This window comes from Emys orbicularis, chromosome 3 (genome assembly GCF_028017835.1).
Source record: "Emys orbicularis isolate rEmyOrb1 chromosome 3, rEmyOrb1.hap1, whole genome shotgun sequence".
NCBI classification, from domain to species: domain Eukaryota; kingdom Metazoa; phylum Chordata; order Testudines; family Emydidae; genus Emys; species Emys orbicularis.
The window spans coordinates 29,392,532-29,464,620 of NC_088685.1; the positions used below are offsets into that span (position 1 = coordinate 29,392,532).

The 72,089-nt window shown below is 41.9% G+C and overlaps 1 protein-coding gene across 1 annotated transcript; it reads right to left on the reverse strand.

Moving 5' to 3' along the window:
• Positions 1–29,710: 29,710 nt before the first annotated feature.
• On the reverse strand, positions 29,711–32,875 carry LRATD1 (LRAT domain containing 1). The gene is made up of 2 exons (XM_065401130.1): positions 32,709–32,875; positions 29,711–32,011 (listed from the first exon to the last, which is right to left on the reverse strand). The coding sequence occupies exon 2, from the start codon at positions 31,972–31,974 to the stop codon at positions 31,117–31,119; it is 858 nt and encodes a 285-aa protein (XP_065257202.1). The 5' UTR covers positions 31,975–32,011; positions 32,709–32,875; the 3' UTR covers positions 29,711–31,116.
• Between the last annotated feature and the right edge of the window lie 39,214 nt (positions 32,876–72,089).

The window sequence follows — 72,089 nt, forward strand, 5'->3', positions numbered from 1 at the left end:
AGGTCCTCAAGAAGGGTGTAGAAAGGTCTAGTGGGAGGAGAGCTGGTTGGATTCTTTGGAAGAGTGCAAACTTGGACATGGGGGGCTTGGTGCACTGTGATACTGCCTGTGCAGAAGGCAAACACTCTGTCCTATCCTTGCATAATGCAGGGGTCAGTCCTGCCCCCTTTATGAGTGGTTTTGGAATGTTGGAAGCTCCCGGTACTGTATGTGCCAGCCTGGTGTGTGCCTCCATGAGCTCTGCACACACCAGTTCCAGGGCACAAAGTCATTGGGTTTACTGGAGGATTCTGGGATGCAAAGTGTCGGTTCTAGAGGAGCACTACCCCAAGACTAAGGTTGAAGAAACAAGGAGTGGGAGGGTCCTGAATTCAAAAGGAGCCTCATAGAGAGCTCTATTAGGTGCCTGTGGAGTGTGAAGTTCTGAAACAGCCTGATAAAAGGGGGGAAGAACAGCTGATCCCACACAGCAAAGGAATGTGTGATTCCCAAGGAAGTACAAGCGGCTCTTGTGCGTGTCTGTAGGGCAGGCCGGGGTTGGAGCCTAGAGTCCTGAGCAAACTAGGTGCCTGAACTGTGAGGGAACAAGAGGGGAGGGAATTCCCCAATCCCATTTACAATTTATATACAGAATCAAAGTTTGAAGGAATGCTAGAATGCTACAGACTCGTGTTTCCATCCCAGACCACTCGTGGCAGAAAGGAACTGGAGAGGTGGCCCATCTGCTCCATCCCTTATGCCCTGGACTGGGAGCATCAGGAGGCAAAGGGCACAGCTACGGACCAACTGACACTTCCTTTGAAGAGTTTCTGATCTTGGATGCACAGAGCACATGCTCGCCCACAGTAAATACCTATAGGGACCAACACTCAAAGAAGAATGGTTTTTTTCCCCAGCTGAAGATGGCATGTGCCTCCCTTCTTAGACAAAAATAATTCAGACGTCTGTGACAAGCAAATTCAACAATCTGACATCCTCCAAGCAATAATGCCTGAGACAAAGCTCTTGAGAGCTGGGAAGAAGGCCTTCTTGGCTTAGGGCCTCCTCTGGGTAGTGTTGTACTCACAGTTGTGATGTTTGGCCACCAAATATGTCTCTGCTCATCTTTGGAAACAAAAATGGAAGCCAAATTGTTTTCTTTGTAGCTTGTAGTTGTTCTGTCTAATAAATACCTGTTGTTACAGTCTGTGGCTAAATATACTAGGAGACTGTGGAACAACAAACCAGAAAAGAGGAGAATAGGCTCAAGCCTAACTATTTTCAGAGCATAATGCCTCCTAACAACCACAGATACGTAATGACAAAAACAAGTGAGAGAGAAACAATAAGCAAAGCTGCCCAAATTAGGAGAGGTGAAAAGAAAAGTACACTATGGACAACTTCATGTGAACCAGCTCTATTGTATATGGTATATTTAGAAACGGTGGCAGAGAATAATACTTAGTGAGTCAGTTTCCCACTGTTTTTCCTCGGCCCCCAAAGTTCTACTTAGTTTTATTTTGGTCCATTGATTGATCCTGAAGTTGTTATTCCAACACCTCCATTACAAAAGCAGAAGGACGTTTCTGCAACCACAAAGTTTTAATAGGTCTTGCTCTTCCCTCCTGCAGAGGGGGATAGTGGGGAGTCTAATAACAGGGAGTTGCAGACAGACGAAAGGAGCTGATCACCAACTCTGCAACTTGCCACAACAAAGATATGTGTTGATGTAGCTCATCCAGAGTGCACCAATCTTTCTGTGAAGAAACTGACCTACCACAGAGCCAAGATATGCAGCCTTTTGGAGCTTGAGAGGCTTCTAAGGCCAAAGATATACCGTACAGTCCTCCAATCAGTGGAAATGGACAAGAGCATATAAAAGTGCTTGACTGTATTCTGCTCTGATGTTTTCTACTGAAAGGAAGAACAAATGGAATATCTATTTGATTTTAGCAGCTGCAGTTGGATTGCAATGCCATAGAGAACAATTTATCCACTGGTATCTATTATACTGTTCATTTGAACAGGACATCTGTACATGTATTTAGATCAAAAGACATAACATTTTGGGTACCAGGTGGATAAGGTTAGCCAATTCGTTGAGAATTGTATCAACAGGCAGGTAAACAGAGATGGTGGTTGTTGAAAACCATGGGAACAACTGTTCCAGCAGCAATCATGTTCTCTCTTTAGGATGTCTATAAACCCTACCCCTACCATTGGGCTACAAGAATCAACATATCCTACCAAACATGTACCATGAACAGGGTAGTACAGCTCATTGTTTTCCATATCACACAAATGCAAGAGCAAACAGGGACAAGTTTGAAGGCCTGATCAAATAAGTATTAAAAACAAAACAAAAGAAAACAGCTCTAGCTTGTGGCACCATGATTAGAGCAGGTCCCCTAGCTGAGAAAATAAAAAGCTGTGAAACCTCTCTGTCTTCTTTGTGTTCTGATGACATCCTCAGGAGGCACACAGGGGAGTTTCAAAATGAAAGCAAGCTCCAGGCTAATTATTTGATTTTTATAGCACTGAGCCTCAGAAAAGTTTAATCTTTCACCTGAGAGTAGTAGAAAATTCCATCTATTGCCTGTACTTTGGGTCTCTGCTAAAATGCTCTGACCCCCAGGGGCAAGCAGGTAAAGAAAAAGTAATATCCAGTCCCTGCAATTAGAAGAGTGTTTTCTCCCCAGGCTACAAGGATTCCAAATGCTTTTGAATTCCTGCACACCATTCAAAATGTTGTTCTTTCTAAATGATAACAGTTACAATGAAATGAATAGAATAATAGTTAAAATTAATAAACCACTTTTCACTGCCTCATCTTTCCATGGATAGATGCTGTGCATTTTATATTGCAGCGTGGGACTAGGTAAGTGTTTTTGTAAATTAATCATTTTCTCATTACTGGAGTAAAGGTCAGTCCTTAGGGAAAAAAAAAGCCAGTGCCTGTCCTGTTACTGGAAATGATACTTTGGTTTAATTCCCTGCTTCACTGCTAATCTATTATTTTATGCTTCATAAAGAGTTACTTAAGCAGGAACCAAAGACAGGGTTTGGAATTGCACAGGCAGCAATTGGCATTAGATAATTTTCAGTCAAGTGTGAAATTCACCAGGGGAACATTTTAGATTTGTGCAGCTCGCATTTTTTAATCCAGGTCATCTTTATTAATTTGTCTTTCTAGATAGAAAATGTCATTATATGATGGCTTCTGATAGAGTGATGTGTGAAGTTTGATCAGTCAGAGGTTAAACCAACACAGTGCAGTTATAAGAGTGAAGACTACCAAGAACAAAAAGATCTATGAATGCTTCCTGTCAATGTTTGAATAAAACTTGTTGGCTAGGACCTACATGTGAGGTTCAAAAATAAGCGATCCCACCTAAATGTTAGTTGGGGATTCCTAATATACAAATTTACACATGATATCAGAGAAACAATTATGAAACAATGAATGCTTTAATAGCCTTTGTCACACTGTCTGGAGTAGCTAACAGCCATAAGTGGCAACCTCAGGGCAGACTGTCAAAAAGCAGGGCAGAAACTCCAAACTGGATGTATGTTTGTCAGGGTTCCCTCCCCACTCAGAAATCTGGGGTACAGATGTGGGGACCTTCATGAAAGACCCCCTAAGCTTATTTCTACCAGCTTAGGTTAAAAACTCCCCCCAGGCACAAATCCTTTCCTTGTCCTTGAACGGTATTGCTGTCACCACCAAGTGATTTAGACAAAAATTCAGGAAAAGGGTCACTTGGAGTCCCTATTCCCCCAAAATATTCCCCCAAGACCTTTCACCCCCTTTCCTGGGGAGGCTTGAGAATAATATACAAACCAATTGCCTTTAATGTAAGTACAAACCAGACCCTTTATCTTTAGGACACTAAAATCAATCAGGTTCTTAAAAGAAGAACTTTATTATAAAAAAAAAAGTAAAAAAATCACACCTAAAAAATCAGGATGGAAGGTAACTTTACAGAGTAATAAAAAGATTTAAAACACAGAGGCTTCCCCTCTAGGCTCAGCTTCAAAGTTACAAAAACAGGAATAAAACTCCCTTTTAGCATAGGGAAAATTCACAAGCTAAAACAAAAGATAATCTAATGCATTTCGTTGCCTTACTTACAGTTTTTGTAATCTTATATGAAACATTTCATTTAAAATTAAATTAAAATGCTGATCTTAAGCTGCCGACCGGCTCAGCCCGCTGCCAGCCTGGGGTTCCATTCACCTGGGCCGGCAGCGGACTGAGCAGGGTCTGCGGCTGGAACCTCGGCTGGCAAGGGGCCGGCAGCCAGAACCCCAGGCTGGCAGCGGGCTGAGAGGGGCCAGCACCCCAGACCAGCAGCAGGCTGAGCGGCTCAGCCCACTCAGCAGCGGTCTGGGGTTCCGTCCGCTGGTTCCTGCCAGCCAGGGTCCCAGCTGCCGGCCCCGTTCAGCCCACTGCCGGTCTGGGGTCCCAGCTGCCGGCCCCTTGCCAACTGGGGTCCCAGCTGCCAGCCCCGCTCAGCCCGCTGCCAACCTGGTGCTCAGGGTGGGGGGGGGTATGTGGGGGGTGCAAGAGTCAGGGCATGGGGTGTGGGGGGGGCTGGGTATGTGTGGGGAGTGCAGGAGTCAGGGCAGGGGATGTGGGGGGGCTGGGTGTGTGTGGGGAGTGCAGGAGTCAGGGCAGGGGGTGTGGGAAGTGCAGGAGTCAGGGCAGGAGGTGTGGGGGGGCTGGGTATGTATGGAGAGTGCAGGAGTCAGGGCATGGGGTGTGAGGAAGCTGGGTATGTGTGGAGGGTGCAGGAATCAGGGATGGGGTTGTGGGGGGATGCGGGGACTGGGGTGCAAGGGGCTGCAGGGGTCAGGGCAGAGGGCTGGGGGTGGGTGGGCTGGGATCAGGGGGGTGCTCCCAGCCCCGTGCCCCCTGAGCAGCTCATGGCAGGGGGCTGGAGGGATACGCTCCACGCCTACCCTCCTTCCCCTGGCCTCTTCTCCGCCTCCTTACCAGTCCGAGCAGCGAGGGCGCTGGGGCTGCTCTTCCTCCCTCCCTCGCAAGGGCCATCGGCGACAGGGAGATAGAGGAGGCGGGGCTCAATGCAGCATGCTGGGGGAAGAGGCGGGGGAGGGGGAAGCTTGGCTGCCGGCGGAGCCTGCCGTACAGCAGCAGCTGGCAGAACCAAGCTTGCTTCTGCCCCCTGCCCCCGCCAGAGAGAGCGGTAGGCGGAGAAGAGCGGGCTGGGTCGGCCAGGATTTTTAATGGCACGCTGCTGCCTGCCGGGGTCTGGCTCAGCCCGCTGCTGGGGTTCGGGCTCGCGTGCCATAGGTTGCCAACCCCTGCACTAAAGACACAATTCTGTCATGGAGCTCACAGAGTTCATGGATTCTGTGGCTTTCTGGGATCTCTGGGACTTCTTGTGGGGCAGCGCTGGAGCGGCGGTGGCCTGTCCTGGGGCTGCCAGAGTGAAGGTGGCCTTGGGGCTGCTGGAGCGGTCCCTGGAACAACTGTCTGGCAGTCAGCCCCAGGGCCACCAAACAGTTGAGCAAGGGCAAGCCCCAGGGCCTCTGGAACAGTGGTCTCTGGTCTGCCAGGGTTGTCAGCCCCCACTGGGGCTGGAGCAGTAGTGGTCATCCCCTGCTGCAGGAGCAGCTGCAAGCCCCGGCAGCACTCTGTTTGTGTCCGTCGTCCGTCCCCCCCCCCGTCCCCGCCTCCAGGGTATTTTTAGTAAAAGTCATGGACAGGTCACGGGCTTCTGTGAATTTTTGTTTATTGCCCATGACCTGTCCTTGACTTTTACTAAACCTGTGACAGAATCTTAACCTTAACTATAACAGTCTCTCCATGGAATCACAGACAGTCCCCTTGTGCATTCCAGTCTATCTTGTCACCCAGTCAAGCTGGACTACGTGATAGAGGGTCACTTTACACCAAAAAATCACAACAATATTCAGGTTACTAGTCCCAAAGGACCAGTCACTTACCCCAGATCATTTGTACTCAGATCTCAAACCAAAGACAATGCCTGTAGCCAAACCTGTAATAAACTAACTAAAGCTTTATTGACTAAGAAAAGAATTGAGAGTTATGTACTAGGTTAAAACAGGAAACACACACACGAGTTACAGTCTTAGATTTAAAAAGGTAATATAAGGTTCTATAATAAGCAGCTCTCTATGTCCTTTAGGGCTGACCCATACCAAGCAGCATGGGGATCTCTTGCTTGTTTTTAGGAATCTTTGCTCCTCAGAGTCCAGACAGCATAAAGAGACCCCAATTGCTTCTGGTTAGGGATTTTTATCACACCTCCCTAGAGTCCAAGCTGAAGGGACAAGCGCTTCTGCATGTAATGTCTTCATGGGCGTGCGGGGCAATCAACAAAGCCTTTGTTCCACAATGGCCAATTTGGATTCAATAGTCTTTCGTGATGGGCAGAAGAAAACACCTTCTGTAGGAACCCAACATTTTGCATTAGGGAAAGGGTTCCCCCCTCCCCGCTGCTTGATGGGTTACAGACTTTCAAAACAAACATTTTACAGTTATAGAGCAAACACTCAAGTATTATCTTATAGCATGGGGTACAGATATTATAAGCAGGATTAATACATGCAGCATCATACAACCATTCCATAAAGTCTAAACACTAATATCTCTTTTAACGATACTGACCCACAAGTAAGCCAGACTGGTTTCCAGCTACGCATTTGTTAGTGTTAAGTGAGACCCAGGGACTTGGCCTGAGCTGGCATCTGATCTACAAGCACCACAGCCTTCTGCATTTTAGTCAAGTCTCTTTATATTATGTCTGTTCTTCGACTATCCCTCGATGCAAGGATGATGTCTGCCAAGGGGGTTCATTAGTGAGTTTTTAAGTGGCTGAGGAGCCCAATTCTTGCCGTGCAGATTTTCCCAAAGAAGTGACGGGTGTAATCTTGGAGGAGACATAGTTGTTGGCTGAAGTGTTGTGCCCTTTCTTTCCTCCTTTGTCACTTCTCTGTCTCATGTGCACATCTGTTCTCCTCAAAGTGAGCTGTGGCTTGGTGTTTGGTGTGGCACCACTGTGTTCTGTTCCGCATCAAATCCTCCCAGTTTGTTGGGTTGATGCCTCCCTTTTTAAGATGTACTTTCAGTATGTCTTTTAAACACTTCCACTGCCTTCTGCAAGCCCTTCTTCCCTGACTTAACTGAGAGAAGAGTACTTGCTTCAGGAGGCAAGTGTCAGGCATACGTACACAGTGGCCAGCCCAGTGGAGTTGGTATTTCATGACCTGTGCTTCTATACTGCTGATGTTGGCTGAAGAGAGAACACTGATGTTAGTGCATCGGTCTTCCCAGCTGATCAAGAGAATCCTCCTGAGGCAGCGCTGCTGGAACCACTCCAGCCGCTTGAGAAGTCGTCTGTAGGTTATCCAGGTCTCACACCCATAAAGAAGGTGGGGATGACAACTGCCTTGTAAACCAAGATCTTGGTACCTGTTTGTAGATCCCTATCATTGAAGGCTCATTTGAGTAGTCGTCCGAAAGATGTTCTGGAACAGTGGATCCTGTATTCAATTTCTGTGTCGATGCTGGCTGTTTGGGAGAGGTGGCTGCCAAGGTACGGAAAATGGCCCACATTTTCCAGGGGTTCTCCACTGATGGTGATTTGTGGAGTACAAAGAGTAGTTTGTGCAGGTAAGGGCTAGTAGAGTACCTTGGTTTTCCCGATGTTGAGAGAGAGACCCAGGCTGTGATAGGCATCTGCAAAAAGATTTAGGATGCTTTGCACATCTGCCTCTGTGTATGCAAGAATGACACAGTCATCTGTATACTGAGGTCAGTGATACCAATTCTCATGATCTTCGATTTTGTTTGGAGACATCGAAGATTGAGGAGTAGGCCATCCATATTATACTCAATCCTGATTCTGTCAGGAAGGTGGCCGCGAATGAGAATCAGAATCACCGCAAGGTAAATGGAGAAGAGTGTTGGAGCAATGACACGGATCTGCTTGACACCGGTGCGAATGGTTCAGTCTCTGAGCCGTTGCACAAAATGGTGGCAGACATCCTATCGTGGTCTGATGGAAATGAATTTCTATGGACAGCCAAATCTATACAGCACCTTCCATAGGGCATCGCCATTGATAGAGTCAAAGGCCTAGGTTAGGTTGATGAATGCCATGAACAGTTCCTGGTGTTTGTCATAACTATAAAAGGAAGGGTAACAGCTCTCTGTGTACAGTACTAAAATCCCTCCTGGTCAGAGACTCCAAAATCCTTTTACCTGTAAAGGGTTAAGAAGCTCGGGTAACCTGGCTGACACCTGACCCAGAGGACCAATGAGGGGACAAGATACTTTCAAATCTTGGGGGGGGAAAGGCTTTTGTGTGTGTCCTTTGTTTAAGGGGTTGTTCGCTCTTGGGACTGAGAGGGACCAGACATCAATCCAGGTTCTCCCCATCTTTCTAAACAAGTCTCTCTTATTTCAAAATTGTAAGTAAAAGCCAGGCAAGGCGTCTTAGATTTACTTTGTTTTCTCAACTTGTAAATGTACCTTTTACCAGAGTGCTTATCTTGTTTGCTATACTTTGAACCTAAGACAGAGGGGATTCCTCTGAGCTCTTTAAGTTTGATTACCCTGTAAAGTTATTTTCCATACTGATTTTGCAGAGATGATTTTTACCTTTTGCTTTAATTAAAAGCCTTCTTTTTAAGAACCTGATTGATTTCTCCTTGTTTTAAGATCCAAAGGGGGTTTGGATCTGTATTCACCAGGAGTTGGTGAAAGGAAGGAGGGGGGAAGGGTCAATTTCTCCTTGTTTAAGATCCAAGCAGTTTGGATCTGTATTCACCAGGGAATTGGTGAAAGGTTTCTCAAGGCTTCCCAGGGAGGGAATTCTTAAGATGGTGGCAGCGGACCAGAGCTAAGCTGGTAGATAAGCTTAGCAGTTTTCATGCAGGCCCCTACATTTGTACCCTAAAGTTCAAAGTGGGGATACAGCCTTGACAGTGTTGCTCTCTGCACTTTTCCTGAATCTGTCGTGCCAAGAAGATCATGTAGGTTGTGCCTCGGGATGGCCTGAAGCCACCCTGTGATTCAGGGAGGAGTTCCTTGGCAAGGGGAAGGAGGCAGTTTAGTAGGATTTGGGAAAGAATCTTCCCTGCGATGGAGAGGAGAGCAATACCTCTGTAGTTCCTGCACAAGGATTTGTCCCCTTTCTTGAATATTGTAACAATGTTGGCGTTCTTAAAGTCAGGTGGAATTTCTTCACAAGTCCATATTTTGTTGAGGAGTTGGCAAAGTTTGTGCTGGAGCATTGTTCCACCAGCTTTAAAAACCTCAGCTGGGATGTCGTCTGGGCCTGGTGCCTTGTGATTTTTTGTCTGAGTGATATCATGCTGGACTTCCTCAGAAGATGGGGATCAGCAAGGTGTTCCATTGCTGAGTGTTATGGAATAAACTTGATGGTGTCTTCAGAGACCGTGGATTCACGGTTTAGTTGGTTCTCAAAATGCTCCTTCCAGTGTTGTTTAATGGCTGCATTGTCCTTGAGGAAGGTGGAGCCATCCTGAGAACGTAAGGGAGTTGTGCCTTTGGAGCTTGGCCCATATATAGATTTTGTTGCTTGAAAGAAGCTTCTCATGTCATCCTGGTCTACAAAACCCTGGATCTCACAGGCCCTCTCTTGCCACCACTTGTTTTTGATGTCATGTAGCTGCCTTTGGACTTTGGCTTTAAGCAGGTGATAGGCCTCATGCTTTCATTTGTTAGAAGAATCATTTTGCCAGTTACAAAATGGGGGGAGGGATAGCTCAGTGGTTTGAGCATTTGTCTGCTAAACCCAGGGTTGTGAGTTCAATCCTTGAGGGGGCCATTTAGAGAACTGGGGTAAAAATCTGTCTGGGGATTGGTCCTGCTTTGAGCAGGGGGTAGGACTAGATGACCTCCTAAGGTCCCTTCCAACCCTGATATTCTAGGATTTTGAGTCACAGAAAGATCAAGTGACTTGCCTATAAAAAAAAAAAAATTCTTTTGTGTTGAATTAATGCTAGGATTTCCTTGTTGTCTTGGTGCCGATGAGTGGAATATCCTATGGTTTCAGCATGTGCATTGTGAATGGTGTTTTTAAGTTGATCCCAGTGCTCTTGAATGTCAATGATATTCTCAGGCAATTGTCAGGAACCTATCATAGCTCTGGTTATATGGACGTCGGTATAGTCTCAGGTTCTGACTATAACATAGTCAAGTGTTTGGACCGTGGACGTTTCCAGGTAGTCTTAAATTTGTTACTCTGCCTAAAGATGGTATTTGTGATGAGCAGGTCATGCTCCACACATTTGCTGAGGAGGAGAATACCATTGGGGTTTACATTTCCCACCCCTTCTTTGCCTATTGTGCCTCTCCAGAGTTAGTAATCCCGTCCGACTCTGGCATTGAAATCTCCCAGGAGGATGAGTTTGTCTGCCTTAGGTATGGATGTGAGGACTGCATCAAGAGTTCCATAAAACTGCTCCTTATTGTCTTCCTCATCATCGAATGTTGGGGCGTATACACTGATGATCATGGCATATTGGTTATTGCTAAGCTTGAGCCAAAGAGTCATGAGATGCTCGTTGATCCCCATGGGAAGCTCCAAAAGCTGACTGGCGATCTTATTTTTGATGGCAAAGCCAATCCCGTGAATGCATCTCTTTTCAGGTGGCTTTCCTTTCCAGAATAAAGTGTAGCCACCTCCATCCTCTTTTAATTGGCCCTCATTGGCCCAGTGGGTCTCACTAAGAGTTGCAATGTCGATACTGAGTATCTGGCAATTAGGGCAGTTCTTCTTTCTGGGCATTCACTGTGCTGAGAGTCCATAAAGGTGCGGACATTCCAGGTGGAGAAATGCATTGTCTTATAGCTCTTGTTTTGGCTGCGGAGTTGAGTGATCTCACTGGATACGGCCATCCAGTTGGAAGAGTGTGAGAAAGCCTATGTTTGGGGCACCTTTTCTAGCCCCCTCCCCATTTGGGGTGAGCAGAGGGGATCCTAAAAAGGCCTGTTCAGTCACAGCCGCTGCTGCCGAAATGCACTTCTGTCTCAACCAAGCAGAAGACGACCGTCACACACCTGCCATCTGTGTGCAGATCTGTGACTAAAGACTCCCAGAGATCACTGCTCCTGTCTTCCCCGCCACTCGTCCATCGCCACAGGACTTTGTGCGGCTGTGAACCCTTTGGCAGAGGCCTGCACATGAAATCTTTTAACATGGGGAAACCGGTGCACAGGCGGTAACCACACAAAACTTGACAGGACAAAGACCCTGACCCAGTGCCGAGGAGATCCAAGATAACCAGGGGTCGCCCTTCTACTGCAGCCCTCATCTGCCTTCACAGCTGCAGAGTACTAGAAGTTCCTCTCTATGCGCCTGATCCACCGTTGGGGTCTTTTGAAGTTTGGACCGCGTTTAGTCAGGAGCCTCGCCTCAGACCTGCCCACCAAGGGGGACCCTACCAGGAGTATAAAAGCTCTGGATGATATAGCTCCGAGGGTCTTTAGCCCACGCAACCCTCTCCACCACCACAAGGTTGTGGTCCATCAGAGAGGTTATATGTTAATTATAATTATATTATATTATGTACCACAGCAGCTACTGACTGATATAAGTCCATAGGACTTACATTAGGAAATTCAGCCCTGATGAAAAACCCATTGAAGTTGATGAAAGTCTTTTTCCATTGAGTTCAGTGAGCTTTGGCTCAAGGCCTTTGAGTCCTGTCCTGACACCCCCTTCTCCTCTATTCCAAGGATGTTTAGTACTGGCCATTAGACAAATTCAGATGTAAATAAGGTGTAAATTTTTGACAGTGAGGGTAATTAACCATTGGAACAATTTACCAAGGGTTGAGGTGGCTTCTCCATCACTAAACATTTTAAATCAAGACAGGATGTTTTTCTAAAAGATATACTCTAGGAATTATTTCGCGGGAAGTGCTAAGGCCTATGTTATACAGGTGATCAGCCTACATGATCACAGTGGTTGCTTCTGGCCTTGGAATCTGTAACCTGCCTTCATTCAGAACTTTTACAACAAAGTGAGAAAAAGTACTAGACTCTGCATTATAGGGACCAATCCTATATTTGCAAGAGGGGTGCAGACTCCGAGGGGAAATTTCAAAAGCACCTACTGAAATACTGTGGCCAATTCTGGTGTCCACCTTTTAAAAGAATGTTCAAAAATGGAGAGCGTTCAGAAGAGAGCCACAAAAATGATTTGAGGGCTGGACAAAATGTCTTCCAGTGGGAAACTTAGAGAGCTCATTCTGTTTAGCTTATGAAAAAGAAGATTGAAAGGCGATTTGACTACAGTGTACAGAGCCATGTCTACACTACAGACCTATATCAGTGTAACTGTCGTTCAGTGGTGTGAAAAATTCACACCTCTAAGTGATACAGTTATGCCAACCTAGCCACCCATGTAGACAGCACTATGTCAACGGGACAGCTTCTCTTATTGACGTAGCTATCACATCTCAGGGAGGTGGATTAACTGAGCCAATGGGAGAAGCTCTCCCGTTGGTATAGTAGCATCTTCACTAAAGCGCTACAGCGGCCCAGCTGTGCTGCTGTAGTACTGTATGTGAAGACATGCCCTTAGTATCTTCCCAGGGAGAAAATGCAGGATACTAAAGGGCTCTTCAATCTAGAGGAGAAGGGCATAACAAAAAACAATGGCTGGAAGATGAAGACATACAAATTCAAATTTGACACTGGGCACAATTTTTTAACGGTAAAGGAGATTGAATGAATGAATGTGGAACAAACTAACAAGGGAAGTGGTGGATTCTCCATCTGTGAAGGTCTTCACATTAAGACTGTCTGCCTCTCTGGAAGATATGCCTTAGCCAAACACAAGTTATGCGTTAGTCAAAGTTATTGGGCTAAATATGGGGATAAAATGTAATGGCCTGTGCTATACATGAGGATGATCTAATGGCTCTTTTGGCCTTAAATTCTAAGAATCTAAGTGATGTAAGAGCTTAAGGGCCAGATTTTAGAGTTATTTGGCACCTAAAGACACAGATAGGCACCTAAGTGACAAGGCTTTAAAAAAATCTTATCTGATACTTATCTGCATCTTTAGTGCCAAATACCTTTACAAATCTGGCCCCAAGTCCCATTTTCAGAAGTGGCCTAGGCACTGAGGATGGGAACATAAGTCTCATTGAAAGTCCATAGTACTTAGGCTTCTAAGTGTGTCAGTCACTTTTGGAAAGGGGAGATAGATTACTAAGGGTATGCTACACTGTAATCAGGTGGTGTGATGTGACTGCAGCACATGCTGACATACCTTAGCTAGCTTTAATTTAGCTAGTCCAAGTACTTTAGCAATGATACTGGGGCAGTGCAGGCTTCAGCATGGACTGCACAGGCCTGCCCAGTATCCTCAGGCAGCTAGCCTGTGCAGAAGCCCATTCTGCTGTGGCTTCATTGCTACTGGTACCCAAGCTAGGTAGATTAAAGCCAGTTTTGGGGATTGTGACAGATATGGCCACTTCCTGCAGTATCTTTGGGAGATTCTATCATTTGATGTAATATTGTGGGCCAGGGATTGTATGTAATTCTATGTGGGAGGATGACCACATCTCCTCCAGGAACTCAGAACAGCGGTGGGTGATTAGGCAAATTCAATCAGGTTGTAATATGTCCAGAGGAATACTATCACCTGGAGAGGCTTGCATATATTAGTTCAAACTGGATTCTCTGGAGACCAACAGACAAAGAAATGACTTTTGGATAAAAAGTCTCATGGTAAATTGACTCAGGGCCTTCTTTGTGATCCAGCAAACTGTAGCCAGTGAACTGGGCAGCCTGCAAAAACCATGGCCAGGAGGAAGGGAGACTTGGGTCCCCACCTATGGGAGGTGACGTCTGCGGAGCCAGGTGCCTTTTTGCTGGATCATGAGGGGAAATATAGGTGCAGTTGCCCTGAACTGTGACAGGTATATCTACACATGCTACAACAAACACCCCCAGTTGCTGTGTAGACAGACCCTGACAGACTTAAGGTATGTCTACCCTGCAATTAAACTCCTGTGGCTGGCCTGTGTCAGCTGACTCAGGCTTGCAGTGCTTCGGCTATCGGGCTGTTTAACCTTGAAGGATCCCAGAGTCCAGGCTCCAGACTGAGCCCAAATGTCTACATCACAATTAAACAGCCACAGGCCTGAGCCCCACAAGCCTGAGTCAGCTGACCGGGACCAGCTGCAAGTGTTTAATTGCAGTACCCTGAGGTACTCTTAAATTTTACCCTAAATCTCTCATTACTGGTATGCAGTGAACTATCTGTCACATCTGCTGAAAGTAGCATGCCACCCGCAGCCTGTGTTGGACATTCACTGTCATTGAGATGTGACTTTACCATCAAAATATGCTGTTTCCTTTGGTATTTTCCTTCCTCTGATATTTTCCAAGCACTGTATGCAAAGGAGTTACTATGTCCACTTCAAAATTTGGGGAAACAAAGGCAGCTTATTCAACATCTTATTCCCCTGCTAGAATGTGATAGAATTTATTTACCCACCTGAATATTTGTCATTCACAGTTGGCAAAGAATGGCTTTAAAAAAAATCATAGACATTGTGATGGGTTCGGTCACAGAGACCCCCTTGGGACTGTCACCTGACGTGCTGAGCCTACCCCTGAGCCCGTTTTCTCTGCCAGTTTGGGCCTCCAGAACCCTGCCTTGTTGAGACAGACACGCAAGCCTGCCGCAACACAGACCCAGGGTCTGAATCATGCCCCCAAAGCTGCAGACTTAACTGAAAACAGCTTAAGAAGTGCTCCTGTCTCCAGAACCCAATGGGATCCAAACCACAAATGAATCCGTTTTACTCTGAATAAAGCTTATACAGGGTAAACTCATAAATTGTTCACCCTCTATAACACTGATAGAGAGATATGCACAGCTGTTTGCTCCCCGAGGTATTAATCACTTACTCTGGGTAAATTAATAAACCAAAGTGATTTTATTAAGTATCAAAAGTAGGATTTAAGTGGTTTCAAGTAATAACAAAGAGAACAAAGTAAGTTACCAAGCAAAATAAAACAAAACACACAAGTCTAAGCCTAATACATTTAAGAAACCGAATACAGGTAAATCTCACCCTCAGAGATGTTCCAATAAGCTTCTTTCACAGACAAGACTCCTTCTTAGTCTAGGCCCAATCCTTTCCCCTGGTACAGTTCTTGTTAGTTCCAGCTCAGATGGTAACTAGGGGATTTCTCCATGACTGGCCCCCTTTGTTCTGTTCCACCCCCTTTAATAGCTTTGACATAAGGCGGGAATCCTTTCTCTCTCTCTGGGTTCCCACCCCTCCTTCTAAATCGAAAAGCACCAGGTTAAAGATGGATTCCAGTTCAGGTGACATGATCACATGTCCTGTGAGACTTTATTACCCACTCCCTGGCACACAGATATACAAGAAGTCTTACAAATAAACAGAACCATTTACAATCAATTGTCCTGGTTAATGGGAGCCATCAAGATTCCAAACCACCATTAATGATCCACGCTTTGCATAATTACAATAGGACCTCAGAGTTATATTTCATATTCCTAGATTCAGATACAAGAATGATACATTCATACAAATAGGATGACCACACTCAGTAGATTATAAGCTTTATAATGATAACTTACAAGAGACCTTTTGCATAAAGCATATTCCAGTTACATCATATCCACACTTATAAACATATTTTTATAAAAGTATGTAGTGCAACATCACAGACATAATGCCGCAGAAAGTGATTCTGTCAGACATATGGTACCTCTACACTGCAAAAGAACTGAAAACAAAACAAAAACATCCCCCCTTCCCCTTAAACCTGCGGCAGTGGGTCTCAGAGCCCAGGTCAACTTGAGCTCACGCTATGGAGTTAAAAATACCAGTGTAGACATCCCTGCTTCAGCTGAAGCCCAGCTGTGAAACCCAGCAAGTCATCTGACATGGGCTTTGAGTCTTGGTGCCACAGGAGTTTTTTTGTTTTGTTTTTTTCCGCATTGTAGTCATGCCCATAGACATTTTAGTGCATAACTGTCTTTACTTCCCTACATGGTGGGGCACATATAACATTTCTCAAAGCCAGATCCTTAGCTAGAGTAAACTGACACTAAAGTCAAAGGAGCTACACTAGCTTGGGATCTGTCCCCTCAGTTTTTAGAGTCTCAGGGTATGTCTATACTGAAGAAAAAAAAAAAGATCTGCAGCAGTTAGTCTCAGAGCCTAGTCAACTGACTCAGGCTCATTGGGCTTGCGCTATGGGACTAAAAATTGCAGTGTAGATGATCAGACTCAGGCTAGAGTTAAGGTTCTGAGACTCAACCCTACCAGATTTCAGAGCCAGGCCTTCATTCCAAAACCAAATGTCCACATTGCTATTTTTCATAGAATCATAAAGATTAGGGTTGGAAGAGACCTCAGGAGGTCATCTAGTCCAACCCCCTGCTCAAAGCAGGACCAACCCCAACTGAATCCTCCCAGCCAGGGCTTTGTCAAGCCGGGCCTTAAAAACCTCTAAGGAAGGAGATGCCACCACCTCCCTAGGTAACCCATTCCAGTGCTTCAGCACCCTCCTAGTGAAATAGTTTTTCCTAATATCCAACCTAGACCTCCCCCACTGCAAGTTGAGACCCTTGCTCCTTGTTCTGTCATCTGCCACCATTGAGAACAGCCTAGCTTCATCCTCTTTGAACCCCCCTTCAGGTAGTTGAAGGCGGCTATCAAATCCCCCCTCATTCTTCTCTTTTGCGGATTAAATAAGCCCAGTTCCTTCAACCTTTCCTCATAAGTCATGTGCCCCAGCCCCCTAATAATTTTTGCTGCCCTCCGCTGGACTCTCTCCAATTTGTCCACGAATTTTACTCTGTAGCATGAGCCCAGGTCAGTTGATTTGGCCTCTGAGACACACGGCTGTGGATCATTTTTTGCACTGTAGACATGCTCTCTGTTTTGTAATTCCTCATACATCTCCTGTGAAGTTGTGATTCCTTACAATTCATTTCTTTATTTGAGGAAAACTCAGGTTGGGGCAATGATTTACATTCTTATTATTAGAATAACAATTAACTCAATTGAAAAACGAATCACACTCATTTCTGCCACTTCTTCCCATATTCTAGTCTTGCTTCTTCCTGGTATGTGACCAACACCAAGACTTGGATGAAAGAGAACCATCAGAGGCTCAGTGAAGGCAAGATTAATGGAATGCTGGTGGGCAGGAAGAAGCATCTACAGAAGCATACAGGGCAGTGGGTATGCCAGGCTTTTCCCAGTATAATTCAGTGTGTTGATATCCACTTGGATCCATTACTACTCTAGGGATCCACAGGTAGGAGTAATGGTTCCTAGTGCTTTATTTCGCCCCCCCGCCATATGATATAGGACGTTTCCTCCCAAATGTGGTCCTTATTAGTTACCCATCCCTTTTTCATCTAGATGGAAGTACTCTCCTTAAGGCTCAACTTGAATTCTGAACTAGTTGAAAATTCCCATGTGATCTTCATCTGCTCCGTTCTTAGATTGGGCCAATCCATAAAAGCATGAAACGTGAATTCTGTGTATTGGCTGCCTGTTTACTTCCAACAGCAATTAGAGGCATTGATAACAATCTTTAAAGCCTTGAACTTGTCTGGAACCCAGTTTTGTGGGAGCTAAAATCAGCTGGATCATTCCTAATATCAGTGATGGGATTAAAACTTTCCAAGGCCCGCAGCAGAGATCTCAATGGAGGGCTCTATTCCTCTGGCAGACCACCAGAATCTAAGTTTGGCAGCCTTCAGAGCATAGTGTAAGGCTTACTTGTTCAATCAACCATTCAATTAACTAATATGTCAGTATGTTGGTCCTTTGTGAGACAAATAAAAGGCAGTTAGAGTGCATTAAGCGATCCATATAGGTGTTTTTTAATTAATATTTGTTTTTAATTTATTGTAAGATGCCCAAATGCTCTGCCAATGAGTTCCAAAGAAATCCTTAAAATAATTAAATGAGTTCTGTAAACTTACTGGAGGGCACAGGTTTTTCCTGTGTGTGTGATTAGAATTGGGCAAACTGTTTAATGGGCAATTTATTCCACACACTTAATCATTTTTACTGTTCATGCATTATTTGAAGTTTCACAAATGAGTTATTTGTAACTAACTGTCCATTGAATCATTTGTACAAATAAGATACGGATTAACCACAAACTGACCAATATAATTCTTTGTTAGACATTTTATGATTGGTCATCTGAATAACGTCATTCTCTGACTGAATACATTAGGAAGAATGACTGAACAAATCAATGACACTTTGAATGTCTCATGAGAGAATGGAAGGTTTAGGAAATTTTAGGACATTTTAAATAATTTCCTATTTGCTTTTACAAACGGAATATTATATTTGGCTAAGTAGTTGGAATGCAGGTTTCCAAATAACTGGGATTATTCTTGACTAAGGGAGAAAGAAACTCTTTAATCTATTTTTTTTACTCTTGATTGAGTTACTAATTCAGAATTAAAAATAAAATGTTTAATATATTTGTATTTAATATTAGGAACAGTAGACTGATTTAATTCAGTGTTTTATAATATCTGTTTTACTGCTATCAAAGCCTACTAAAGCATTTGGCCATGATTTTTTATAACTGACTTGTAATTTTTAGGTGCCTCAGAGTTATTGGGATTTGTGTGTGTGTATGCCAAACTTAAGTCTCCTTAAAAAGGGCCTGATTGTCAAAGAGAGGGTGCACAGCTCTTTTGGAAAATATGGCCCATTCTAGGGGGTCTCAAGCTGAGCACTCAGAAACAGAAACACTAAACACCACTAATCAATTTTAGAATATCTTGACTTTGGTGAAGAAATCTAATCAGAAATTTAACGAAGCCCAAGTGGCCTGTAAAGTCAAGTCATTCTCAGACTGAAACAGATAATACGATCAGCTCAAATGGTTAGTTGTATGACTAGAGAGTGTTATTTCAGATACTATATAACATCTACAATACATTTTCCTTCCACAAAGCTCAAATTAGAAAGTGTTTTGAGGTATGTAAAATATCTATATTGAGATATTGCCTTTTTAGAGTCATATACTGCCCTGGTCTTGCAGGCAGAACATCCATTGAGAACAATGGAAGTTCTACTCTTGGTTCAGAGGAATAGAAGACATGGCAATGTATAGCTAGGCATTAAGCCATTTGTGCTCTTGCCTACTTCCACATTGGGTTATTCTGGATGTTCTTCTTAGAAGAATCATCAAAAGATCAAAGTAGGTATGAGATTCACTTTGAATACTTACAATTCCTACTGCCAGTGAGTTAGATTATCAGCAACATAGAGAGCTCAACTTTCGGTATCAGTTCTTATGATGGACTAATAAAAGTTGTTAGCATTCTATGAAATGGAAACCCTAAAATTATCCTCTCTATGCAATACATACTTATATGAATGCTTCTCTGTTATACAGAAATATAAATGATATAATATTTCTGTAAGCAGGTAAGCAAATTGATTTTTCAGTTTGGTGGCTGAATTGGAAAATCTGAAAGAAAACTTGGTTAATTTCAAATCAAAACTGAATTATTTTCATTTTTTTCCTCACCAAACCAAAATTAAAAAAAAAAAATATCATTCATGTTGAACAAAGTGTTTAGAATGTCATTTCAGATTCAAAATAACATTTTTGGGGGAAAAAATGTCAAAAACAGTTAATTTTGACAGTTCTGAGTTTAACTATTCTTTTTCAGCCAAAACCAGTTGCTGAATTTGACACAAAAATCATGAAATATTCTCAGTGTCCCCAAAACACGTTTATTGGTGGATTTACTATTCACTGAAAATTTTTGCACAACTCTGTTCCTAATACAGTACACACACATTGTATCTGATCCAAACTTACCCTCTTCCTAATTCCTGTCTTTATACAAAGCATAAATATAAATCTCAGCCTAAAATATACCTAAATATCCAGTGTACAGTGGATTAGAAATAACTGTTGCTAATGCTCAGAGGACGGGGATTTTTAGGTGCCAGCACTATTGTGGAAATCAGTTATTTGATGTATTAATCTTAAATAGCAGCATATTTTCATTTCAGAAAATTTGGTTAGTTCAAGGGACATTGACAGGCTTGATAGGCCCCATATTTTTCTTTCATTGCCTGCAAAGGTGATGCAGTTCTCAAGAGTGAGACTGAACTCTGCAACGTCCCCCTGGCACCAGTTAATTCTACTGGTGGGGTTGTTCAGTGACCTAAATACCCGTACTGGGCAGCCTCTGCACTCTGTGAATGCCATGGAGAGGGGCCTTGCACCAGGTCCAGGTAGGCTGATATGGACGAAGATGGCTTGTGGATGGAGTAGAAAATCCATAACTATGTGGTTCAAGTGATACAAAACCTTCATGTGGGATTGGGTTGTGGCAGCTACTCTGCCACAGGCTTTGGGGTCCATCTCCCCATTAATCTCCCACACAAGATTAATTGGCCTTTGTGGGAAGTGGGTGAGGTTGAGTTTCACCCTATGCATATTGAGTGGGATTTCTGAAAGCAGTCAGCATTTACTTAACTCTAGTCCCATTGCAATCTATGGGTGTTCACTATTGACTTCAGTGGGAGACAAGTTAGGCCAATACTGAGTGCTTTTGAAACTCTTACCCTTTTGCTTTTGAAAACAAACATACTGATGCTTTAAAATAATAAATCAAGGTCCCCTGCCCCTCACTTAGGAACAACTATACAATAACAGATTAGGGATCGCTCAGTGGTTTGAGCATTAGCCTGCTAAACCCAGGGTTGTGAGCTCAATCCTTGAGGGGGCCACTTAGGGATCTGGGGCAAAATCAGTACTTGGTCCTGCTAGTGAAAGCAGGGGGCTGGACTCGATGACCCTTCAGGGTCCCTTCCAGCTCTATGAGACAGGTATATCTCTGTGTATATTATTATTAATATCTGTACACAATGGAGCACGGCTAATTTCAGTGTTAAGCTTCCAAGGGATTACAAACAGCAAGAAAAAATATTTAAATGATGAAAATTCCCTTGACAGTGTCCTTTTAAATATACTGAACAGAAGGAGGGATGGGTATTTCTCTGGAGCATTCTCTTATTTATAAACACACAAGTCGGCAGCAACATATTTCATTCTAAAATAGTACTTCATTATTGCAAAGTGTAGTGTTCCTTGATTTTTTTCTCCACTAAGCACTAATATGTCAAAGACCACATACTTAATGCACTTCTCTTGATGTCAGAAGAATGCAGCATACCCTAAAGCACAAATGTTTGAATAGTGTTAAATCCAGTTGGTGGTTAATCTCAGGCATCTGTCTGTGGCACACATAAGGAACACATTGAAATGACAGTGCAGTTTATACTAACACTAATAAAATAATCATGATCCATATATATTAGTTCTAAGAATTAAATGTGTGTATAAATATTTACAGTCAAATCTTATATTTCTTTTAAACAATCTCTCATTTGTATTGCTTTCCAGGATCTTTCCTCTTATTCAAAGGGCACATAGGAATAAGAATACTTCTCTTTTAAAGCCAGATTGTGATACTCTTACTCATGCTGAATAATACACCAGGAGTATTCCCTCTGAAGTCAGTGGGTCCAAAGTCCTGCTGAGGGTGAGTAAGCATATCACAATTTGGCCCTTAATAGTTACTCCTGTTGTTAGCTATTGTGTTGCTAGTTCCCTATCCATACCTCTGACTGTGTCATGCCTGATCAAATTTGCAGATGATCCAAAGGGGGGGTGGCCAACACTTTGCATGGTAGAGCTAAAATTCACAGGGATCTTGATGAATTGGAGAATTGGGCTATAGACAACAAAATGAAATTCAACAGAGACAAATGTAAGGTGCTACACTTATGGAAGAAAAAACAAATGCACAAATACAGAATGGGGGATAACTGGCTTGGCAGCAGCACTGCTAAGAGGGATCTGGGAGTTGTGGTGGATCACAACCTGAATATGAGTCAGCCATGTGATGCTGTTGCAAAAATAGTAAATGCAATTTTAGGTTGCATTAACAGAGACACAGCATGCAAGTGACGGGAGGTGACAGTACTGTTCTACTCGGTGCTGGTTAGGTCTCAGCTGAAGTACAATTTTGGTCACCAATGTATAGAAAGGATGTAGAGAAAATGGAAAAGATCCAGAAGGGAGTGACAAAGATGATCAGAGGGATGGAATGCAAGCCATATGAGCAAAGGCTGAAGAAACTGGGTATGTTTAGTTTGGGAAAGAGGAGATTACTAGGGGACATGTCTTCAACCACTTGAAAGGCTGCCATAAAAAAGATGGAGAAACGTTGTTCTCTCTTGCCACAGAGGGCAGGATAAGAGACAATGGGTTCAAATTACAGCATTGCAGATTTAGATTAAATCTCAAGAAAAAATTCCTAACTGTAAGAACAGTAGAACAACGGAACTGACTGCCAAGATTGTGGAAGCTCCTTCAGTGGAGGTTTTCAAAAGGAGGCTGGATAGCCATCTGTCTTGGTTGGTTTAGATACAACAAATCCTGCATCTTGGCAGGGGGTTAGACTAGATAATCCTTGAGGTCCCTACTAACCCTATGATTCTATGCTGGCTATAAATGTAGGCCTGGATTCTTTATCTTATATATACTGGTTTTACATCCATATAACTATTAATTTCAATGGAGTTACTCCAGATTCACACCTGTGTGCAAGAGATCCAAATCAGGCTGCCACCTCCGCTGTCTGTGGATCAGCAAGGAAGACTGAGGTACTTAGGTCTTCCACTTGCTGTTTGCTCTATGCCAATTAGTCTATAACTAAACTTTGAATGGTGACAGGTTTCAGAGTGGTAACCGTGTTAGTCTGTATCAGCAAAAACAGCGAGGAGTCCTTGTGGCACCTTAGAGACTAACGAATTTATTTGGGCATAAGCTTTCTTGGGCTATAACTCACTTCATCAGATGCATGGAGTGAAGAATTCAGGCCTATCCTGATCCTACAACCTACCCTGAAGGATGATCCCTTACTCTCACAGACCTTGGGAGACAGGTCAGTCCTCGCTTACAGACAGTCCCCCAACCTGAAGCAAATACTCACCAGCAACTACACACCACACAACACAAACACTAACCCAGGAACCAATCCCTATAACAAACCCCGTTGCCAACTCTGTCCACATATCTATTCAAGGGACACCATCATAGGACTTAACCACATCAGCCACACCATCAGCGGGCTCATTCACCTGCACATCTACCAATGTGATATATGCCATCATGTGCCAGCAATGCCCCTCTGCCGTGTGCATTGGCCAAACCGACAGTCTCTACGAAAAAGAATAAATGGACACGAATCAGACATCAAGAATTGTAACATTCAAAACCAGTAGGAGAGCACTTCAATCTCCCTGGACACTCAATAACAGACTTAAAAGTGGCCATTCTTCAACAAAAAAACTTCAAAAACAGACTTCAACAAGAAACGGCAGAACTGGAATTAATTTGCAAACTTGACACGATCAAATTAGGCCTGAATAAAGACTGGGAGTGGCTGGGTCACTACAAAAAATAATTTTCCCACTGTTGATACTCACACCTTCTTGTCGACTGTTGGGAATGGGCCACATTCACTCTAATTGAATTGGCCTCATTAGCACTGACCCCCACTTGGTAAGGCAACTCCCATCTTTTCATGTGCTGTATATTTATACCTGCCTACTGAATTTTTCACCCCCTGCATCTGATGAAGTGGGTTCTAGCCCACGAAAGCTTATGCCCAGATAAATTTGTTAGTCTCTAAGGTGCCACAATGACTCCTTGTTGTTTTTGTTTAAACTTTGAATGTGACTTTTTCAAATGGATTACCACTTAAGTCACCCGTGCCACTCTATGTTCAAATAATGTTAAAACTTACTATATGTATTAGTTGAGGCAGATGATATACCACATTTTTTACTTACCCTGTTTTTGCTGTGGTAGCTTAAGGAGTCTCCAAAGTATGAGTGATTTTATTGTATTAGAGGGGCTGCATAGTTACCTCCCATTTGGAGACCCCTGTGCTCCTGGGACAACAGAGCGAAAGAAAGGAATTTCAGACTAAGCTCTGAATTTCTTGTTTGATAAGTCTGAGACTTAACTACATTATTGTCCAACCCTGCTCAAATAGAGCCTGATTTCTAGAATAAGAAACTTCCATCAATGTCAATTGATATGGCTACTCAGATACTGCTGAAAATCAGGCCCATAAACTGCACCTCTCACACATGTGCGCTCACACACACACAAAGCCTGAATCATTTACATAAACAATTACCCCTTTTGCACAAGGGAAAGCCAATTTTGCATGGACAATTGGTGTATGTACAGTTAAGTAGGTGCTATTTAGGCCAATCTTGCAGATATCATTCGCACAAAACTCCCAGTGAGAGTTTTCCTGGAAAGAGTTGGATTGGATCCCTGTTTTGAAAAGTCAGTCCTAGAATAAATATTAAATTAAGGGAATTTTGTTCTTTTATTAAGCAGTGTTTAAGAGCCTGATCTTGCAAACACTGAAGTATCTTTACTCACATGAGTCATCCCATACTCATATGAATAAAGCTAAGCATGTGCATAAATGTTTGCCGATTAAGGCCCTAAAAAAAGCAAAAGAATAAAAGTGTCAAGAAAGTATTTAAGAGTTCACAAGATAGATTAGCTCACAATGATCTTGCTGTTAATACAAAATTAAAGTACATACTATTGGCTGCTTTAAATGTAAAATGCCATTGGGCCAATTATAGTTTATTTCCCAAGAATAACATAGTTCCAATACTATTAATATGCATACAACCATATGTCACCATTACGGTATGTTCAGAACATTCCTCTTAACATGTAGGTCTGTATTATTTAGCTGTAGTAAAATTCTTCTGCAAAGTGGAAAATTCACATGTTCAATAGCCACTTTTAAAATTTACAGTAGGGGTGAAATTCTGCTGGCAGCTACCTCAGTGTAAATCTGAAGAAAAATCCATTAACACAGGATGTTTCTCTGGATTTACAGTAGTTTAAATCAGAGCAGAATCTGGCTCACTGTCTCCACCCCTGCTCTGCCTCCAACGTACACAACTCCTATTTTTTGATTTACAACAGCTCAAAGAAATGTCTAATCCCATCATTCATTACTTTCTTTATACTGAAACTTTTAAAAAAATCAAATTAAATTTTGTCAAAAGATCCATTCTAGTATTGACTATTTTGTATGTCAAATTTCAAACTAAGACATGTTTTTACAGACAATGTAAAAACCCTTCATAATAACAAAAATTAAAATAAGATCTGAGTTTATCTTGGAAATACTGACCATAATTTAACTAACAGCAGCAATAGGGTACCCCATTACCTTATTCACAGATTATCATTTAAAAAAAAATTAATGGAGATATCCTATCTCCTAGAACTGGAAGGGACCTTGAAAGGTCATCGAGTCCAGCCCCCTGCCTTCACTAGCAGGACCAAGTACTCATTTTGCCCCATTTAGGCCTCAATCTTGCAATGAGACCCACCCCAGAGTAAGACTCCATCTACACAGATCCTGTTTCAGGATCAAAGCTCTATATTTTGGAATACAATTGACTTACTACAAGTACAACTATGAACTTTAAGTGGTGAATGAGTTCACTTACCTGGGGTCCACTATCGCACTCAACCTCTCACTTGAAATGGAACTCAACATCCACATTGGAAAAGCTGCTACAAGAATAGCTAGACTGAGCAAGAGGGTATGTCAAAACAATAAACTGACAGAACACACAAAGATCTGTGTGTATCATGCATATGTTATCAACACACTTTTGTATGGAAGTGAGGCATGGATCTTATACTGTCATCAGGAAAAGGGGCTCAACATGTGCATTGTCTTCGTCGAATCTTTGGAATCTCCTGGAGGGACAGAGTCACCAACAATGAGGTGCTCAAATGGGCCAGCATACCCAGCATGCAAACACTCCTCAAACAGAGACGCCTCCGCTGGCTTGGGCATGTGTGCCAAATGAATGATGGGCGCATCCCAAAGGACCTCCTCTATGGTGAACTGGCATCTGGAAAAAGACCCAAAGGAAGCCCAAAATTGCGGTTCAAGGATGTGTGCAAGCAAGACCTCAAAGAAACGAACAAGGATGTGGATAACTGTGAAGATCACACTCAAGACCGCAGCCTTTGGAAACAAAAGCTTAACAAAGTTACGAGTTATGAGAGGAAGCTGTCCAGCTTAGCAGAAGAGAAAAGAGCTCGCAGAAGGCAGAGGCCACAGGGTCGAAACATCACCTTTAAATGTGACAGACGCTGCAAAGCTTATCGCTCTCAAGTGTCTCTCTTCAGCCACAGCCATGGCTGCCATTAAACTCAGTAAATTCTTTACCTCTCAGGGGCACATATCCATGGTCTCTCCAGACTTAAGGATGCCTACTACTACAAGTGTTTAATAAATCTCCAAATGCACATCCAGATAAGTTCTTTGGGGTAGGGATTTTATTCTCCTACCTGTCTACAAAGCACATAGTTTGTGCAACATAAATAACAACATGGATCAGCAGTCAGAGAAAATTATGGATGAAGAAGTATTAAACTATTCCAGTAGTAATCTTCCACAATAATGAATGAGATCTGAGTACTGGCATTAACATCTACAAAGCCTATCCCAGCCCAGTGTTTCCTCCATAACAGCATACAAAGAGGCTTGGGAGTGGAAGTCATTTAGGATCCTGATCTTGCAAGATGCTAAATCCCTCCTCTGAGATCTTCCGTACCCTCAACCCCACTGACTTCAATGGGAGTTGAAGATGTTCAGTATATCACAGGATCAGGTCCATACACTCCAAAAGATTTCTGCACATCACTTATCTACATGTGAAAGTCACTAAAATTAAATGAGGCAGCACAATTAAGACTGCATGTTCTAATGCAGAATAAAGACCTTACCTTCTCATTCATTTCTGCCAGACTCTCATTGATTTCAATGTGAATTCAACATGGATCAATAGCAGAATATTGTCCTAAACAAATACTTGTTTTTTAAATGAAGCAATAATGGAGGCGGGGAACAGAGAACAACTTGGAAACATGACTGATAGAGACAAAACATGTTTTGCTGAGTTCTGTTTGAATGACTAACTATATTTGCAACCACTAACTGGCAAACAACCTGGTCATGCCAGTAAAAACCGGTTTACAAACAAAGGCTCCCTGTGTTTAGAGAGAGCATGAATTGGATGTCCTCTATAGAATGTTAACCTGTAAGCAATTCAGATGATCGCAGTTTGGAGAGACAAGTACAGTGATTTCAGAACCAGAGATTAAATTGTTCCCAAAATGTTACCATACCAGCTAAAAGCAAACCTGCAGAAAAACAGGACTTCCCAATTCTCCTAGCATTTGAATATAACATATATGTTAGGATTTACTTCATGAGCAATGATGTACACACATATCAGATATATAATTTACCCAAGAAGATCGAGGAATGAAAACACATCCCACAAACATAATTAAATTTGTCAATAACTTCACTGATAGACTTGGAAATTTTAACTCAGGCAGGTCACTGATCTTGCAAGATGAGTATAATCAATCATCTTCTTTTCCTGACAATCATCATCACTCCTTCCCTTATTTCTTTCCACTAGCTTCCCCACCTGCCTCACTATCAAGTTCCAGCTTCTCATCCTTGTTTCAACGTATTGCACAGCTCTGCCCCTGACCACATTTCTGTTCTCAATTCTTAGTAATTCCCCCACCCTTTTACTGCATTAAAGCAGCCTGCCTCACCCCTATCTGTTGTCTTCTATTCTCATTTTATTATCTGTTTCCATGCTGCCTCCTATCCCAGCTCAGGGAGGTGCCCTTCTGTTCTCTCAAATGTATCTTTAAATCTCACGTCTTCTGCAAGGTCCACAAATTGTAAGCAATACCTAAACAATAAGGCCTAATCCAAAGCCCATTGAAGTGAAAGTTACCTACAGGTTTTTTTTTTTTTTTTTTTTTTAAGAAAACGAAGTTTTCATTAACTACAATTAGGTTTACATCAGGACTTTAGTACTGCCAACAATCTATGATGAAAACTAAAGGGCTGGGAGGCGGGGGGAGGGAGCGGAAGCAAAAATAACACTCTAAGGGCCTGGTCCAGCACCACTGTTTGTAGAATTTTGGCTGTTGAGTCCAATGACAGCAGATCAGACCGTAAGTTATCACTATCCCCTGGGGCTTCTCGTGTATTTTCATATCTGGTCCGTCTGGCAAAGATCAGAGGCCTAATTATGCTGTTACCTGCACCTGTGTAAATCTGGAGTAACATTACTGACTTATATGAAGTAACTTGAGTAACTCAGCACAGAATTTGTCCCCATATTTTCCTGTGCAGCCTGAACTTCAGGGCCAGCCCTATAAGAAATAGACAAACTAAAAAAAAAAAAAGGTTTTGTTAATATAACAGTTTAGTAATTCATTCCATAAGAAGCAAACGTTAAGATTAATGTACGGCCAAGATGATGGGCTGTGGAGAAATAACACTGACAAGTTTAAAGCAAATGTCTCTTAAAAATCTACTGAATTAACATAATAAACTATGCAGGTCCTATTAGTGGGGATGTGCCAGGCTGCTTATATAAGGATTCTGCTTCTGGTCCTGTATTATTCATATCAAAGCAGTTTAGGGAAAGGAGGATCTAGCTCCAGAAGTCAAAAAGTCAAATATGGAGAACCTGCAAACTCATCTTCCTAAATATCCCACTTACCTGCTCCCCATGTATTTCCTCCCTCCTATCATTCCCCCTCACTCTACTGTTGCACCATAATAAAAAAGAAAAAGAAATGTAACTACCGGTAACTAAATCTGTGCCCATCATTCTTTTCTCCTACCCTTTATTATTTTGTCTTTTTAGACTTTAAATGTATTGGATGCAGGCACTATGTCTTCCTGTGTTTTTGCACGGCACCAAGTATCATATGGCACTTTTGGGCACTAATACAGTATAGATATTAAATAATAATAATGCCATCCCTAATCTTATCACCTGCTCAACAAAACTTCACTTATTATTGTGAATATAAAACTTGCTACTATACATTTAACTTCTGCCTTAACATTAACTTCACAGCTGTAGAAAGAGAGAAACTAAACTCACCAATGGGGGGGGGGGGGGGGGGGGAAGTAACTACTATAGTAGCTGTTCAATGTTAGGGAAACTTACAGTAGGAATGTACTCAATTTCAAGTCCACCTAGGATGCTATACAATAATGTAAAGGCTTCTGCTGTTCTTTATTGATAAGGCCACAGTTATCAGCCAAAAAATATGATCAAAATAAATGTAAACTATTACACATTTGTTAAAAGGTGTGTTATTAGAATTTGAAGCCATTCTATCAGCTGTTTGACGTGGGTAGAAGTTCACTTTTAAAAATTCCTCCCACTAAAGTAAGTTGTTCACATAGTGTTGTAGTAATCATCAGTGCTTTGAAGAAAAAAAAAAATGAAACACCTTCTCATTTTATTGCCAAATAACTTTGTCAAGCATATCAGCAAATATAAAACCAGTTACATGACCTTCAGTTATAAGGTTGTCATGTTCCCCTTTTTCTTTTTTTAAAGAGATGTCTCATGTGAAACAAATGTTGACATCTGTCTTCTAGTAAAGTACACTCCATCCTCATAACATCAGTCATGGAAGGCAAACGCTTTGTTTGTTAAAATGAAGTACTGTTGCAACAAGGTTGCTTATGATGTTCTTTAATAAAGAAGGGAGCCAAGATACAGTATATCAGAGAGGGTGGAGTGTATATACAATAATTCTGCCATCTGTTACTTGATAGAGAGGGGAAAACCAAAACCAAATGCATTTTCTTTCCAGTATCGATACAAGCAAAATTAACTTGGTCATTACAAATTGTATGCTGCTCAACATAATAAAAAAAGGATAATAGATTTAGGAATGTCCCAGTATACTTAAGAATGATAGCTGATTATATATATATATATAATGTTATGATCTTTTTATTTCAAGACTGAGAATTAATCAATGAATGACTTGGAATGGGTCTGAAATACAAAAAATAATGCATTGATCTCATGACATAAAAGGCATCTTTTTATGCAACTTTGGATTTCTAAATTTAGACTAAGCCTGTTTTCTTTAATTGGATTTAGAAATGCAAGGTAAACTTGGTCACATTGCTATTGTTTGGAACGCTCAGCATGCCAAACTCAATTCTATTTTTGCTTCTTTGCAGTGTATAAAGAGGTGGAAAGTATCCTCAGAGTACTGGTGTAGTGGCTCTGTGGGATGAAAGGCAAACCTAGAGCAGGAGACCTTGCCTTGCAGGATTGCTCTCTGGAAAAGCATGTATGTAAATTGCTCACCAGAATACTTCCCATCCTTACTTTAATGTTTCAGAATGGCTTTGGTCTCAAGAAAACAGCTGCTCACCAACTCTTAATATTTTCAAAAAGAGTAGAACACTAAGGTATTGTGAGAACATCTAGCAGAAAGAGAACTGCATACAGGAAGGAAAAAAGAAGAGAACAGATTTTTAAACTCGTGATCAATTTCTGCCAGAGAAAGGTAAAAACACTTACACCTGATTAATACCTTGCTATAGTTTACTGGACTAAAATTGGGGCTCTGGCTACAAGATGCATTTAGAAATAAAACAAACAGAACCTCCTCTCACCCCACAGAACTAGCAGAAGATTTGAGACAGTTTGTTTGTTTGACAGGCAAATGTTATTAGCTAAAAACTCTTTAGCTAAATCTGCTTCTATGGCCCCAAATGTTTAAAAGGTATCATGGATTAAAGCCATGAAAATAAATTTAAAAGAATTTCAATTTGAAATTTTATTAGCATGTTGCTAGAATGGCCAACATCGATCGACAGGAGAGACTTTTTGTCCACATACTTGGTAAATCTCTCCCACACATACCGCTCTTTGCTTCCCCTCTCTTTCTTCGTTCATTAAATGTTATTAAAAGCCAAACCAAATACTGGCTATGGGTGTAAGAAGAATGCTGGTTTTCTGGAATGTTGCCATGGATTCCGGTTTAAATTGCCCCCCGTCTGTCTGTGGCAGACAGCTCTCGCCAAGCCGGGGAAAGAAGGGAGCACCTCGTCCCTCCGCTGTTCGTTACTCTTTCCCATCCACTATAGCCAGGTCTTTGATCACTCTCAGTTTGCCACTGGCATCGATCCTGCGCTTCTCCCTTATTAGATCCTCCAGGCTGTGGAATCGCACCGTGTGCACCTTGTTCTCAGCCAGGTGGATCTTGAGATAGTATTGCTGCTGGTGCTGGGTGCCGGCAGCAGCCTGCAGCTCCCCCCCGGCTTTAAACTCCCTTTTCCCGAACCGGCACCAGGCGGCGAAGCTCTCCGAGTTAGTCCAGCAGATCTCGTCGCTTTTTAAACCCAGGTGCCCGCAGGCGTTCTGCACCACCAGCTCTGCCACCAGGGGGCGGTAGCGGTACCAGCTATTCACCACCCGGCCCACGTTGCCAGCGCCCGCCTCGTACAAGCTGTCCTGGCGTATCTGGCCCTGGTGCAGGTGGATGATCTGCCCGCTGCCCACATAGACTGCCCAGTGCGGGGGTGGGGGTGGGTGGTCGGATGGCCCCAGGTAGAGCAGCTCCAACAGGTCTCCCGGCTTGCTGAGGGCAGGCAGGGCCGAGACCGAGAAGACGCGCAGGTCCCCAGCCTGGGGGCCGCTGCTGACTTTGGAGAAGATGCATTCCTGGCCGCGGAAGGCGGAGAACTGGGTCTCGTTCAGTACCAGTTGGTGGTGGTGGTGGGTGGGGGCCTCCTGCCCAGGGCTGCTGGAGCCCTTCACGCTGTACTTGTCCGGCTGGCCTCGCTCGTCCAGGTCCTCCTCCTCATCCGAGAAGAAGTAAGCCACCCCGACCCGCAGCTCGTCCTTCTCGATCCCCGAGGGGTCTCCGGTCGGCAGCTCGCTGTAATTCAGGTGGGTGATGCGATCCAGTTGATTTCCCATCAATGACAAGGCAAGGCGAGGGCAGGAATCGCCGGGTCTGGGTGGGGGAGGGAGGAGAGACGCAGGACGGAGAGAGGGAAAGGGGGAAAGGAAAGAAGGAGAAAAGGGAGAGGAGGAAGGACAAAAAAAATCCAGGCACAGAGTTTCAGTGATTTCCCCTCCCGGATCGCGTCCCCGCTCCCCGCGTTAGGAGAACGCTCCCTCCCCTCCCACTGTGCCCCTTTGGGGCTGCGCCCTGCCCGGTGCCAGCATTACACGCGTGGCTCGGGCATGGAGCCGTACTGGGGGCACCCGCACCATGCCACAGCGGTGCAGCCGCGTGCGGCGGGCACAGCTCTCCCGGGAGACGTGGGGACCGCAGCCGCCCCCGGGGTGCGGCGTCCTGGCCGGCATCCGTACCCTGTCCCGCTTCCAGGGTCCCCGTCGGCTCCTGGGCTCCAGGGGGAGGAAAGGGGGTAAAGTTCACCGCAGAGCCTCTGGGCCGGGGCGAGAAGGGCGCAGGGTGGCTGGAGCTGAGAGCGTCCCGGCTCGCACCCGTGGCTCTAGCGGAGCACGCTCTGCCCGGCTCCCGGCCGCCCGGCTCGGCGGGGCTGCACGGTAGGGCAGCGTCTGGCTCCCGGGAGCCGAGCCGTGACACCCCGACTGCCCCCTTTCAACTCTCGCCCGCAGCAGCGGCCCCGGTCCTGCCCCGCTGGGACCAGCCTCCTGACAGCGACCCCCCGGGCGCTCCGTACCCGTGATCGCCCCGCTCCAGCCAAGCGCCCAACTCCCTTAAAGACTTCTTGTCCCCATGGGAGCCGCAGAGCAGGTAAGCAGCCTCATCCCCGGCGCCCCTGCCCCTCCCCGAGCTCCAGCTCCGGCTCTTTGGACGCGCTCTGCCTTTCCCTGGACAGCCCCGCTCCGCTCTGGGCTGCCCCCAGCACCGGCGAGTCTAAGTACCGGCGGCTCCCGAGCCCTGCACCCGCCCCGTGCGGAGCTCATTGGCTGCTTTGCTTTGAGGTTGGGAAGAGGAGCGAGCCTCCGGGGTGTCAATCACCGGCCCAGGGTGGGATTCCAGACGTTCCCTCTGCTCGCTGCTGCTCCGCCAGGCCCCCACCGCCACTCGCCTGCTTGGCCAGGCTGCTAAGGGGCAGAGCATCGTCTCTGAGAGCTTGGCTGTGCAGAACCCCTCCGGCACCCAGCTCGCATACTGTGGCCAGAACAGCCAGGCAATGCTTCAAGTCAGGAATCTGCATAATGCCATGATAGACTGGTACCACTCTCCAGGTTTATTCTTCATTTTCAGGCCCTATAGCACAATACCTTGCTTTCTTGGGAGACCCTCAAACAGCAGCTACTAGACCCAGGTTATGGGGCAGGAAAGTAATAAGGGAGAGAAAAGGTTATTGAAATAAGGGGCATGGTATGACTTCAATGGAAAGCTATATTATATAACAAGAAAGTTATTTCAACTGTAAATATTTAGCAGGTCTGCTGGAGGAGCTCAGACGTTCACCAGGCTTCACAACACCAAGCGATTTGATGGATTCTCCTTTGCTTGGAGGCTTTAAATCAGGACTGGTCAGTCTTTCTAAAAGAGATGATGTAGCTGATCCAGATTTTGGGAGGGGGTGTTCGATGCAGGAATTACAGGGTCTCTCTCAGTGGTGTTATGCAGGAAGTCAGGCTACATGATCATGTAAAGCATTGGACTCCGATTCTCAATGGTATTTAGGTACCAAACTTCCATTGCTTTCATTGGGAGTTAGGTGACTACATACCTTTGAGGATCTGAACTAATAATCCCTTCTGGCCTTTAAAAACAAACAAAAACCAACCCTTTGAATCACCACTGTGAGGTAGATCAGTATTATTATTACAATTCTCATTTTACAGAGGAGGAAATTTAGGTATTAGGTGAGGAAATGACTTGTCCAAGATCTCACCATGACTCTGTGTTAGATTATAGATTATAACCTAGAGTTACCAGCCAGGTGCACTAACCACAAAAGCACATTTCCTTTCCTCTTTGCTGAGGAGTGAGAATTTAATCTAATTATGTCAGACATAAATATCAGCAAATTTTAATACGTAATATTTTGGCCCATGTGTAAACCACACGAAAGTACACATTTTATTTACATGAAAGTAAAGATACTATGTTCCTTGCATTGCAATTATTTTTGGTCATTAATAAACTCAGCCACTCTCCCTTGCAGTATCAACAGGAAGGTACACCTATATTGCTGGCAACATATACCTGTGTTATTGGCATCTTATCTGATGCTTGCTTCATTTGGATCTCTTCTTATTAACTTTGGACAATATCATCAGTTTATTTTCACCATATAGAAACTATGATCAGACTTTGTTTCAGCTTCAGAGTGGTTTAAGGTGCATACATAACAGCATCTGAGACAAATGTGGAGTTTCTTAGTTAAATTAGAGCCTTGTGTACAATTTGGAAGACCCCTCGCTCCTGCCATCCCACTGATCAAATGTTTACTTGGCTATCTTTCTGCAGTAGCATTTCCAAGATGTGTCACTTATGAGGTGCTAATTAAACACAATTTAATTTTGAAAATATAGTTTAAAATGTTGGACTCATTCCTTATATTCATTAACTATTGCTTCTACTTACACAAAGAAAAACAAACAAATGGGAAAGAAAATAAAGAGCAAGCTCACATTGACATTGACCACCCAATTGACAGATATGCCACTGTGAGGCTGCCACAGCCTATTTTTCATTGTAGTAACTATGCTGAGCTACTCATGGTTACAGGGTGTCCAAAGTTTGGGGACTCAGGGCTAGATCCTCAAATCAATGAATTTGATTTACCCTGATTTACATCAACTAAGGCTCTGGCTTTCAGGGTTTATACAACTGGATGGTGGATTCAAAAGAACAGAAGATTTTTTAAAAAAATCATTCTAATATGATAAATTTGAAAGTTTTTATGGTGCTAAGCATGATAGACCAGAATTTCTTAATATATGGAAACAGTGTAAATGAATTTCTTAATACTTGTTAGGTATTACATAGTCTTATGGTATCCCTTCATCACCCCCATATTTTAAAACTCTCTTACTGAGGCATCATTGTATCTTCATAGTTAAGGTTATTTTGGAATTTGCACATAAAGCAGGGTTTAAATCCCTAGGATTTACATTACTGTCTGTTAACATACTCCATTTCCAAAGCTGGACCATTTTGGAGATCAGGCCCTTCTCATATTTTTTAGGGTAAATCTTTCAGTCCTTTTATGAACAGTTTCTGTTTTCTAAACGCTATTTTTTTTCTTTTTAATATCAGAACTTTTTTGGAACCCACTCACACAGTTCACACTTCCCACAGTTGCCAATCATCAAGATGATGAGAATGGCAGAGGGTCATTTCTAGACAATTTCAAACAAACAAGAAGTTATTTAATCTTTGCCAGAAACAGCCAGTGGAGAATGCATCACTGCTATAGGCTACTTAGTGCAGAAGGAAGGAGCTGTGCTGTTGTCTAGATGGCAGGTTCCTTGATACAGCTCTGTTCCCCTCCGTGTCCTCCATTATAACTCTGCTTCTGCCTCCCATGCTCCCACAGGTCTGTGCAATCTTTCTGCCCCACTCCATCATGCTCCCACAGTTCCATTTGGATCAACTCCCCGCAAGCCCAGTCCACTCACCCCCACCATCCACTTCCCATTCATATTCCATGTCTGCTGACCACCAGACTCTGCCACAACTTTGCTATCTCCCCCATCCTCATCCCTCAGACAGTTCTTTTAACCCCATCTTTTCTCTTACCCCCAAGAACCTGATCGTTAAAATCTTAAATTGGGCAAAGTACGTGAAAGGTCATCTTATTTTCACCAGTAAACATGTTGTAAAAAATTGTGAAAGGCAAGTACAGAACAGTCCTAGGGAGTATGTAAACAGACTGCTTGAACAAAGGAGTTGTTGATTAGGAGTTTCAAAGCTCCTGGTGAAGTTACAGAATTGTTACAGAAGCAGACCAAAATGTTCTTAAGATGGAAAGAAGTTTGGACCACAGCCTTGGACCTCTGGATGCTTGTTTTAATTGGTCAGTTTTGATGAGCAAATTTGCTGCCTCTTTCATACATTACTTTTCTGGAAACACTTGGTGATTTCTTCAGCACAACAGTGAACTCAGAGCTTAGCAGCAAGTTTAGAGAAGGTGTGAGATTGCCTCAGCATACTCACATTGACCAGCATCATAGTGTTGCCATAATGGTAGCAAAACCACCACATGTTGGGACTCAGGAATTTACCATCACAAACACTGAACCTTCTTTTTTCTAATTCCAAATAATGTTTTCCCCAGACCAGACAAGGGAAGGGAACCAGATGATGTCACCATCTCCATGGCTGCATCCTGAACAACTCCTGGTGTGAACCTAAAGTTTCCATTATTATCCCTTCTCTTTGGTTCATCTTATTCTTCTTAACTCTTTTCTGTCGTTCTTTGCCTTCTGTCTAATAAGAGCCAAGTTGAGTTAGAAGAAATCTAATCTGGTAACAATTTGCTGTGACCAGCTTGGCAATGATGTATGCTGTGTCTGGGGCTTTTCCGGTTAAAAATCTTCTCTTATATATGTATTTTTGTTTTATCTTAAGAAGAAAGAGGATTGGATTTTTAATAACAAAACCTGAGACTTGTTACTTAAAAATGCCTCTTTCTGTGTCTTTTTTTCCAATAAAAGCATTGACTATATTACATTTACTGGCATACAATGAACTGTATTCCTGGTTCCCTTGGAACCAGTAGCAAAACTCACATAGACCACAAAAGATCTGGTTATCATAAATAAATATAAACTGTGATTGAGAAAATTAATTAACAAAATACATGTTATGATGCATTATCCTTGATTTTCTCAATCATTCATTTACTCAGTAATCTGCAAAACTCAGTGATTTGCAAAGGTTCTCCCAATTCAGAGATTTTCAAAGTTTTTCACAATGGGGACTACATCTTAATACAGACACTGGCATTTGCAATCACACAACTTTCCTGTGGCAACTATAGCAATTGCTTCCAGAGACAAGTAATGTTTTGGGGAGTATTTTGTGTATATGTGTAACACTGACAGACCCTGGTCGTTGGCGGGTGGGATCAAACCTGGGACCTCTGGAGCTAAATGCATGAGCTAAAAGCCACATGCCCCTTAGCTAAGGCTGTAGCAGCCTCAATCTCTATGTAGTCTCAGTACCAATAGAGGGGACAGAACACCACACCCAGGAGGTGTGTGGGTTACATACTTCCCATAGCTGAGGAAGCGTGTCCCGAGCTTCAGAGACTTCGCAATTGATATCCCGGATGAGCCTCCACTTGTAACACCGACAGACCCCGGTCATCGGCAGGTGGGATCAAATCTGGAATCTCTGGAGCTAAAGGCATGAGTCTCTACTACTGCATGAGCTAAAAGCCACATGCCCTTTAGCTAAAGCTGTAGCAGACTCATTTATCTGTAAGTGGGTCTCAGTGCCACTAAAGGGGACAGAACACCACACCCAGGAGGTGTGTGGGTTACATATGCACTTGTCTTACAGTACAGTGTAGCAACTGGACACAAGGAGAAAAAAGCCAGCATCATAAGACCAACCAACTAACTCTTTGGGGACCATCAGTGGAGGTCCCTCTCTTAGTGACTAGCATAAATATCCTGGCACAACTTCAAGTAACACTTTCCTAATTAGGAATTTATTAGTTTTCCAAACTGGACAGAATTTTGGTAATATCTACACATTTGAAATGTCATCACTAAAATAATGGCTCCTCATAGGAAGGAAATTTTCAGTGTATCACTCCCCTCTACAAAATGTTTTCTCTCTGTACATTACATAGGCCAGAAGCCATAATGTATGAGCATCTAAGGTCACATAGACAGCTTTAAATATATTATTAGCTTACTGTTCCCTTTCCCCATCCCATAGCCCCTGAGGCATACTTGGCAATATGACTCTCCAGTGTAAGTCATCAAGTTTTCATGGATTTCCCATTTCAGAATGGAGAGAACACAATTTTTACTGAAACAGCTGCTGGCAGCTTGAAATTTGCCTGCATGCATTCTTCCTGGCCCTGTCCTCCTGTACTTGTGTAATGGGATCCTTTATTAAATCTTTGTTGTGTAAGTATGATGTGCTATAATACCCGTGATTTGTAATATGTATGAATTTTCTGCTGCCCTCAAGAACCCTCATGAAAATTAGATGTTTAAATAAAATGATCAGTAACCCTTAGTCCTAGGCCAAAAGGCCAGTTAATGTTTTAAAAGCCTTTTGTCTGTGGATCTTTGATTTTTCAACATTTCCACTGAAAAAATGACTTTCTAAATATTATAAATAATAATACATGCTCCTTGACTGAATAGCAAGGAAGAAATTCAATCTGTGTGACAGTTGCTATTCATAAACGGGTCAGGATGCACACTCATAGTTCATGATTGCAGAACCTTTCAATGAATTTACAGAGCTGGATTCAATAGGGAACTCATTCCTTGTTATATGTAAATACCGTTTGAAGTAGCTTCTGTTTTGCTTTTTCAAATATAGAGTCCAATCCTGTAGGCCTAACTCATTAAAACCACCCATTGATTTAAATGCTAAGCCTGAAGGATGAAGCCCCTATTATAGAAAAGCCTGTTAACAGTAACATGCACCCAATCTCCTTTGAAGATAGTGTGATCTATATATGCATCCAAAGCAAGAATATGGCCTTCAGTACTTAGAAAATAGCAGATATATTTATATTACTGGAAATGTTTCAAGTCACCAAGATGTCTAAGTGTTGAATGAAATTATTGTATATGCATAAAGGTTTCTTTAAAACACAATTCTACACTGCAAAAATGATATTGAGGGTTCCAAATTTGTCAATTCCCAAATATTTCCATATGAAACTTTACAGCAAAAATGTGGATTTTTTTGAGTGTCATCCTGAAAATTTAACCTGGGATCTGAGAGACAAGTTGGTTTCTTTCCTTCTTGTGCATCAACAGCTATAATAAAGGGTTTGCAGACCAAATCAGACTCCCAGTTTCACCTGTTCAACCCCAGTAACTTCAAAGGTATGCTTTCAGCTACATCTGTGCAACCCCATTATTTTCAGTGGGGTTGCACAGATATCACTTAGTGAAATTTAGCAAACTAATTTTTATTGATGATGCAAGAGAAGGAGTAGGGTCCAACTCATTCCCATTTTGCTGTGTGGTTTCTGCAGTAATAATAAGTGAAAAGCAGTACAAGATTTATTTTTATCACTAAATTGAGAAGATTCTGAATGACCCTAAATACACATAAGGAGAAGCTGGACTAAGTAAGAAAGTGCCATTTTTACATACATTTTTCAGAGCAGAAATGCATATTAAGCGACCTCTTTTTGTTCAGAAAAATCTCAGGCTGAAAAGATGGTCCTGTGAAGCGGGGACTCTGAAAATGTGTGTTCAATTCTGAGCTCTACCACACAGACTTCCAGTGTAATTCTGGGCAAGTCGCTAAATCTCTTGGTACCTTAGTTACACATCTGTAAAATGGGGATGAAAATACTTTCTCTCTCTCCTGCCTTTTGTCAGTCTTGTCTATTTAGTGTAAATCTCTCGCCTGCCACAACAGAGTCCCAGTCTTGTTTGGGGTCTTTAGGTACTACTGTAATACCAAATAATAAATAATAATAATGTGTTAGTTAGGTTTGAGGTGCATTGGCTAAGTTACACAGGGAAGACTGCAGAGGACGGGCGCATAGCTATCCCTGTCTTGAAACAGAACATCTGTGTAGGTCTGAGGAGGCAATTTATGACATAAAGAAAATGGTTCAACAGTGTCAGTGCAGTTCCAGGGAGACGATGTTACAGTGGTAGAATGGAATGAAGTGATGTTAATACACGTCTACAGAGAACACGTTACACAATCAAAGTGAAATGAAACAAATGCAGAGGTATGGAGAGACTGTCAAACAGAAATGAAATTAGATTAATGCAAGTTATATTAACATTTCAAATAAAAAATTAAATTAAACTCACATTTTCAAAATGACACTATATGAGATGGTACAGTGGAGCTCATCGTGCCCTAGAGGTGATAAAATTGGACTGAATATGCATAAAATTCACCTCTGTGCAGAGAGCCTACACAACGTCTAGGCACCACTTAAGCCCTATTTCCAAGGTTTAAATGGGACTTCAGTGGTACAAAGACCTTCTGCAAGCTCTGAGCAAAGGGATGCATTTCATCCTGTGTGAGTGGGGGGACTGCTATGTGGTGACAGATTAATTGGGAGGCATTAGCACCAGGCTTGGAGGGAACCCAGTGTTCAGGACATTGTGACAATGATAGGTTTGGGTTTTGTGGTATGGTTAATGGCTGTATTTAGGCTCAAAGTTTGAGGGAAGCTGCTGTGGTGTAAAAATATGTGCAGGGTTTGTGACTGCAGGCAAATGTGGCTCAGACACATTAACAGAAAGTGCTTTCCCAAGACCAAAGATACAGAGACAACAGAAGCAACAGAAGAGGACTTGTAAAAAAATCTAAATAAAACATTCAAACAACATAATGCATGGCTAGGAGAGGAGAAATACAGGAATCAAACAAGGCTAATAGAGAAGAAACATCTTACAAACAACTCAGCATGGTAGATTAGACTGAGAGGGACACAAGTCACCTATGCTCATCTCAGCCTTAACTGGGCAAATAATTCATAATGAATCATTTATTTGACCCATTTTGCCTGTGTTTCTGTTCACAAATTTCCTGTGAAGAGAACATTGTTTTCTCTAAGGGGTTCATTATACAAAATTATTTTGCTGAACAGTTTCTGGAAACAATTCTTGGTCTGTAGCTCTAGTTCATGAGCAATTTGTTGCAAGTACTTGAAATGTGAGCTGGCTAGGTTGGACACAGTTCATTTGCTATGAGTTCTCTGACTAGGTGAATGCAGACTCAAGATTATGGTGAGAGCTTTTATGATTATGAATTCAAAATCCATTTTCAGGATGAAATTAACTCCAGTACAGTGGGCCAACATGAAATGGCTGAAAGTTAAAGCTAGACAAATTAAAAGTAGAAATAAAGCACACATTTTTAACAGTAAAGGTGACTGGAACAAACTATCATGGAAAAGGTGGATTCTCAATATATTGATGGCTTCAGATAAAGACTGAATGCCAAGATATGCTTAGCCAAACAAGTTGGGCTCAATACAGGTATAACTGGGAGAAATTTAATAGCCTGTAATATTAAGAAGATCATCCTGGATGATGTACAGGCTCTTTCTAGGTTTATAATCTATGAATCTATAAAAGATAACAGCCCTGGTGATGTCTGCTTATGATCCCAATGCTGAAATCTGTTGCATATAGATGGACTGTTGCACCGGCACAGATCCTCATTGAAATAAGTGAGGTTTCATGGTAGTGCAACAAATTGCAGGATTAAGGCCTAAATCACAAAAAAGGAGGAGGGGAGGGGTGCATTTTAAGTGAGATTTAAGCAGTATTTTGGCTCTGGCTTGGCCCTCTGCACAGAGGTGAATTTCACTCTCTGTGAATTAGTTTCCAATACTTTCTTATGATTCAATGTTTTGGTGAATATTCCTGCCAGTAAAACTCACTTGTGAAAAGTAAACACAGAAAGGGGGAATAGAGTTGGTGCAAATTAATTTAAAAGTCTGAATACAATTTGTGAAAAATGTTGTGCAGTATTTGCCCAGCTTTATCATAGCCACATTAATCAATTATTGTATTCACTAAAGTGGCCTCTTTGGAACAACCGAGACTTCAATATTGTTCTTTTTTTCTGTATATTTGAAAAATGGGAACCATCTACTATGCTATGCTTTTGGAGAAGAGTAGTTTCAGTAAGCTTCTCCATTAAAAGTATTTCCAAATTCTATCAAACTATTATATTTTTTAATTATGGCCATTTGTCCTCACCTTACTCATGCCCCACTTTGTCCCCCATTTGCCACAAGTTCACATCTGTTTTTCATCCAAAGATATATTTTGTATATTTTCTCTCACATGTAACTACAGCTGGGAGAACCAAGACACAAGGGCACTGTTTTTAAGGTTATCCTTGCTCCTTAACTCAGTCCCATTGTTCACTGTAGTCTAAGGCTACATCCTACACTACCGCCGGATTGATGCTCCTGCGATCGATGCACCAGGGATCGATTTAGCGGGTCTAGTGAAGACCCGCTAAATCGACGGCAGAGTGCTTTCCGGTTGACCCCGGTATTCCATCGGGAACGAGAAGAGTAAGGTAAGTCGACGGGAGAGTGTCTCCCATCTACCCAGCGTGGTGTAGACAATGCGGTAAGTTGACCGAAGCTTTGTCGACTCCAGCTACATTATTCACGTAGCTGAAATTGTGTAACTTAGGGCAGGTCTTCACTACGGGGGGGGGGGGGGGGGGTCGATTTAAGATACGCAAATTCAGCTACGCGAATAGCGTAGCTGAATTCGACGTATCGCAGCCGACTTACCCCGCTGTAGGGACGGCGGCAAAATCGACCTCTGCGGCTTCCCGTCGACGGCGCTTACTCCCCCACCTCTGCTGGTGGAGTAAGAGCGTCGATTCGGGGATCGATTGTCGCGTCCCGACGAGACGCGATAAATCGATCCCCCAGAGGTCGATTTCTACCCGCCAATTCAGGCGGGTAGTGTAGGCCTAGCCCTAGATTGACTTACCACAGTAGTGTAGACATAGCCTAAGAATGAGACACTCTAACTCACAACAATGAAAAACCCTTCTATTCCCAACACTTTACCAAAACTCCCAACCCTTCCAAACAGAGATTCTATCCAGAAAAGGCAGAAATGCCAGACACCATGAAGTCCTTCACTATGACTGTTAATTTTATGTGGAAGGTGCTCAGATACAACTTTGATGGGAATCAATATGAAATCCTTGGATAGATAGATTAGAATTTTCAAAGTAGGGGATTTAGATACAATAGATTTATTTAGATTAGGGCTGTCAATCGCAGTTAACTCACACGATTAACTAAAAAATATTAATCGCGATTAAAAAAATTAATTGCACTTATAACAATAAATACCATTTGAAATTTATTAAATATTTTTGGATGCTTTTCTCCATTTTCAATATTGATTTCTGTTACAACTCAGAATACAAAGTGCTCACTTTATATGATTATTTTTGATTACAAATATATGCACTGTAAAAATGATAAAAGAAAAAGTATTTTTCAATTCACCTCATACAAGTACTGAAGTGCAATCTCTTTATTGTGAAAGTGTAACTTACAAATGCAGATTTTTTGTTGGTTACATAACTGCACTCAAAAACAAAACAATGTAAAACTTTAGAGCCTACAAGTCCACTCAGTCCTACTTCTTGTTCAGCCAATCACTAAGACTAGGGTGACCAGACAGCAAATGTGAAAAATCGGGACAAGGGGTGGGGAGTAATAGGAGCCTATATAAGAAAAAGACCCAGAAATTGGGACTGTCCCTATAAAATCGGGAGATCTGGTCACCCTAACTAAGACAAACAAGTTTGTTTACATTGATGGGAGATACTGCTGCCTGCTTCTTATTTACAATGTCACCTGAAAGTGAGAACAGGTGTTCGCATGGCATTTTTTTAGCTGACATTGCAAGGTATTTACGTGCCAGATATGCTAAACATTCGTATGCCCCTTCATGCTTCGGCCACCATTCCAGAGGACATGCTTCCATGCAGATGACACTCATTAAAAAATAATGCATTAATTAAATTTGTGAGTGAACTCCTGGGGGGAGAATTGTATGTCTCTTGCTTTGTTTTACCCACATTCTGCATATATTTCATGTTATAGCATCTTGGATGATGACCCAGCACATGTTCATTTTAAGAACACTTTCACAGCAGATTTGACAAAACACAAAGAAGGTACCAATGTGAGATTTCTAAAAATAGCTACAGCACTCAACCCAAGGTTTAAGAATCTGAAGTGTCGTCCAAAATCTAAGAGGGACGAGGTGTGGTGAATGCTTTTAGAAGTCTTAAAAGAGCAACACTCCGATGTGGAAACTACAGAACCTGAACCACCAAAAAAGAAAATCAACCTTCTGCTGGTGGCATCTTACTCAGATGATGAAAATGAACATGCATCCGTCCGCACTGCTTTGGATCATTATCAAGCAGAACCCATCATCAACACGGAAGCACATCCTCTGGAATGGTGGTTGAAGCATGAAGAGAAATATGAATCTTTATAGCACATCTGGCATGTAAATATCTTGCAACGCCAGCTATAACAGTGCTATGCAAATACCTGTTCTCACTTTCAGGTGACATTGTAAACAAGAAGCAGGCAGCATTATCCCTTACAAATTGTAACCAACCTTGTTTGTCTGAGTGACTGGCTGACCAAGAAGTAGGACTGAGTGGACTTGTAGGCTCTAAAGTTTTACATTGTTTTATTTTTGAATGCTGTTATTTTTTGTACATAATTCTACATTTGTAAGTTTAACTTTCATGATAAAGAGATTGCACTACAGTACTTGTATGAGGTGAATTGACAAATACATTTTTTTGTTTTTTACAGTGCAAATATTTGTAATAAAAATAAATATAAAGTGTGCACTGTACTCTTTGTACTCTGTGTTGTAATTTAAATTAGTATATTTGAAAATGTAGTAAATATCCAAAAATATTTAAAATAAATGTTATTCTATTAACAGTGTGATTAATCGCGCAATTTTTTTAATCGCCTGATTAATCATGATTAATTTTTTTAATTGCTTGACAGCCCTAATTTAGAAATATTGTATCAATGAATTTTCATTTCATACATTTAGATAATTTAATGAGAGATATGAGACTATAATTGCCTACACAGCTTTGAAAATCTCAACTAGAACCAATAACATTAGGTGCGTTTACTTACAAGTGAGAATATATATATATAATAAATAAAAGATACCAGAATATGGATGGATATTTGGGGCACTACTTGAACTGTATTAGTGTGGCCCTCATTCAGGAAAGCATCCTTATTTCAGGACAGCATACTTAAATCCTACATGTTTAAGTACTTTACTGAATCAGGGCCCACATTTGTAAAATGGCTTGGATCTGTGAATCCAACACCTTGGCACAAAGGGGCTGTAAGAAAAGTGAAATGCCAGCCTTAATTCAGAATTTCCATGCTTTTGTGTTTTGATGTCTCAGCTTTAATGCTATTTTAATGTAGTTTCTTCATCTTTAATTTTATGGAGAGATTCATATTAGATGCATTATTAATTCCTGTAACACTGCCTTCCCCTTTTCCACACAGTATGATGGAATAGAAGTGGTATTATGAAGGATTGTTTTTTTTTAAATTTAATATATGAATAAACAAACACTGTGCATTACTTTTTAATCTGCATGCATTGTAATTTCCCCCCTAAGATTTTACTGACATTGTAGTAAGACTGAGAGGCATAAACAATCACTAGGAGCCGTTAAGTGGGAGCTTTGGATGTGTACCTTACAACCTGAAATTCTCATCATGCAGCACAGTGTAACACACACTGTCCTGGAAAATATTCTCCTGTTCTAAACAGAAATGTGAAGTACAGTATCTGGATTTTCTGCAGAGGTTTGAGATAGATTAAGTAGAACACAATTCCAACATGATGATGAATTGTAGAAGAGGCAATTAAATGTTTCACTGATGATAGTTAATGGGACCAATTAGAAAATGTATTTTGAAATGTGAATGCTAGTGTTAGTGATGCCCCTGTCTGAGAGAGAGGAGGGGGAATAAAAGAATATGAATGAATGGAAGAAGAAATGTCTTTTGGGGGGAACTGGGTGATTAGAAACTGTTTTCCTTTTGCAGTAAAATGCATACAATCTTCTTTGGATGATTTCACTGCCCTGTTCTTATGAAGCTACAGCTGCACTACAGCTGTAGTTCCCAATAGTTGGGAATTGGTCCTGCTTTGAGCAGGGGGTTGGACTAGATGACCTCCTGAGGTCCCTTCCAGCCCTGATATTCTATGATTCTATGATTCTATGATTCTATACAAATAAGCCAGCAAGAAAAAGAACAACATGGTGTAGTGAAAAGTATGAGCACAATATTTCTACTTAAATGCAATAGACTAGAGCTGTCAAACTATTTCCTGTAGTAAGTCACACAATGTATTGTCTCATAGATATCACCCCTTCCATCAAATCTCATAAGAGTCCTGTGGTCAATGACAGTGATTGCTTACATGAAAAAATTAATGTTAGAAGAGTATGTATGAGTCAGAGCCTCAGCTGTTATAAATTGGTATCGTTCTATTGAATTCAAAGCGTTCATTTTTTAATTGTCTTAACTGTTTTCTTCTTTATGAAAAAAATTAACCACAAGATAAAATTTCTAAAAGTGCTTAAATGATTTAGGAGCCTAAATACCATTTTCAAAAGTGACTTTCAAAGAAACCTGTCTACATAGTACATTAGTCTGCATTAGTGGGTTGCAAATTCTAGTGTGCACTAGTGTGTTGTGCACTAACTGGCCCATGTGGATCCTGTTAGCATACACTAAAAGTTCTCTAATATAGAACTGTGTGAAACAGGACTACATTAATGTGCACTAGGGACCTTTTAGTGCATACCAGCAGGATCCATATAGGCCATTTAGTGTGCAACACACTAGTGTGCACTAGAATTTATACCCTTCTAGTGTGGCCTGGTGCATTGTGTAGACAAGCCTTCTGGCCCTTAAGCCACGCAGGCCCTTTTGAAATGTTATCCACTGCCTACTTTTGCTCTTCACTTCTATAGCTGGTCTGGAATTTTCTACTGGAATAATTTTCTCCCCAAATGGATTTTTTCTGGAAATCCCTTCCCGTGAAAAATTGCGCATTTTTGACTTTTCAGGATGGAAAAAACAAATATCACATTTTTTACAGGAAGGGATTTCCATTTTCAGGCAGCTCTGTTCATTTCAGCTTGACCTCATATTTATTCTTTTTCTCTGAGCTGGTAACCAGGAGGACAGTAAGCACTGTATGACCAGCTAGCTCTCCACAAACCACCAGCAAATGGTCTGCAGACCACAGCATGGGAAAATCTGCAATAGATATTCCATATTAAAGTAACTGGTATTTTGTATGATTATCATTTATTCTTTATATATAATTTATCCTTTAAAGGCTTTGTATTAATCTAAAGGCATAGGGTTTGGGCTGAGAGATATGGATCATATGGAAATGAAATGTGGTTCTAAACTAAAATATGTACTACATGTTACAGTTAAAAGCCATAACCCAGTGGAAACTGCATGGGACTATATTTAGTCAATAACTTGCTACCTGCAATTTGCTGGTGTCCCTCCAAGTGGTGGTGAAGAGGGCTACAGTATTAGACGCACTTTCCAATACACTCATCGCATCCAGAAGAGGAAATTTCCCCACAACTTCCGGGATGGGAAATAAAGTGTAAAAATGGCTAGTGCTACTGAAAATATACAACTACTTCTGATTCTATCTTGATTTGAATAACACCAATTAAATAAAGAGGAGAAAATGCTGGTGATTATTTTCATGCAGGGGACACTTGGGGTCACTGTAGGGACTTATGGACCAGGTTCTAATTTCAGTTATTACTTATAAATCCAGAGTAATTCCATTGAATCTGCAAGGCCTGATTATAATTCACACTCGGGCAATGTAAAAGGGCTATAAACTGGGTATAAATTACATTACACTGCTAAAGCAGTGCAAAGGAGTCTTAGTGTAAATAAGAATCAGGCCCATAGAGGTACTCTGGATTTACACCAGTAAAACTATGATACAAATGTGGTTTAGTATCTAGAAAACAGATGAAGTGGCAAGAAGTCAACATTTGTGGAAAATACCAAAATTATAAGATCCAGAAGAACGTATAAAAGCTAGACTAATGGAAATCAGACTCAGAGGTAAAGGGCCTGATTTTGCTCTCACTTGTACTAGGTTTAAACAGTGTAGTGATATACACCAAAGTAAGTGAGGGCATAATCAGTCCTAAAGTCATGCATCTGGGAGGCCTCACAAATAACAAAGTGCACAAGGAAGGCGTTCCATGGGAGAAGATGAAGGAAAGGGAAGTTAGGTTTAGTGTGCAGTACAAACACTACTAAAGTTCCGATTTTCTTGGTGCTGTACAGTCCACACAGTGCCGGTGTGTAATTTGGAGCCTGCTTCCCTAGTCATCTATGTATGGAACTCTCACTGAAGACTGTGGGAATTCCATACACAGGGCTTTCACGATCGGGCCCCTTTTAAAAGCCCCTGCCAGGTAGGCAGTATTTGTTGCCTGCTTTGAAACATGCCATTTATTCTGATATTAGCAGAGGCCTAGAGAAGAGCTAAAAGACTGGTTCACAGAATGAAAGGATTTTCTCAGTGAGGGCAGGCTTTGGGTATTTGGACTTGTCCACACTTGAAACACCACAGTGGCCCAGCTGCCGCTGCACTGCTGAAGCGCTTCAGTGTAGATGCAATGGGAGGGGTTGTCCAGTTGGCGTAGGTAATCCACTTTCCCAAGAGGCGGTAGCTACGTTGATAGAAAAATTCTTCTGTCAACTCAGTGTTGTCTACACAGGGACTTAGATCAGCTTCACTACGCCGCTCAGGGATGTGGATTTTTGCCAACCTAATGTTCTGTTGTAGACCAGGACTTAGATATAGTCACCTGGAGAGAAGGAGTAGGAGATCAGACATAATCATGGTCTTTAAATACTATACTTCATGCAAACAGATAGGGACCCAGACTAAGACTGGTACTAGGAAGTGCTGATCAATAGTCATAGTTATAAAATAAGCAGTTAAGGCCAGATTGTGATCTCTGTATAACAGTGGCAATTCAGGGTGATTCCTTCTGGACTGATTCTCTACTGCTTTGAACCTTGGTAGGAATTCACATCTGTGCTAAATGAGTGCAAAATGCCACCATTCTGATTTGATAGAGTTTCACACAAAGTTGGCACTCACTTTGCGAGGCAATGGAGAAACAGGCTCATTGCCTTTAGGAACCACTCCTAATTTAAACACTATAACCAAACCCAGAATGGTTCCCATGGAGGTTTCATTTAGACATGCTGTCCTTCTAGCCTTTGATGAAATATTACCCACATCACAATTCAGCATGACTCACGGGAGAACTAGGGAGTGGAACAACATCGGCTGTTGCAGATCAGGAGTGCGGCAGGTGAAAGTCATGAAGATACTTACACAATGTGAGCCATATTCTTAACTGGTGTAAATTGGTGTGGCTCCACTGATTTCAATGAAGCTGTGACAATTTACACTAGCTGAGAATCTAGCCTTGTATGTCTGCATGGTGCCTAGTGATAGTCAGTGGTATTATCACCTGACTGTACTAAGCACTATATGTAAAAGAGGTAGGTGAAGCCAATAGGTTTTGTTGTTCTGAATAGTTTTGTGTTGTACTTGTAATAGACAAATATTGCTAGAAAAATCCTCCATCTAAAAACATAATAGAAAATCAACCATAAATATTCCTCTAAACAACTCTGCTTTTCTAATAATATAGGAATATATATTGAAAGATGCATAAATTACATGAAGCTCCAAGAGCATTTAGGAAAGTTCGAACTAATAATCCTAATGCCACCACTACAATAGCTAGAGCACAACATACCGAGTCACAGCATGTCGGCAGTATAGACAGTAGCACAGCAGAGTTTTATGGTAAGCTCTGTGCACAATATACACCGCAGAGCCAGTGATAATTCATGATTGTATAACTGGTATTTCAAGCTACACTGGAGCTGGTCTCAGGTTCTGGAATTAGTTTGTGGTAGCAGAGCTAAAAAATAATATACATGCTCTATAGATGATTATAGCACTTCGTCTCCCACACAGTATTCTCCTCCTTTCTGAATCCCTCTGCTATATTTTGGCCAAACCCCACCTATTTTATTTTCTGGTTGGCTTACTTTGTAGTTAGTATTTGTAAAGGAAGCTTCATTTAACTCCTCCCTCCCCCACAATTCTGAGCTGTAACACTCTGAGTGGACACTGTAGTATGGTGTCAGGTTCTACTACTTTGCATAGAGTTCCAAAGCTCTTTTGCTAACACATCCTGATACGAGGTATTGGGACCCTGCACAGAGATGCGGAGTTAGTCTGCTGACTCCCATTGGCAGAAGTGTAGGAGAGGTTAAGCTTCTCTTTGAGGCAGAGAGAAGTAAGGTTCTGCAGGGGAAAACTCTAGAGACAGCTAAGCTCAGGAGCAAATTTAGGCTGAAGGTTATATTTTGTTGTTGTGTTAACAATAAGAGCAAAATTGGTAAATCTGGACCACATTTTCTCTCTCCCTCTGTAGCAATGTGGGAATGCCATCTACTTACGTTTCCTTCTGCCACTTTTTAGATTAAAACACCTATAAAAGAAGAACCCTCAAACTAGTCTGCAGTAAAAATTAATAATAATAATAATAATAATAATAATAACAACAGTGATACAGTTCTGGGCATGATTTGAGAATCTAAATAAAAGAGAAATAGAATAGTGTGGCTCAATGAAAGGCACTAGCAGAAAGTAGTTCTCTGTGAGTGGGCTGTGGGCGGTGCGATATGTGTGGGGAAATGGTTATCTCTAGCCCTGGGACCTGAGTGGATATCTGAAAACCAAATATACCTAACCTTCACAGGTCAAGAGCATTTGTCATTCTGTGGTGACTGATATACAGTACAGAACCTCACCAAATGACTGTCATTGACTTAAGCCTGAAGGCTGCTTATAAATCTTTGGTAAAGTAAAACCTGCTTGGTTCTGTAATAAACCATCTTCATTTTGAAAATCTACAGCAAAGAGGTGGTGGAACTGTGAATTATCAGCGTGTCCAAGCTCACATCAAACACAGTAACTAATAGTCGTATAAACAATATGGCAATGAATTGGCAAATGTGTAGCACTGCATCAACAGAGAGAAAATGGTGTATGTCAGAGGCCCTATATTGCTAACCATTAAAGACGATTCTCCTTTAGCTCAGTGATAGAGGCCTGTGCTTTTGGAACAGCAGCATCTGAATTCTATCCTTGTTATTGCTATGAAGTTTTGAGTGTCTATTTTGAGTATATTTCATATGTACTATATCACAAAATGATTCACAGAGTTGAATAATTCAACTGCTGAGTTAAAAATAAAGATAGGGAGAAATTAAGAGATATTGGCAAGGGAGTAGGGGGCAGGGTAGTGGGAGGCTGGAGCCACTCCCAATATATTAGCTATCACAGAAGAGCCAACACACAGGGGGAAGTAAACTGCACCAGAAAAAAGGTTGCCACAGTTTAATTCCACCATAGAACAAGGAGGAAGCAGGGACCAAATTGTGACACTACTCAGCACTGCACAGGCCTAACTGAGAGCAGATTGTAAGGTGCTAGTAAAGGTTATTAGGATTGGATGGTATTCAGAATAACATAGATAGTGTAAGAGTTATTACTGGAAGTTAATTTTATTTTATTTTATTTCTGTTAAATTAAAAATGATCTGTTGTACTGTCTTCCTGGACTGTAGGGCACGAGACTGTTGGAGCCTGCTATATGCAGATGCAGAAGAGTGACTGCTTGCATTTTTGCCTCTGCAGCATCTGGAAGTAAGGGATCCTCTGTAGCTTGGTTTACAAAGGGCTGTATTTTTTATTTAAGAAGGGATTATCAGGAGGTATGTTAGACCAAATTCATCCTTGGTGTAGCCCAATTCAGGTCAATAGAACCAGAATAATTTTGAATCAACTTTTATGATTAAAATTTTGTGTGTTTTTCTTGTGAGAAGGTATCTAACATGTAATTGATAGGTAACTATTAACATATATTAGTGTATATTAGTAATTGGGATAGGACTCCTGTTAAAGAAGGAAATTATGTGAACAAGGGATTTATATTTGTTTTAATCTATGGAGACATATTTGTCAAAGTTAATCAATTCCCTCCACCCCCCGATATTAGCAAAACTCTGTTGAGTTAGAATAACAAAAAGATGTGAATATACATTAAAATGTGAAATAAATAACTGAGGAGATGCAAATCCTATTTTATTTGGGAAGCACTTATATTCTAGTCACCTGTGATATAGACACTACTATTAATAAGGTTATAAACAGTAATTTTATGACACTTGTTTTGGGGGTTTAATGTCTTAATTTTTGAACAAATATTCTATTTGTAATAAAATAAAAAGATGTAATGGATGCTTTTTTTCTTAATTGGCCTGAAAGAGGCATTTCTGTCCCAGAGAAAGCATCACATTGTAAAATACACATTTTTAACAAACGAATCGCAACCTTAAATCTGATTTTCCCCTTACACATCTGAAACAAGAAATATGGTTGAAAAAAAAATTGTTGAAAAGCCCATGAAAAAAAATTGTATATTTCATTAACTTGCATGTCATGAAATAGTCGAAACAGCTCCTGGGTCCATTTAGATTAATTCCCTTATAATAATTCCCTCCTTTCCTCAGCCTCTGATATCTCAGGTGTAAGCAGACTATATCTATGCAGAAGTTGACAGGAGTAGTTTATTATTTCTTTTGTGCAGGCAGAATGTACATGGCAATTAAAGATAATTCAGCACTCCAATATGAACAAAAGAAATGCTAATATGTCGGTCAATAACACAACTCAAAGAAATAAAAGGGGAAAACATGCAATAATGAAGTCATTTCCAAACTGTTTTTTAAATATGCTTCAGAATTTGTAACAGTGCCAGCTAGTGCATGTCAGCTTCTCCATTTTAAATCTTCCTTTTAGAGGTTCATAACCTGTTTGTGAAATTACTCTCTGGCCTAACACTTGCCATTCAAGGGCTTAACTCAGAAAGAATTTTGTTTTTACTTTGGACAAATTGTCAGAAAAATCATATTTGCTGCTTTTAAGGCTGAACTTTTTTTTACCACTGCTGTGAGGATTTGGGCTTTGAGGGTTTTCAAAAATCTTTTAGTTTTGTAGAGAAATATATTGGATTTTATGGAGATTTTTCAGGACTTTTCCACATGAGTGGGGGATCAAGGAGTGAGTTCACAGCAGGGAGCCACTTCTACTACCACACCAGAGAAACAAGCCTGTTTCACACCTCCCACCCTCTTGCCTGAGCTAGGTTCTTCAAACTGTAATGAATTTACTTGTAAATATGTATATTTAAAGGCCCTGAGTCTCTACTGCTGAACACCAGTAGAGTGTAAGTCAGGAGTAAATCTGTTGAAGCCAGTAGAGTTACACAGCTCAGATCCTACACCACATTGTGGCCATTTGGGGGACCCTATAGTGGTCCAGAACCAACAGAGTGGCTCCTACATCACCTTCTTTCAGCACAGGAGGTATGGCTGTTGAACTCTCTACCTTTCGACATTGTCGTGAACAATATTATATAAGCCAAGCCATATAAGGGCTATTTAAGGGAGAAGTGGGCAGTAAGGTAAGTATCCTTACAGGTCATGAGGTCTCTGCTCGGTGGGATTAGAGGAGGCTATGTTCATTGATGCAGCTTTCAAGGAAGCTGACTACCCTACGTATATCTTAATTATGTTGGTCAGAATCATAGGCTTTGCCCACAGGGAGAGTTTTAGGCTGCTGGTGTGCATGCATGTGTGTTTTCTGTTCAGAATCCATAGAAACATCTATGGAAAGAGGTCCGGCTTCTGAGGGTGTAATGTCACAGAAGGAGCTTGGGCCAGCATTTGGGACACAGTCATCTACTATACCAAATACTTCACCCACCTTCATCACTAGAAAGCCATTCATATAAAAATAAAGGTTTATTTTCACAGGATATATCTTTAGAACAAGATCCTATCTGTCTGACTTAAAAAAACAAGGCCAGATTCTCCTCTCTGCTGAGCCCACTCTCTACAGGGCACTGAGTGGCCCTAAACCAAGTGTAGTTGGCCACTGAAGGATCAGCCTATGCTCCTACACCACCTCCCTTCCCACCTATCAGTGTAAGGTACATAACCAGGGCATCCACATCCTTCCTGTTCCCAGGTGCATTAACAGCAGCTTGGGGCCATAGGCAGCCAGAGCAACCCTTCAACTGAACTATGTGAGTCATGGACTGGACCAGCCAGCCCAGGAGTGGGTAGTCTCAGACCACCTTTGTGCCTTCTTCCTCCCTGCTGAGTGTTCCTTGGGTGCAGCTCAGATTCTGGACCCATAACTCTATTTTCACTAGATATTGCAGAGATAGCTAAACAGCCGGTGGCTGTTAGAGAGCAGGACATGGGTGATCAGGCCTAATGGTCAGAGCAGGAGCCCAGAAGCAGATCCAATCCAAGGGTCACAACCAGAGTCAGAAACCAGTAGCCACACCAGGAGTTAGAGCCAGGATCGGGAACCACTGGTAGGCACACCAAGGGTCAGAAGCAAAGTCAAGAAGCAGGGTCAGGGTGAGGAAGTCAGAACCAGGAAGAAGCTGAAGTAGCAAGGACTGAGCAGACACAAGACTGGGAGACAGGGCAGGAACAGAATTAGGAGCAGGGCTGGGGCAGGCACAGGAAGGACCACAGCTGGAGTCATAAATGCATTGAGCAGCAAGGGAGCTGCTGCTGCAGCTGGGCTAAAAGCCAGCCAGCTTCCCTCCTTAACCAATCAGGTAGTCTGATGCAGGCCAGCTGTGGTTGTTTGTTGCCAGGAGACTGGGTTTGCTGTGGGCCCTGATCCTTGATGGTAGCCCTTCCTGTGATTTGTACTGGATACTTACATATGCTGGTGGTCAAATAAGGATTGCCTTTTTATTTTAAATTCTCTATTGTAGTGTTGTTCTCACCAAAGAATAATTTCAACAGGTTAGTGTGTGTGTGGATCAGTTCACTTCCATTGTGTTTTCTAATTTTTTCCCCATGAAATTATTTATTCTGAGAAACATGTTTCTGTGTTGTGTTTTCATCTCTTGTTTGGGTATGCCTTAGGATCTTGTATTTCCCAGTCTCAATTACACAATACTGCCATTGGCAGATTAATGATAGATGAGGGCATGGTTTGGAAAGGACTACTTACTATATGTTAAGCAAGAGCTGACTATATGTTACTTTGCCAAGATCCCTGTTGAGACATGCCAGTACTCTCTTCATTCAGAAAGAATATCAAGACATATAGCTAAGATTTAGGGGACTATGTTGATCATCCACTTAAAGGAAACTAAGGACCCAGTCCAAAGCCAGTTTAAGTCAATGACTCCCTTTCCAATTATGCCAGTGGATTTTGGATCAGGCCCAAATTCCCTAACAGCTGCATTTTTGTTGTATTCACATTTAAATTAACTAACCAAACAGCAGTACAAATGAACACCACTCTAGATTTTCCCTGGACTTACAGCTCCCAAAGACATTTTCAGCTCTCCCAAAACGTAATAATTTTCTCCCAGTTTTTCTTTGTTTTAAATCATTTTTTAAAACATAAAAGAGGTTTTAGAGAAAAAAAAATCATTTTTACCCTTCCAGAGGAATCTTGAAACAAGCCTCTTTACTAAATCACAGATTTCTTAAGTTAAGGGGGACTGAAGGTGTTTGTGTATTAGATGAACAATAGCATTAATGAGAAAGCAGCTGCTATGGTAACTACCTTTTAAAATGAGTACCAAGAGAACAGTGCAGGAAATTCACTAACTCTAGCATGTTAGCTAGGGATTTTAAGGTGAATTTTCACCCTCAACGTTTTTTTCTGTCATTTGTTTCATTATAATAAATTGTTAAGTAAAGCTGCAAAAGCTCTTTTAATTGTTTGATAGCTCCCCAATGTCAAGCTGTGTGCTTCTTGGTTGGGGTGCACTTGTATATGTGGTATGAAGAAGGTTATTGAACCAAAACAGTATGTTTTTCAGAAATTATTCAAGTCTAAACAATTCTGAGCAAACACATTCAGAAGAAAGACTTGAATGAGCACAAATCTGCAGCCGTTTTGGCAGTGCAAGCCCCAACAAGTGTTAGCTGCTGACTAAGAGAAAGGCCAATGTATTCAGAGAGAACTTTGGATTACTGACGAAGTCACACCCCACTCTACAGAAACTCAGTTCTGAAGCAACCATTTGTGGAGCCATGGAATCTTCATGTTCTGTATGCCATTCTTTCTGAGAATCGGATCTTTCAATCTTCCTCTAGCACACCCAGCCATGTATCGTTTGGAGTTAATTGAGAACTAGGGACAAGATTCTTACCTGCACCTGATCTTCACTCAGGACTGCTGCTCAGGAGAGGTCGGGTAAAGGTGGCTGTGAGCCATCTTTGTGGCCCCCAGGTTCTGGGGATGGCCAGGGAACAGTCTTGTCCTTGGCATAAATTAGAACAGCCCAAAGGCTACTCCAACATATCCAGCTTCCCACAACTGCAAGAGGGCATTCTGGCTGATGCCCTGGTGATGCTCCCAAAGGACAATGCCAATAGCTGAGGTAGTTTGTCTTGAATCTTTCCCATGAGATCATTTCCCAATAGATAGATGAGTAGAATGAGGACAGCAACAGGAAAATATTGTATAAAAAGAAAAATAATAGTTCTGGGCACAGGCATGATCACAGCATGTCAAAGACAGAGGCTGAGGGCAGTACAGGCAATTCAAGGAATTCTTGACTGCTAGTGACCCTAGAGATAATAGCTATTTGTTTTATTTAGATTTTGGATATTTCCAACCACCCCAGTTTCCTCCATTGTTAGCTATTTGGGCAGGTTTAGGGCCCTTCCTCCTGTCAGAAAAAGTATTTTGGGGAGAAAATGAAGGAGAAGTTGGTTCTTGCTCATTACCAACCTCCCTCCCCTCCCCCAACACACTGACTCCCCAGAGCAGTTTTAAGGAGAGAGTGAGCTCCAGGGCCCTTTTTCTGTCTACTTCTCACCCCCCCTCTCCCCCCATAGATGACAGCACTGGCTTTGTCAAAATGCTCCAGTCAGACAACAGTGACGATATCTAATGTCTCATATTGAATTGGAATATGTTTTACTGTCCACTCAGGAAGAGAAAGATGATAATATTGTATGATTATTTTCATCACACAGACAAATTATAACCAATGTCAAAACCCCAGGGTTAATATTCAGACTTCATATAGTTTAGTTGTTTTGGCAAAATTACATAATAACTTTACTAATATTCATGAAGTACAATATATCATACATAACTAAACTTAAATTACAATTGACAATCTAAGTAAGCAAAGAACCTTACTAAAGCAATAACCTTGAGTGGGGAGGGGGGAGTTTATTGCATGTGTTTGCTTCCTCACTAATTCACAAGATTCAATCACTTGGTCCGGTGCTGGGCTATAAATCTTGGTTTAAGATTAAGAATGTGATATTCACAGAGGCTATTGCTAGGTCAGCAAGATACATGTTTAAACAAACAAATATCTCATGCTCTGTAATGCCCCTCTATCATATACATCATGGGAGACCCGTGGAGGCAGCACAGACTTCAGCATGGCATAACCACTCGAGTAAGTACCCAGGTTCCTGGGTGGACTTGTACAGCCTGTGCTAAAGCCAGTGCTGCAGTGGATTCACTGCTAATAGTATTCGCTCTAGATATGTTAAAGCTAGCTCGGGTAAGTATTGCACGTATTGCCATCACACTTCCCATACCATGATCAGAGCAGCCAGTGTCTTCCTCCAACTTCCACTGTTAGCCAGCCTGTGCCATAGTCATGTTTTCCTCTAGTACAAGCCAGAATGTGGATGTATAGCTTTTATTAGGGAAAAAAAGACTACAGTATTATACAGTAATATCACAACCTACTGCGGGGTTCTCCAGTGTTATTTTAGAAAACAATGCTTTTTATTGTTACAATAAGGGACAGCTACAACTGGTCTATGAAAGGTAAACATAAGGCAGTTGTTGTGTGAAACTGCAATATGATGTATTTTATAGCATGCAAGATTTCTATTTAAATAAAGGAAAATCTTACTATTGCTAAAGAGAGAAATGGTTTAGGAAAGGTAAAAAATGTAATCTAAGGAACAGAAAGAGATTAAGGTTTATAATCCCTGAAACTGCAGAGTTTTGGCAACTGAATGTAGATTTTAACATGCCTGATTCATCCCTGCCTTATTCCAGATTTACACCAGTGTAAATCCATTGAAATCATCAACATTAAAATGGACACAAGTGTGAATAACCTCTGAGGTGAAGTAACTTTGCAGTACTGGAAAATTTCTGCAGCAGATGAAAAAGAAATGTCATTTTTCCAACCACTGTATGCATGCAATTTTTTAAATAAACCCAGATCCATTGAAAGGACTAATGTATTTTCATATTTGACACCCTATGAAAATGTTCCATTATGCCTCATATTAATACAAGGAAATTTTACATTTGTATGTTCCTCAGAGCCATTGAAAACCTTTGGTTTGTTAACTTTTTCATCAGGAAATATGGACAGCAGGAAGCTGAGATCCTCATTAAAATTCTACTAGCTAACTCATGATACATCATTAAAAATTTAAAATCCATCCTTTTCATCAAGTGCTTTTCCTTATATTAATTATCTAATCACAACAGACTCAATTGATTAATAGCCCTTGTAAAATGTGGTTCCAGCCTATTGGAAAGGGTCGTCTGGTTAGAAAATTTGTCGTTTATACAGGAATTGCTGTAACAAGGTCTGTTTTTATTTAAAAGTTAGTAGAGGATATAAAAGGGTGGGGGGGGGGGGAATGAAGCCCATACTATGTTGGAGAATAGCAAGAAAATCATAAAAATGAAAATTGCGTTCAACTTTTTAATTGCATGCAATATATCACTGAGATTCCATGTACAATATGTAACAGGAGTGAGCGCTATAGTAGAATATAGCAGATTATTAACAATCATGAAATCTCCAACAAGAAAAATAGTTTTGAATATATATTTTTAGAATCTCTCCATCAGAATTATCAGGATATTGAAATAATAGTTATAAATAGATCTGTAAAATCAAGAATGGCATGTAGAAAGTGAATAAAGAAGTATTATTTACCCTGTTACATAACACAGGAGCCAGGGGCCATCCAATGAAATTAATGGGTAGCCAGTTTAAAACGTACATAAAGAAGTACTTCTTCACACAATGCACAGTCAACCTGTGGAATTCATTGCCAGGAGATGTTGTGAAGGCCAAAAGTATAACTGGGTCAAAAAAAAAAAATTAGATAAGTACATAGTGGAAAGGTCCATCAATGGCTATTAGCCAAGATGGTCAGGGACGCAACCCCATGCTTTGTATGTCCCTAAGCCTCTGATTACCAGAAGCTGGGACTTAATGATAGGGGATGGATTACTTGATAAATGAATATGTTCTATTCATTCTCTCTGAAGCATCTGGCACTGGCCACTGTCAGAAGATAGGATACAGGCCTAGATGGACTATTAGTCTGACATAGTATGGCCATTCTTATGTTCAATTATTTTAAAAAGTAAACAAGCAAACATTTTTTAAAATTTCTTTCTAAAATAAATCTAAGTTTCAGCAAAATCATTGTTGCGGAGCACAGCAATTTTTCATTTTTTCAATGTTCTATTGATTGCCATGTAGTTAATGAGGAGGCTATATATTTATTTTCATCATGAATAGTAAAGGAATAGTTTTCAAAATATGGTCAATACCACAGTTCCAGGAGCTGTTTCTGTTGCAATGGTGAAGCATCTGCAAGGCTTCAAGCAGTAGTGTTTCCCGCTAATATTTGATCAACTACATTAAAAACACAAGCAACATATGCAGCTGCTTCATGTCTTTCTTTTGATACTTATTATATTCAATCCTGATAAAATTTGTAAATGATACCAAAAGGGGATGGGTGACACAACCATACTGCAAGGTGATCTCTAATATTTTGTATTAGAAGCAAAGGCTCACAAAATTCATAATATAAATGTTAGTGCTGATTTTCAACAAGTGTTTTCCTAGCTGTATAAATAGACAATAAATTAATCTGTAATAATGTGGAATGCTTTTAAGTCAATATGACAAGTAACTATAACATCAAGAATAGGAATCTTTGGCAGACACTGGTCCTTTAGTTTTTAGAGAAATTAAATTATCATCCTAGATTCATAACACTCTATTAGAAACAGGTTATGAAAGCTGTCCACATATGCCTACTTCTTTTATAATGGCAAGTAAATGTTTATCTCAATTAAACAATATATCCTAGTGTCTTACTTAAAGGAACAATGAATAAATCTCCTAAGGCATTTGTGACACACCTAGATCAGTTGCTCTTAATGTTGAACACAGAAACATGGGAAAAGTCTATAAAGTAACCAGGACTATCAATTTTGCTCACCTTGTTTATTTCTTGCTATCAGGTGTGTATGGAGTAGCATCATAATTGAATGTTCAATAGCAGTTGGTGACTATTAGCTTTTTTAGGACTGGGCACTTAATTATAAAGTAGCCTCCACACATTTGCAAAATGAGGATATAACAAATATAAAGACCCTTAATGCTAGTTTTTCCCTCTAAAGCCTTTCATTTGCATATCTCTAGAGTTTGACCTTTGTTTTTAAGAATAATTTTTACTGTCTGTGAAAGGTGCCAGACTGACAGATGTCCTCTGTTTATTCTTCAGAAAGGTACAGTATGGCATCTCTGAAAGTTTCCTATAAACTGCCTCAATCAATGTGTTTCATCTCTAATGTGTACAACTATTTCTAGTAGAATGACGGAGTAGTTCAGTCTCCAGGCTTATTCAATTCTCTGCCTGTCTGATGAGTTTACAAGGATTGCAGTTGGGATGCGGCTACTAGTAACTGGACTTTGAACACAAATTTATTTCCTATAAACCAAAAAACATCTGCCAGATTATAATGACTATAGGTCACGCCCGCACTATATTAGATATGAACTGGAGACCTACAGGTGAAAGCAATTCTATTTCTCCAGCCCCCTGTAGATTAAATTTTCTTCAGTAACATTTGAGTGGCTTTTAAAACATCATCAGAACAACAGAATCTTTTATTTTATATCACTTTCATTTATTGTAATCTGAGAAAACAAAAGTCAATGGAAACATTTTTATTAGGAGTTAATTTCTTAGTGTTTTGGCATATTTAGGAAAGTTTATCAGCATAAAATTCAAACATGGTGTTTGGGAGTGAGTTGGTGACTTAATACAATGTATATCTATGTGGTCATTTTTTATTATTTGCTTTCTCTGTGAAATTTTAAAATAAGATACAAGATCTGAGAAATCTTTTTTACAGTATATTTTATAATATTACTTATAGGAAAAAGGAAAATATTGTTGTCTGAAATCAAAATGTCCTGGGGGGCAAAGCAACATGAAGTATTCATGTATTACAGTGATAAGGAAATACTTTCTATTGCACCAGTAACTAGGGAAAATGTTAATCAACAACTATCAAAGTTAAACATTTTTTGAATTGTCCAGACTGGATAATTTACACTCAAGAGTGGTAAAACAATTGGCTAAGAAACTCTTTGTTAGATTTTGTTTCCAGCCTTCTGCAACTTCCCCAGTGTTCCAACATTTGTTAAGAATCAACAACAATGGTTCATTGTGCCAATATTTAAAAAGGGTAAACAGGATGACCCAGGCAACTATAGACTGGTTAGCCTGTCCGATCCTAGGCAAAATCATGGAAAGGCTGATATGGGATGCAATCAGTAAAGAATTAAAGCATGGTGGCATACAAAGTAAAAAAAAAACTGTAATGAGATTATGTAACTGTGTTGACATATTATGCTTAAACATCTATAAAGCATTTGACATAGTCTCATGACATTTGGATACAAAATTAGCATAATACAAAAATCAATGTAGCCCTTATTAAATGGTTAAAAACTGGCTAATGAATACATTTAGAAAAGTAATTGTAAATGGGGAATTATCATGCTAAGAGGGTGTCTCCGTGGGGTCCCTGTTTTTGGCCCAATGTTATTCAATGTCTTTATCAGTAATCTGAATGAAGAGATAAAATCATTGCCAATAAAATTTGGAGAGGATAGCAAAATTAGTGGAGTTGTAAATAATGATGGGCACAGGACAATTATACAGACCAACCTGTATCACCTGGTTGGTGTTGGTTAGAAAACAGCATATTTGTCCCACGGGAAATTCTGAGTGTTGAAATTTTGTTTCATTACAAATTCAAGCAAAACCTTGAAACTTGGAATTTCCTGTAAAGGACTATTTCGATTCAGGAATATACTATTGCTGCTGCCACCCATCCTACGTCTCCCTGTCCCTCAGTACTGCTCCTGGGAGGGAGGGCAGAAATCCCTCAGGCTAATGACTGTGAGGGGTTGGGAGATTGTGGAGGGACCCCCCTGGGCTGACAATGGGAGAGGGTGGGGATGGAGGAAAGGAAACCCCAGGGGGGTGATAAGAAGAGACCAGAGGGAGGGAATCCCCAAGAGTGACAATGGGATGGCAGCGTGGGAATTTGGGCATCCCACCATACTGGCTATTGGAGAGGTGGGGATTCTGGGCAATCCCCAGCTCCCATGCTCATTGCCAGGCAGGGTGCTAAGGACTGAAAGCTCTGGGAGCCACAGCTGCACAGGAGCTGTGAGGCTGGAAGATGAGGCTCCCAGACTCTCAGATGCTGAGGAGCCAGACTGGTGAGCTGGAAAAAAAAAAAAAAAGAACAGGCATGTTGCTAACAGAAACTGGCCAGGCAAGCAAGACTCCACTGAAAATTTGCCTAGAATTTTGACTCTGCAGAGCATTTAGATTTCAATGAACCTGCATTTTCCAATGGAAAAATGTTCTCTTAAAATTTTCCAACAATCTCTAATCACTTGGGAAGGTGTGTTCAGTTGAACAACATCCTTTTTAATATAGCCAGTTGCAAGGTCATACATCCAGGGACAAAAGAATGTAGGTTACAGGTACAAGTTGGGAAACAGTATCCTGGAATGCAGTGATGCTGAAAAGGACTTAGGGGTCATGGTAGACAACAAACTGAATGTGATTTCCCAGTGTGATGATGTAGTTAAGAGGATCCTTGGATGCATAAATAGGGAGGTTGTATTACCTTTATTACATCAGTAAGATCAGTCCTGGAATATGTTGCTCAGTTCTGGTATCCATACTTCAGAAAGGTTTATGAAAAATTGGAAAGGGTTCAGGAAAGAGAATGATTCCAGGGCTGGAAAACATGACTTATAGTATGTGAATCTCAATGTATTTAGTTTATCCAAGAGAAGGTTAAGAGGTGACTTGATCATGGTCTGCAAGTATCTGCATGGGGATGAGATTTCTGATCGCAGATGGCACTTTAATCTAGCAGGAAAAGGCTTAATGAGATCCAATAGTTGCAAGCTGAAGCTAAACAAACTTAGATTAGAAATAGGGTGCACATTTTTAATAGTGAGAATAGTGAAAGTAATTAATGATTGGAGCAAAGTACCCATGGTGGATGCTCCATCCTTTGAGGTTTTAAATCAAGATTGGATATCTTTCTAAAAAATATGCTGTATCTCAAACAGAAGTTAAGGGCTTGATGAAGAAGTTACTGGGTTATGGCCTTTGTTATAAAGGAGGTGAGACTAGATGATCTAGTGGTCCCTTCTGGCCTTAAAGTCTATGAATTGATGACATTATGTCCTCTAATTTGTGGCTGTGAAGGAGCACAGACACCAGTGAAGTGAAGAAGTTCTCTTGTGCAAGTGCTTGCAGGATTTGGGGAGCCCAAGTAGGAGGTATGCTTTGGGCACAAAGTCCATATATTCTCCCTGTCCCTCTCTGCACAGCAATGTTCAGTGAAGAGTGGGTCATGGGTGGTTTGGAAGAGGAGCAGAGATGGAACTAATGCAACACATATCCACTATCCATAGTCACCCCCTTTGACATGGATATGGGGATGGTTGGAGCTACTGTACCCTCAGAGTATCACTGTTCCCATTCTCTGGCACACTTAATTTCTTGTGTTGACTTTCCTCGCACCATCAACCCATGCAGAACCTCTTGCATCGAGCCTGGCAACTCAGGGTTGATACAAAAGGAATGAATTGGTCCCTGTGACAGGGTGTACTGGCCCCACACTGGAGTGGAAAGAGTTAAGGCAACACTCCTAGAAGCAGAAACCACGCCCCCTCAACCCTGCTGGGCATGCTCCAACTGCTGCTGCAGTATAAAAGGAAGCAGCCTAGCTCAGTCTGGGTTGACCGCTGAGGAGGGAGGATGCACCTCGCTGGCTCCAGCTGAGGAGCAGCCAGTATCCCAGACTGAGAGAGCGGGAGGAGCTGAGGCCCTGGCAGACACCCAGACATCCACGGATGCCCTAGGGAACTTGCAGGTGCTACCTGAGGCATCGCAAGATCCCAGGGACATCTACAGGAGTCATGGTAGGAAGCAGCCCAGGGAGGGACTAGTCAGTGTCCCTGCAGTAGTAGGCGTGTTATGGGTGGATTCCCTGCTGACTAAGTGGCAAACCCCATGGCCATTACTAAGGCCCTGGGCTGGGACCTGGTGGAGCAGGGAGGGCCTGTATCCCCCTACCCAGCTGCTCCCCTCTTTTGGGGGCTGGCCCACCAAACCCCCCTTCTATGGACTTTGGCCATTGGGCCCCACTTCTTGGTCACCAAGGGGAGTCCTATTGACCCTGGCCACTGGGCCAGGCTTCCCTGCAGACCAATGGAGTCCTATTGACTCAGGCCACTGGGCCATGCTTCCCTGCAGACAAGGGGAGTCTTATTGAATCCAGCCATTAGGCCACACTTCCCTGCAGCTAAGGGAAGACCTATTGACTCTGGCGATTGGGTCACGCAACCCTGAGATTGGGTATAACCCTCTTGGCTTCACTGAAGTGCTAGCACACCCTTGCCCCACCCCCAGGGTGATGGGGTGTACTGGTCCCACAACAATCCCATGTAACTTACTGTACCTTACTGGAGTGCAAACCGATTGCTAACAAGATCACATCTACTTCCTTTACCTATTAATTGAGATTATTACTTATTACTTTCTTAAGGTATGTTTACACTTGAATAAAAGACCTGCGGCATGCCCGCGGCTGGCCAGAGTCAGCTGACTTGTATTTATGGGGCTTGGGCTATGGGGCTAAAAATTGCAGTGTAGGTGTTCAGGCTTAGGCTGGAGCCTGGGCTCTGGGATTCTCCCCCCTTGCTGGGTCCCAGAGCTCAGGATCCAACCTGAGCCCAAATATCTACACAGCAATTTTACATTACTGAAGCCTGAGCCCTGTGAGCCCGAATCAGCTGAACCAGGCTAGCCACGGGTGTTTAATTGCTGTGTAGACATATCCTTACTGTCTATTATACTGACCCTCTCTATTATTGCTACTTGTTTTACTAGGTTGTAAGACTGATGGGATGAATTGCAATTAAAAGCCCCTCTTTATAAAACAAGAAATGCTTGCAACTGAATTGGTGAAAAGTTCAGGCTTGAAAGAAAAGCATAGAATAGATGGAATACTAATAATCTACATGCAAACTTCTGTCACTCTAAGATAAAGTTCATATCCAAGGAAAAATGGAGATTGCTTGCCATAAGAATATGATTTGTGATTCATGATGTAAAGTTTGTTCATCTCCATAACCAACATGTGTATAATCAATAAAAAATACATTATTATTGCATAGTCAAAAACCTTATGATGGTCTCTGATATATAGTAGTCCATTTAGATTATCCCCTGGCAGTATGTGTGTGTGTGTGTGTGTGTGTGTGTATATATATATATATATATATATATATATATATATATATATATATATATATGGCCAGGGGATAATCTAAATGGACTACTTAGAGCCAACCAATAAGCTTACTTCTTTACAATAGATGTAATATATACAGTAGTCAACATGTCACAGTAAGAGGAATATCACCTTTACAAAAATATCTTCACAACAGTTGTCATAGGTTTCACCTCCACTCTGGACTTTAGAGTACAGATATGGGGACCTGCATGTGAACCCCTAAACTGAATTACCAGTTTAGATCTGGTTGTTTTGCTGCCACCACTCCCAAGTTCTAACTCCTTTCCCTGGGTAGCCTTGAGAGACTTCTTCACCAATTTCCTGGTGAACACCGATCCAAACCCTTGGATCTTAACACAAGGAGAATTTAACCATCCCCCCTTCTTTCCCCCACCAATTCCTGGTGAGTCCAGATCCAATCCCCTTGGATCTTAACACAAGGAAAAATCAATCAGGTTCTTAAAAATGAGGCTTTTAATTTAAGAAAAGAAAGGTAAAAGAAAACCCTCTGGGAGATAGCATACCAGCTGATCTCACAGACAACAGATTAAAAACACAGAGGATGTTCCCCTGGGCAAAACTTAGTTACACAAAAGAATCATAGAATCATAGAATATAAGGGTTGGAAGGGACCTCAGGAGATCATCTAGTCCAACCCCCTGCTCAAAGCAGGACCAATTCCCAACTAAATCATCCCAGCCAGGGCTTTGTCAAGCCGGGCCTTAAAAACCTATTTGAATACCCAATTTGATTAACCCCCTAATGCCCAAGACAAGTTACAAAGAAAATAAACATAAACCTATTTATTTCCTTCACTAATACTCACTACTTGATAAGAGGCTGAATTCCGGAGCTTTCCCACTCCGGTCAAAACTTAAACTGAAACTAAACAAAGGAAACTTCCCTCCTTCCTTTTGAAACATCTTATCCCCGCATTGGTTTCTCTGGTCAGGTGTCAGCTAGGCTAGATGAACTTCTTAACCCTTTACAGGTAAAAGAGGCATTAACCCTTAACTATCTGTTTATGACATGCCCCCCAAATCTCAGACAGTGGCTGGCTGTGTTTTCTTTCTAAAACCTTAGAATAAACAGATTAATAAAACAGATGCACCTTTACATATACTACTAAGTATGTAAAAACTACAAGATCTTTTGCATTTTAAGGACGATGTCCACTTAATTCTGGGAAACTTTTACGGGAGAGTGCATCAGCCCTTGATCTGCTGTCGCTGCAGACGCCCAAGGGTCATGGAGAGGTTCACCTCTTCCACGCCACTGTCACTTTTTCCTTTGTAGTAGACACCTTCAGGCCACTCCGCGTCATCTGTTCCCTGGGCTGTAAACTGGGAAACCTTTAATTCTCTGGAATAAAAGGGCTTAAGAGAATTAACATGGTATACCTTAGGCTTTATGTTGGAGGTGGGGGATGCTATGAGATAGTTAACAGCTCCTAGGCGCTCCTGGACCGTGAATGGGCCTTCCCACAACGCTTCCATTTTATAGGCCTGGAGCGCCTTTAAGACCATGATTTGGTCTCCTACTTTGAAAGACCGTTCTCTGGAATGTTTATCATGCCAGGCCTTTTGCTCTTCCTGAGCATCCTTTAGGTTTTCTTTAGCGAGGGCTAAAGAGTGTTGGAGGGTGCTTTGTAGGTTGCTTACAAAGTCTAGAATGTTAGTTCCTGGAGAAGGCATAAACCCCTCCCATTGCTGCTTCACCAACTGTAATGGCCCCTTAACCTCGTGGCCATACCCAAGTTCAAATGGTGAAAACCCTAAACTGGGATGTGGTACAGCCCTGTAGGCAAAAAGCAACTGCTGCAACACTAGGTCCCAATCATTGGAGTGTTCATTTACGAATTTACGTATCATGGCCCCCAAAGTTCCATTAAACCTCTCCACCAGGCCATTGGTTTGATGGTGGTAAAGGGTGGCAACCAAGTGATTCACCCCATGAGCTTCCCACAGGTTTTTCATGGTCCCTGCCAGGAAATTAATTCCCAAATTGGTAAGGATGTCGGAGGGCCAACCTACCCTGGCAAAAATGTCTGCTAATGCCTGGCACACACTTTTAACCCTGGTGTTGCTTAAGGGTACTGCTTCTGGCCAGCGGTTGGCAAAATCCATGAAAGTTAGTATGTATTGTTTTCCTCTGGGTGTCTTTTTTGGAAAAGGACCCAGAATATCCACAGCTACTCGCTGAAAGGGAACCTCAATTATGGGGAGTGGCTGGAGAGGGGCTCTGACCTGGTCTTGGGGTTTTCCCACTCGCTGGCACACCTCACAAGACCGGACATAATTAGCAACATCCTTGCCCATTCCCTCCCAGTGGAAGGACTTTCCCAACCGGTCTTTGGTTCTGTTCACCCCAGAATGGCCACTGGGATGATCATGGGCTAAGCTCAAGAGCTTTACCCGGTACTTAGTTGGAACTACCAACTGTCTTTGAGGATGCCAGTCTTCCTGGTGTCCACCAGAGTTTCCTTGTATAAAAGTCCTTGTTCTTCAACAAACCGGGATCGATTAGAAGAGCTGAGAGGCGGTGGGTTGCTCCGTGCCGCCACCCAAGCTTTCTGAAGGCTGTCATCTGCTTCCTGCTCGGCCTGGAACTGTTCCCTTGATGCTGGAGACATCAGTTCCTCCTTGGACTGTGGACTGGGGCTTGGTCCCTCTGGAAGTGATGCAGGTGCTGGGGTTGTTTTCGTTGACAGTGCACCAGCAGAGAGTGGTTCACAATGTGGTATTTCAGGCTCTGGCTGAGCCTCTTGGGTAGGATTATCTGCTGCTTCTGCCAGTTCAGGCTCGCTGGTGTCTTCTGGCATTGTAGTTGTAGACAGGGTTGCAAGCGCTGTACTCAGTGCTGGCAATGGTTCTGGTTGCTTCGCCAGTTCTGGTTCTGGGACTGGATCCACTATGGCGGTAGCACTCATGGGCAGAAGATCCAGTTCCACCACCTCTTTCTGGGTCTCGGGTAACACAGACGTGGCCCTGGTGGAAGGCTCAGGAACAGGGATAGGTGTGAAAGCTTGCTTAGCCTGGCTGCGGGTGACCATTCCCACCCTCTTGGCTAGCTTCACATGATTGGCCAAGTCTTCCCCCAGCAGCATGGGGATGGGATAATTATCATAGACTGCAAAAGTCCACATTCCTGACCAGCCCTTGTACAGGACAGGCAAATTGGCTGTAGGCAAGGTTAAAGAGTGTGACATGAAGGGTTGAATTGTCACCGGAAAATCTGGGTTGATGAGTTTGGGGTCCACTAGGGATTGGTGGATAGTCGACACTTGTGCCCCAGTGTCCCTCCATGCGATAACCTTCTTTCCGCCCACTCTCAAGGTTTCCCGAGGGTATTTGAGAGGCATCTGGGCCTGGGGATCTTTGGTGTGATTGTGGTGTAATGAACTGTAATTAGTTGGGGTTCTTGGGGGAGTGAGCCTTTATATGTCCCAGTTCATTACATTTAAAACATCGCCCTGCTAAGGTATCACCGGGGCGAGGTTGGTTGGTGGAGACTGGTGTGGTGGGGTGAGAAGGCATCTGGGGGTTCCCTTGGGATGTGGGTGGGGCCTTGGGTTGTCCCCGGTGGTAGTGTTTTGTTTCGGTTTGCCCCTTCTGATATTCGCTCCAACTGCTACTAGTTTTTTTTTCTTTTCTGCAACCTCCACCCATTTGGCCCCAATCTCCCCCGCCTCGGTTACAGTTTTGGGTTTCCCATCTAGGATGTACCTTTCTATTTCCTCAGGAACACCCTCTAAAAACTGCTCCATTTGCATTAGGAAGGGCAACTCTTCTGTAGATGTAACGCTTGCTCCTGATATTCAGGCATACCAATTTTTCCCAATGTGGTAGGCATGTCGGGTAAATGACACATCAGGTTTCCACCTTAGGGCTCTGAACCGCCGGCGGGCATGCTCGGGTGTTAGCCCCATTCTGATTCTGGCCTTGTTTTTAAAAAGTTCATAACTGTTCATGTGTTCCTTAGGCATTTCAGCTGCCACCTCTGCTAAGGGTCCACTGAGCTGCGGCCTCAGCTCTACCAGGTACTGGTCTGTAGAGATGTTGTACCCAAGGCAGGCCCTTTCGAAATTTTCTAAGAAGGCCTCGGTATCATCACCTGCCTTGTAGCTGGGGAATTTTCTGGGATGGGGAGCAGTACCTGGAGAGGGGTTGGCTGGTATATTTTGCCTAGCCCTTGCTAACTCCAGTTCATGATTCATCTCTTTTTCTTTCTGCTCCATAGCTCTCTTGTGGTCAGCCTCTGCCTTGGCCTTTTTTGCTTCAATCCTTGTTCTTTCAATTTCCAAAGCTCTTCCGTGGGCAGTTGCCTATGCCTCCCTTTTTGCTTTTTCTTCAGCCTCAAATCTGGCCATCTGTCGGTCATGTTTCTTTTTGTTCTCCTCAGCCTGGAATTTGGCTAATTCTAGGTCCTGTTGCATACTTTTTTTTCCCTTGCCTGACATTTTCCCCCAGCCTACCTTAGCTATCTTTGTTTGAGAGATGAAAAAAAAATAAAAACAGCTTGTAATTCTTTTGTGAATGTAACTTGAACCTCAGTAAGAAGGAACAAGTAAAACCGGTTTTGTAACTTGTTTGGCAATAGGTTAATGACCCTCCAGTGATCACAGCTGGAGCTTCCCTTCTAACAAAAAGCTCTCTGTTAGAAGCTCTTATCTGTTTGCCTTCAGGGTATCTGCTTCCCCAGCATTTCAATGGAGGAAAAAAAAAACTGGCTTTTGGTTCCTTTAAAATCCCTCACCGCTGCTCACCATGTCATAGGTTTCACCTCCACTCTGGACTTTAGAGTACAGATATGGGGACCTGCATGTGAACCCCTAAACTGAATTACCAGTTGAGATCTGGTTTTGCTGTCACCACTCCCAAGTTCTAACTCTTTTCCCTGGGTAGCCTTGAGAGACTTCTTCACCAATTTCCTGGTGAACACCGATCCAAACCCTTTGATCTTAACACAAGGAGAATTTAACCATCCCCCCTCCTTTCCCTCACCAATTCCTGGTGAGTCCAGATCCAATCCCCTTGGATCTTAACACAAGGAAAAAATCAATCAGGTTCTTAAAAATGAGGCTTTTAATTCAAGAAAAGAAAGGTAAAAGAAAACCCTCTGGGAGATAGCATACCAGCTGATCTCACAGACAACAGATTCAAAACACGGAGGATGTTCCCCAGGATAAAACTTAGTTACACAAAAGAATACCCAATTTGATTAACCCCCTAATGCCCAAGACAAGTTACAAAGAAAATAAACATAAACCTATTTATTTCCTTCACTTATACTCACTACTTGATAAGAGGCTGAATTCCGGAGCTTTCCCACTCGGGTCGAAACTGAAACTGAAACTAAACAAAGGAAACTTCCCTCCTTCCTTTTGAAACATCTTATCCCCCCATTGGTTCCTCTGGTCAGGTGTCAGCTAGACTAGGTGAACTTCTTAACCCTTTACAGGTAAAAGAAGCATTAACCCTTAACTATCTGTTTATGACAACAGTCTATGAGGAATGAAATTACTCAAATTAATAAGCGTTTTGAAATCCTTTCTTCAGAAGAGATACCTACAGAATTCCCTTCATAATAGTAAATTCATGAGAATTAAAAAGGATGCAAAATCAACAGACAAATAACAGGTGTTCAGGTGGTGTAAATGAGTGTGAAGCTCCTTTGGATCTGTTCAAAATATTTTAATAAAACATGATTAAATAATTATTTTAATTACAATGCACCAACACATACATACACAGAGACTCTATTCACCTCCACCAAGAGGTCATGATCCACTACAAAAAAGAATACATAAGTGTGGATAATATAGGAGATTTTTGCATTATTTTTATGAAATATTATTTGTGTCTCAGGTTAACTGTTTAATCTTCTGTTGCTGGTTACCTGACCTTGAGGGGTTAGTATCTTTCCAGACATACTCACTTGGCATAGGAAACAGGCAATCATGTACTATTGTGGACTATCAAGATGCACTGGCACTTGAATGGGTCTACCCAGGTAATACAGTAGATATGCTAAAGAAGGTGGCCAAGCCAAGAAAATTTGTTCTACTCAGGTGGACTGGTAAGTAAGCAACAGTGTAGTGATGAAACTCAGGCAGGAAATGACATGTACATGTTTTATTAGTTTGTCTAGATCTTGGGCTGTCTAAAGTACAAAGTATTTGGTTTTGGAACCTTTTGCAAAGTCTGTGTTTTGCATTCTTCAACTATCATGTGCCCCTGGAGAAGTAAGCCACAAATCAGAGTGCAAACAAGGTTGGAGCTCTGGGAAAGGGTGTGCTAAAGCTACTGGGGAGCCTAGGGGAGCCAGCATTAGGTTCAGGGCCTTGGCCATTGGACTGTGGGGTCTCACAAAGGTATATTAGACAAAGGATCTGCATCTCAACAGTGTGTTTAGCAACCGGGGGCCAAGGACATTGCATGGACTCTGCTCAGACTTAAGAAGCTTAAAGCACAAGGGTCCAGTGTG

Bases quoted from the DNA above. Each gene is read 5' to 3' on its own strand.
- LRATD1 (XM_065401130.1), bottom strand. From the start codon at position 31,974: ATGGGAAATCAACTGGATCGCATCACCCACCTGAATTACAGCGAGCTG.